Consider the following 62,496-nt stretch of genomic DNA (forward strand, 5'->3'; position numbering starts at 1 on the left):
GTAACACAATACTATAGACCCTTACACAAACAAACAAACAAACAAACAAACAAACAAACACACACACACACACACACACACACACACACACACACACACACACACACACATCAATCAATCATCTTTTTAAGGGGGTGAAAGACCGTTCACAATTGCTTTTTAAAAGCAATTGATTTATATTTATTATTATTATTATTATTTTTTTTCTTCCGCCAACTTTTTTTTCCCTTCACTGTTTTTTTGTTTCACAAGATGTCGCTTAGATATATGGTATATGATATCGAGCAGTTAATACGCTTCTGAAACTGACACCGCGTAACAAAAACCTTTACCTTGTAAGAGTTATCTCCCCGAACACTGTTTTTCTTGTTATCTCTAAGGCTTCGCAACCGTATAAGAAACCGACAAATTTATTTTACCAAATTGCTCGTTACATCCTCAAGATGATTTGATTAATTTTAACCGAAGCTATCCGGAGACTCCATATGAGAGTTATCCCCCCTTTTATATATGATATAGGTTATATGCATTTCTAACTGGTAAACCATAAGTGATAGAGACCTAGGGTCTTTTGATTTAAGATCCTTGGTCCAAAAAAATGAAAATTAGGTCAAGGTCAAAGGTCAAGGTCAAATTCTAAATTTTGATTTTGGCTTATTTTCACTTATTTTCATTAACCTTATAAGATATCGACAAATTATTTTTACTAAATTGTTAGTTGCGACATGTCGTAACTTATAAATTTTGATTGCAAGGGTGCGTAGACAATAAACGGGAGTTTTCGCCCCTCTTATATTTACAATTATGCGTAAAGTGATATTACTCATGAACCATACATATTAAGGAACTAGTGTCTTTTGATTCGAGATGTTTAGTCTATGACCTTGAAATTGAGGTCAAGGTCAAAGGTTAATTGGACGTTCTAGATTTTGACCTTTGCTTTAAATTCATATTTATACATCATAAAGCCATAGGAACTGACATTTTCAACTGAATTTTAATATTTTCATATCAAAATAGATCTTTATTAGTTGAAAGACCTTCAATTGTTCTTTGAACAATTGGTTTTTAATTATTAAGGTCTTTCCTTTTTCAAAAGGGAAAGACCTTACTGTATTTCTTCTGTTTATTAAGGTCTTTCCTTTTACAAAAGGGAAAGACCTTACTGTATTTCTTTTGTTTATTATTAAGGTCTTTCCTTTTACAAAAGGGAAAGACCTTACTGTATTTCTTCTGTTTATTATTATTCTTTTTCCGCCAAACTTTGACGAAGTTAGCAGCCTTAACCGTAAGACGTGTCGCTTTCATGTTCACACTTTGTATCGGTGTCATATATACCTATCTAGAAGTCACCCTGTTAGTCGAAATATTTTGTCGGTTCGGAGTAATTCCTCCGAAACCAAAAAACCTTGTTATCGTTCCAACACCGTAACCGTAATAGGTAGAAAATAAACGAAGGGTGAAATTTGTTCAGGACCAGACCCCGGTTCTTCGTTACATTTGGATCGAAAAGATTCAACGACTCATTGGTAGGGTTATGCCCCTATGAAAATTAACCGGTGTCGGTGGACAACCAAAACTCAAAAACCGTAAGTCGTAGAGACCTAGGATCTTCACCATTCATCATCAATTCATGTGACTTTGAAAAATACCTCAAGGTCAAATGTGTATGTTGACCTTGACCTTTGACCTAACACCTTGTTATCAGAACAACTCAGAAACCATTATACTTACAGAAGTTTTAAATAGTGGAAAATGTTTGGGTCATTACGGGGCAACTTTGTTACATTTTGACCGAAGAGATTTGACCTTTTTGTAAGGGGCATAACCCCTGTTTTAGGTTTCTGAAAAGACAAAATCAGCATTTACTATATAACCAAAGGTCCTAGACCCATGGGGTCTTCAGCAATGACATTGGGGATCAATGACCTTGACAAAGGTCAAAAGGTCAAAGGTCAAGGTCATGTACCAGATAGCGAATTTAGTGATTTTAACCTTATTTAAGGGATTTTCAATGTGTTTTAAAGATTTTCAGTGTGTTTTAAAGCTGTTTAAGGTTGACCTTGACCTTTGACCTTAAAACTTTTAAGTCGATATCTCAAAAACGATTGTACTTACAGAAATAGTAAATAGTGAAAAACGCGTTGAGGTGGATGAGGCGCAACTTTTTGACATTTGACCGAAGAGATTTGACCTTTCTATAAGGGGCATAACCCTTGTTTTAGATTTCTGAAAAGGCAAAATCAGCTTTTACTGTATAACCAAAGGTCCTAGACCCATGGGGTCTTCAGCAAGGACATTGGGGACTAATGACCTTGACAAAGGTCAAAAGGTCAAAGGTCAATGTCATGTCCCATATAGCAAATTATGTTTTTTTTACCTTATTTAAAAGATATTCAGTGTGTTTTAAAGCTTTTCAATACATTCTACGTCTATTGGAACATGTATTTTACATTACAAAAGGAAAGACCTCTCAATTGTTCAAGAACAATTGACATTTTAATTATTATTATTATTATTATTAAGGTCTTTCCTTTTACAAAAGGGAAAGACCTTACTGTATTTCTTCTGTTTATTATTATTATTATTATTATTATTCTTTTTCCGCCAAACTTTGACAAATTTAGCCGCGTTAACCGTAAGACGTGTCGCTTTCATGTTCACACTTTGTATCGGTGTCATGAATACCTATCTGGAACTCACCCTGTTAGTCGAAATATTTTGTCGGTTCGGAGTTATCCCTCCGAAACCCAAAAACCTTGTTATCGTTCCAACACCGTAACCGTAATAGGTAGAAAAAAAACAAAGGGTGAAATTTGTTCAGGACCAGACCCCGGTTCTTCGTTACATTTGGATCGAAAAGATTCAACGACTCATTGGTAGGGTTATGCCCCTCTGAAAATTAACCGGTGTCGGTTGGCCACCAAAACTCAGAAACCGTAAGTCGTAGACACCTAGGATCTTCACCATTCATCATCAATTCATGTATCTTTGAAAAATACCTCAAGGTCAAATTTGTATGTTGACCTTGACCTTTGACCTAACACCTTGTTATGGGATAATCTCAGAAACCATTATACTTACAGAAGTTTTAAATAGTGGAAAATGTTTGGGTCATTATGGCGCAACTTTGTTACATTTTGACCGAAGAGATTTGACCTTTCTGTAAGGGGCATAACCCCTGATTTAGGTTTCTGAAAAGACAAAATCAGCTTTTACTATATAACCAAAGGTCCTAGACCCGTGGGGTCTTCACCAATGACATTGGGGACGAATGACCTTGATAAAGGTCACAAGGTCAAAGGTCAAGGTCATGTCCCAGATAGCGAATTATGTGTTTTTGACCTTATTTTAAGCATTTTGAGTGTGTTTTAAGTGTTTTTAAGGTTGACCTTGACCTTTGACCTTTCAACTTTTTAGTCGATATCTCAAAAACGGTTAATCTTACAGAAATAGTAAACAGTGAAAAATGTTAAGGTGACTGAGGCACAACTTTTTTACATTTTGACCGAAAGGATTTGACATATTCTTAAGGGGCATAACCGCCGTTAACGGTTTCTGAGAAGGTAAAATTAGCTTTAACTCTTGAACGAAAAGTCCTAGACCCATTGGGTCTTTTACAATGACATTGTGGACCAATGACCTTCACAAAGGTCACAAGGTCAAAAGTCAAGGTCATGTCCAAATTATCGAATTTATTGTTTTTGTCATTTTTTAGCGGTTTTATGTGTGTTTGAGAGCTTTTCAATGCATTCTACGCCTTTTGCAACATGTACTTTACATTTCGAAAAGGAAAGACCTCTCAATTGTTCAAGAACAATTGACATTTTAATTAAGGTCTTTCCTTTTACAAAAGGGAAAGACCTTACTGTATTTCTTTTGTTTATTATTATTATTATTATTAAGGTCTTTCCTTTTACTAAAGGGAAAGACCTTACTGTATTTCTTCTGTTTATTATTAAGGTCTTTCCTTTTACAAAAGGGAAAGACCTTACTGTATTTCTTCTGTTTATTATTATTATTATTATTCTTTTTCCGCCAAACTTTGACGAAGTTAGCCTCCGTAACCGTAAGACGTGTCGCTTTCATATTCACACTTTGTATTCGTGTCATGAATACCTTTCCGGAACTCACCCTGTTAGTCGAAAACTTTTGTCGATTCGGAGTTATCCCTCCGAAACCAAAAAACCTTGTTATCGTTCCAACACCGTAACCATAATAGGTAGAGAAAAAACAAAGGGTGAAATTTGTTCAGGACCAGACCCCGGTTCTTCGTTACATTTGGATCGAAAAGATTCAACGACTCATTGGTAGGGTTATGCCCCTATGAAAATTAACTGGTGTCGGTTGACCACCAAAACTCAGAAACCGTAAGTCGTAGACACCTAGGATCTTCACCATTCATCATCAATTCATGTATCTTTGAAAAATACCTCAAGGTCAAATTTGTATGTTGACCTTGACCTTTGACCTAACACCTTGTTATGGGATAATCTCAGAAACCATTATACTTACAGAAGTTTTAAATAGTAGAAAATGTTTGGGTCATTACGGCACAACTTTGTTACATTTTGACCGAAGAGATTTGACCTTTTTTTAAGGGGCATAAAACCTGTTTTAGGTTTCTGGAAAGACAAAATCATCTTTTACTATATAACCAAAGGTCCTAGACCCATGGGGTCTTCGACAATGACATTGGGGACTAATGACCTTGACAAAGGTCAAAAGGTCAAAGGTCAAGGTCATGTCCCATATAGCGAATTTGGTGTTTTTAACCTTATTTAAAGGTTTTTCAGTGTGTTTTAAAGCTTTTCAATACATTCTACGTCTATTTGAACATGTATTTTACATTACAAAAGGAAAGACCTCTCAATTGTTCAAGAACAATTGACAGTTTAATTAAGGTCTTTCCTTTTACAAAAGGGAAAGACCTTACTGTATTTCTTCTGTTTATTATTATTATTATTATTATTATTATTATTATTATTCTTCCGCCAAACTTTGACGAAGTTAGCAGCCTAAACCGTAAGACGTGTCGCTTTCATGTTCACACTTTGTATCGGTGTCATGAATACCTATCTGGAACTCACCCTGTTAGTCGAAATATTTTGTCGGTTCGGAGTAATCCCTCCGAAACCAAAAAACCTTGTTATCGTTCCAACACCGTAACCATAATAGGTAGAAAAAAAACAAAGGGTGAAATTTGTTCAGGACCAGACCCCGGTTCTTCGTTACATTTGGATCGAAAAGATTCAACGACTCATTGGTAGGGTTATGTCTCTATGAAAATTAACCGGTGTCGGTGGACCACCAAAACTCAGAAACCGTAAGTCGTAGAGACCTAGGATCTTCACCATTCATCATCAATTCATGTATCTTCGAAAAATATCTCAAGGTCAAATTTGTATGTTGACCTTGACCTTTGACCTTACACCTTGTTATGGAATAATCTCAGCAACCATTATACTTACAGAAGTTTTAAATAGTGGAAAATGTTTGGGTCATTACCGTGCAACTTTGTTACATTTTGACCGAAGAGATTTGACCTTTTTTTAAGGGGCATAAAGCCTGTTTTAGGTTTCTGAAAACACAAAATCAGCTTTTATTATATAACCAAAGGTCCTAGACCCTTGGGGTCTTCAGTAATGGCATTGGGGATTAATGACCTTGCCAAAGGTCAAAAGGTCAAAGGTCAAGGTCATGTCCCAGAGTGCGAATTTAGTGTTTTTAACCTTATATAAAGGATTTTTAGTGTGTTTTCGAGCTTTTTATGGTTGACCTTGACCTTTTCAATACATTCTACGTCTGTTGGAACATGTATTTTACATTACAAAAGGAAAGACCTCTCAATTGTTCAAGAACAATTGACAGTTTAATTATTATTATTATTCTTCCGTTAAACTTTGACAAATTTAGCCGCGTTAACCGTAAGACGTGTCGCTTTCATGTTCTCACTTTGTATCAGTGTCATGAATACCTATCCGGAACTCACCCTGTTAGTCGAAATATTTTGTCGGTTCGGAGTAATCCCTCCGAAACCAAAAAACCTTGTTATCGTTCCAACACCGTAACCGTAATAGATAGAAAAAAAACGAAGGGTGAAATTTGTTCAGGACCAGACCCCGGTTCTTCGTTACATTTGATTCGAAAAGATTCAACGACTCATTGGTAGGGTTATGCCCCTTTGAAAATTAACCGGTGTCGGTGGACCACCAAAACTCAGAAACCGTAAATCGTAGAGACCTAGGATCTTCACCATTCATCAACAATTCATGAGACTTTCAAAAATACCTCAAGGTCAAATGTGTATGTTGACCTTGACCTTTGACCTAACACCTTGTTATCAGAACAACTCAAAAACCATTATACTTACAGAAGTTTTAAATAGTGGAAAATGTTTGGGTCATTACGGCACAACTTTGTTACATTTTGACCGAAGAGATTTGACCTTTTTTTAAGGGGCATAACACCTGTTTTAGGTTTCTGGAAAGACAAAATCATCTTTTACTATATAACCAAAGGTCCTAGACCCATGGGGTCTTCGGCAATGACATTGGGGACTAATGACCTTGACAAAGGTCAAAAGGTCAAAGGTCAAGGTCATGTCCCATATAGCGAATTTGGTGTTTTTAACCTTATTTAAAGGTTTTTCAGTGTGTTTTAAAGCTTTTCAATACATTCTACGTCTATTTGAACATGTATTTTACATTACAAAAGGAAAGACCTCTCAATTGTTCAAGAACAATTGACAGTTTAATTATTATTATTATTCTTCCGTCAAACTTTGACAAATTTAGCCGCGTTAACCGTAAGACGTGTCGCTTTCATATTCACACTTTGTATAGGTGTCATGAATACCTATCTGGAACTCACCCTGTGAGTCGAAATATTTTGTCGGTTCGGAGTATTCCCTCCGAAACCCAAAAACCTTGTTATCGTTCCAACACCATAACCGTAATAGGTAGAAAAAAAACAAAGGGTGAAATTTGTTCAGGACCAGACCCCGGTTCTTCGTTACATTTGGATCGAAAAGATTCAACGACTCATTGGTAGGGTTATGCCCCTATGAAAATTAACCGGTGTCGGTTGGCCACCAAAACTCAGAAACCGTAAGTCGTAGACACCTAGGATCTTCACCAATCATCATCAATTCATGTATCTTTGAAAAATACCTCAAGGTCAAATTTGTATGTTGACCTTGACCTTTGACCTAACACCTTGTTATGGGATAATCTCAGAAACCATTATACTTACAGAAGTTTTAAATAGTGGAAAATGTTTGGGTCATTATGGCGCAACTTTGTTACATTTTGACCAAAGAGATTTGACCTTTCTGTAAGGGGCATAACCCCTGATTTCGGTTTCTGAAAAGACAAAATCAGCTTTTACTATATAACCAAAGGTCCTAGACCCATGGGATCTTCAGCAATGACATTTGGGACTAATGACCTTGACAAAGGTCACAAGGTCAAAGGTCAAGGTCAAGTCCCAGATAGCGAATTATGTGTTTTTGACCTTATTTTAAGGATTTTTAGTGTGTTTTAAAGCTTTTTAAGGTTGACCTTGACCTTTGACCTTTCAACTTTTTAGTCGATATCTCAAAAACGGTTACTCTTACAGAAATAGTAAACAGTGAAAAATGTTTGGGTGACTAAGGCACAACTTTTCTACATTTTGACCGAAAGGATTTGACATATTCTTAAGGGGCATAACCCCCGTTAACGGTTTCTGAAAAGGTAAAATTAGCTTTAACTCTTGAACGAAAAGTCCTAGACCCATGGGGTCTTTTATAATGACATTGTGGACCAATGACCTTCACAAAAGTTACAAGGTCAAAAGTCAAGGTCATGTCCAAATTATCGAATTTGTTGTTTTTGTCATTTTTTAACGGTTTTGTGTGTGTTTGAGAGCTTTTCAATGCATTCTACGACTATTGGAACATGTACTTTACATTTCGAAAAGGAAAGACCTCTCAATTGTTCAAGAACAATTGACATTTTAATTATTATTATTATTCTTCCGCCAAACTTTGACAAATTTAGCCGCGTTAACCGTAAGACGTGTCGCTTTCATGTTCACACTTTGTATCGGTGTCATGAATACCTATCTGGAACTCACCCTGTGAGTCGAAATATTTTGTCGGTTCGGAGTAATCCCTCCGAAACCCAAAAACCTTGTTATCGTTCCAACACCATAACCGTAATAGGTAGAAAAAAAAGGAAGGGTGAAATTTGTTCAGGACCAGACCCCGGTTCTTCGTTACATTTGGATCGAAAAGATTCAACGACTCATTGGTAGGGTTATGCCCCTATGAAAATTAACCGGTGTCGGTTGGCCACCAAAACTCAGAAACCGTAAGTCGTAGACACCTAGGATCTTCACCAATCATCATCAATTCATGTATCTTTGAAAAATACCTCAAGGTCAAATTTGTATGTTGACCTTGACCTTTGACCTAACACCTTGTTATGGGATAATCTCAGAAACCATTATACTTACAGAAGTTTTAAATAGTGGAAAATGTTTGGGTCATTATGGCGCAACTTTGTTACATTTTGACCAAAGAGATTTGACCTTTCTGTAAGGGGCATAACCCCTGATTTCGGTTTCTGAAAAGACAAAATCAGCTTTTACTATATAACCAAAGGTCCTAGACCCATGGGATCTTCAGCAATGACATTTGGGACTAATGACCTTGACAAAGGTCACAAGGTCAAAGGTCAAGGTCAAGTCCCAGATAGCGAATTATGTGTTTTTGACCTTATTTTAAGGATTTTTAGTGTGTTTTAAAGCTTTTTAAGGTTGACCTTGACCTTTGACCTTTCAACTTTTTAGTCGATATCTCAAAAACGGTTACTCTTACAGAAATAGTAAACAGTGAAAAATGTTTGGGTGACTAAGGCACAACTTTTCTACATTTTGACCGAAAGGATTTGACATATTCTTAAGGGGCATAACCCCCGTTAACGGTTTCTGAAAAGGTAAAATTAGCTTTAACTCTTGAACGAAAAGTCCTAGACCCATGGGGTCTTTTATAATGACATTGTGGACCAATGACCTTCACAAAAGTTACAAGGTCAAAAGTCAAGGTCATGTCCAAATTATCGAATTTGTTGTTTTTGTCATTTTTTAACGGTTTTGTGTGTGTTTGAGAGCTTTTCAATGCATTCTACGACTATTGGAACATGTACTTTACATTTCGAAAAGGAAAGACCTCTCAATTGTTCAAGAACAATTGACATTTTAATTATTATTATTATTCTTCCGCCAAACTTTGACAAATTTATCCGCGTTAACCGTAAGACGTGTCGCTTTCATGTTCACACTTTGTATCGGTGTCATGAATACCTATCTGGAACTCACCCTGTGAGTCGAAATATTTTGTCGGTTCGGAGTAATCCCTCCGAAACCCAAAAACCTTGTTATCGTTCCAACACCGTAACCGTAATAGGTAGAAAAAAAAGGAAGGATGAAATTTGTTCAGGACCAGACCCTGGTTCTTCGTCAGATTTGGATCGAAAGGATTCAACGACTCATTAGTAGGGTTATGCCCCTATGAAAATTAACCGGTGTCGGTTGGCCACCAAAACTCAGAAACCGTAAGTCGTAGACACCTAGGATCTTCACCATTCATCATCAATTCATGTGACTTTGAAAAATACCTCAAGGTCAAATGTGTATGTTGACCCCGACCTTTGACCTAACACCTTGTTAGCGGATAATCTCAGAAACCATTATACTTACATAAGTTTTGAATAGTGGAAAATGTTTGGGTCATTATGGCGCAACTTTGTTACATTTTTACGGAAGAGATTTGACCCTTCTGTAAAGGGGCATGACCCCTGATTTAGGTTTCTGAAAAGACAAAATCAGTTTTTACTATATAACCAAAGGTCCTAGACCCATGGGGTCTTCAGCAATGACATTAGGGACTAATGACCTTGACAAAGGTCACAAGGTCAAAGGTCAAGGTCATGTCCCATATAGCGAATTATGTGTTTTTGACCTTATTTAAAGGATTTTCAGTGTGTTTTAAAGCTTTTCAATACATTCTACGTCTATTGGAACATATATTTTACATTACAAAAGGAAAGACCTCTCAATTGTTCAAGAACAATTGACATTTTAATTATTATTATTCTTTTTGTTCCGCCAAACTTTGACGAAGTTATCCTTGTTAACCGTAAGACGTGTCGCTTTCATGTTCACACTTTGTATTGGTGTCATAAATACCTATCCGGAACTCACCCTGTTAGTCGAAATGTTTTGTCGGTTCGGAGTAATCCCTCCGAAACCCAAAAACCTTGTTATCGTTCCAACACCGTAACCGTAATAGGTAGAAAAAAAACGAAGGGTGAAATTTGTTCAGGACCAGACCCCGGTTCTTCGTTACATTTAGATCGAAAAGATTCAACGACTCATTGGTAGGGTTATGCCCCTATGAAAATTAACCGGTGTCGGTTGGCCACCAAAACTCAGAAACCGTAAGTCGTAGACACCTAGGATCTTCACCAATCATCATCAATTCATGTATCTTTGAAAAATACCTCAAGGTCAAATGTGTATGTTGACCTTGACCTTTGACCTAACACCTTGTTATGGGATAATCTCAGAAACCATTATACTTACAGAAGTTTTGAATAGTGGAAAATGTTTGGGTTATTTAGGCGCAACTTTGTTACATATTGACCAAAGAGGTTTGACCTTTCTGTAAGGGGCATAACCCCTGATTTAGGTTTCTGAAAAGACAAAATCAGCTTTTACTATATAACCAAAGGTCCTAGACCCATGGGGTCTTCAGCAATGACATTGGGGACTAATGACCTTGACAAAGGTCAAAAGGTCAAAGGTCAAGGTCATGTCCTATATAGCGAATTATGTGTTTTTGACCTAATTTAAAGGATTTTCAGTGTGTTTTAAAGCTTTTCAGTACATTCTACGTCTATTGGAACATGTATTTTACATTACAAAAGGAAAGACCTCTCAATTGTTCAAGAACAATTGACATTTTAATTATTTTTTTTTTTCTTCCGCCAACTTTTTTTTTCTTCACTGTTTTTTTGTTTCCCAAGATGTCGCTTAGATATATGGTATATAATATCGAACAGTTAATACGCTTCTGAAACTGACACCGCGTAACAAAAAACTTTACCTTGTAAGAGTTATCTCCCCAAACACTGTTTTTCTTGTTATCTCTAAGGCTTCGCAACCGTATAAGAAACCGACAAATTTATTTTTCCAAATTGCTCGTTATATCCTCAGGATGTTCTGTTTTATTTTGACCGAAGCTATCTGGAGACTCCATATGAGCGTTATCCCCCCTTTTGTATATGATATAGGTGATATGCATTTCTAACTGGTAAACCATAAGTGATAGAGACCCAGGGTCTTTTGATTTAAGATCCTTGGGTCAAAAAAAAGAAAATTAGGTCAAGGTCAAAGGTCAAGGTCAAATTCTAAAATTTTGATTTGGGCTTATTTTCACTTATTTTCATTAACCTTATAAGATATCGACTAATTATTTTCACTAAATTGTTAGTTGCGACATGTCGTAACTTATAAATTTTGGTTGCAAGGGTGCGTAGACAATAAATGGGAGTTTTTGCCCTTCTTATATTTAGAATTATGCGTAAAGTGATATTACTCATGAACCATACATATTATGGAACTAGTGTCTTTTGATTCGAGATGTTTAGTCTATGACCTTGAAATTGAGGTCAAGGTCAAAGGTTAATTGGACGTTCTAGATTTTGACCTTTGTTTTAAATTCATATTTATACATCATAAAGCCATAGGAACTGACAATTTTAACTGAATTTTAATATTTTCATATCAAAATAGATCTTTATTAGTTGAAAGACCTTCAATTGTTCTTTGAACAATTGGTTTTTAATTATTATTAGGTCTTTCCACTTTTCCGTGGAAAGACCTATTGGTTTTCTTCTGATTATTATTATTATTTTTTTTCTTCCGCCAACTTTTTGTTCCTTCGCAATTGTTTTGTTTTGCAAGATGTCGCTTAGATATATGGTATATGATATCGAACAATTAATACGCTTTTGAAACTGACACCGCGTAACCAAAATCTTATCCATGTAAGAGTTATCTCCCCGAACACTGTTTTTCTTGTTATCGCTTAATCTTCGCAACCGTATAAGAAACCGACAAATTTATTTTACCAAATTGCTCGTTATGTCCTCAGGATGATTTGATTCATTTTGACCGAAGCTATCCGGAGACTCCATATGAGAGTTATTTCCCCTTTTATATTTGATATAAGTGATATGCATTTTTAACTGGAAAACCATAAGTGGTAGAGGCCTAGGGTCTTTTGATTTGATGTCCTTGGTCCAAAAAAATGAAAATGAGGTCAAGGTCAAAGGTCAAGGTCATGATTAAAATTTTGATTTTGGCTTGTTATCTCTTATTTTCAGAAATCATATAAGATATTGACAAAATATTTTCATAAAATTGTTAGTTACAACATGTAGTAACACATAAATTTTAGTCGAAAGGGTACGTTGACATTTGACGCGAGTTTTCCCCCTTTTTATATCTAATATCATACGTATGGTAATATAACTCATGAACAATATAAAGTAGAGGACTAGAGTCTTTTGATTTGAGGTCCTTGGTTTATGACCTTGAAATTGAGCTCAAGGTCATATGCTAATTAAACGTTCTAGATTTTGACCTTTGTTTTTACCTCATATGTACACATGATAAAGCCATGGGACTGTTTGCATTAAGTTGTAAGCAATGTGACTTTAAAAAACACATCCGGAAGTGACCTTTTGTAAACCGGAAGTAGCTATTTTTTGCACTAAATCAATGTAAAAGTATATAGAACCATATATTTTTGGAATCAGTGTCAAGTAAACTATCAAACAATACCGGAAGTAAACTTTTTAAACCGGAAGTAAAAGATTATCTCCCTTTTTTTTTTCCTTTTTTTTTTTTTATAGAAACCATACATTTTTGGAATAAGCGTTCAATAAGCTGTCATTTGACGCTTAAATTGACATTTAAAACCAAATTTTAATATTTTCATATACAAAAAAGTTCTTAACTGGTGGAAAGACCATCAATGGTTCTCTGAACGATTGGTTTTTAATTATTAGGTCTTTCCACTTTTCCGTGGAAAGACCTATTGGTTTTCTTCTGATTATTATTATTTTTTTTCTTCCGCCTAATTTTTTTTGCTTCGCTTACTTTTTGTTTCACAAGATGTCACTTAGATATTTTGTATATGATATCGAAGAGTTAATACGCTTTTGAAACTGACACCGCGTAACAAAAATCTTTTCCATGTAAGAGTTATCTCCCCGAACACTGTTTTTCTTGTTATCACTTATATGTCGCAACCATATAAGAAACCGACAAATTTATTTTACCAAATTGCTCGTTATATGCTCAGGATGAAATGAATAATTTTAGTCGAAGCTATCCGGAGACTCCATATGAGAGTTATTCCCCCTTTTGTATATGATATAACTGATTTGCATTTCTAACTGGTAAACGATAAGTGACATAGGCCTAGGGTCTTTTGATTTAAGGTCCTTGGTTCAAAAAAATGAAAATGAGGTCAAGGTCAAAGGTCAAGGTCATGTTCAAAATTTTGATTTTGGCTTGTTATCGCTTATTTTCAGAAATCTTATAAGATATCGACAAAATATTTTCACACAATTGTTAGTCGCGACATGTAGTTACACATAAATTTTAGTCAAAAGGGTACGTAAACATTTGATGTTAGTTTTCCCCCCTTTTATATCTAATATCAGTTGTATGGTAATATAACTCATTAACAATATAAAGTAAAGACCTAGAGTCTTTTGATTTGAGGTCCTTAGTTTATGACCTTGAAATTGAGCTCAAGGTCATATGTTAATTTAATATTCAAGATTTTGACCTTTGCTTTTATCTCATATATATTCATGTTAAAGCTATTAGACTTTTTGCATTAGGTTGCAAGCAATATGACGTTGAAAAAGCTAACCGGAAGTGACCTTTTGCAAACCGGAAGGTATAAATTATTGTAAAAGTATGTAAAACCATATATTTTTGGAATCAGCGTCAAGTAATCTATAAGACAGTACCGGAAGTAACATATTTTGAACCGGAAGTAGAAAATTATCTCCCTTATTTATATCTTTTTGTATATAAACCTTATATTTTTAGATCAGCGTACAATAAGTTGTCATTTGACGCTGAAATTGACATTTAAAAGCAAATTTTAATATTTTTATATAAAAAAAATCATTACTAGTGGAAAGACCATCAATGGTTCTCTGAACAATTGGTTTTTAATTAAGGTCTTTCCTTTTACTAAAGGGAAAGACCTTACTGTATTTCTTCCGTTTATTATTATTCTTTTTGTTCCGCCAAACTTTGACAAAATTTCCCTCCGTAACCGTAAGACGTGTCACTTTTATATTCACACTTTGTATCGGTGTCATGAATACCTATCCGGAACTCACCCTGTGAGTCGAAATATTTTGTCGGTTCGGAGTAATCCCTCCGAAACCCAAAAACCTTGTTATCGTTCCAACACGGTAACCGTAATAGGTAGAAAAAAAATAAAGGGTGAAATTTGTTCAGGACCAGACCCCGGTTCTTCGTTACATTTGGATCGAAAAGATTCAACGACTCATTGGTAGGGTTATGCCCCTATGAAAATTAACTGGTGTCGGTTGGCCACCAAAACTCAGAAACCGTAAGTCGTAGACACCTAGGATCTTCACCAATCATCATCAATTCATGTATCTTTGAAAAATACCTCAAGGTCAAATTTGTATGTTGACCTTGACCTTTGACCTAACACCTTGTTATGGGATAATCTCAGAAACCATTATACTTACAGAAGTTTTAAATAGTGGAAAATGTTTGGGTCATTAATGCGCAACTTTGTTACATTTTGACCAAAGAGATTTGACCTTTCTGTAAGGGGCATAACCCCTGATTTAGGTTTCTGAAAAGACAAAATCAGCTTTTACTACATAACCGAAGGTCCTAGACCCATGGGGTCTTCAGCAATGACATTGGGGACTAATGACCTTGACAAAGGTCAAAAGGAATAAGGTCAAGGTCATGTCCAAGATAGCGAATTTAGTGTTTTTAACCTTATTTAAAGGATTTTCAGTGTGTTTTAAAGCTTTTCAATACATTCTACGTCTATTTGAACATGTTTTTTACATTGCAAAAGGAAAGACCTCTCAATTGTTCAAGAACAATTGACAGTTTAATTATTATTTTTTTTCTTCCGCCAACTTTTTTTTCCTTCGCAATTTTTTTGTTTCGCAAGATGTCGATTAGATATATGGTATATGATATCGAACAATTAATACGCTTTTGAAACTGACACCGCGTAACCAAAATCTTATCCATGTAAGAGTTATCTCCCCGAACACTGTTTTTCTTGTTATCGCTTAATATTCGCAACCGTAAAAGAAACCGAAAAATTTATTTTACCAAATTGCTCGTTATATCCTCAGGATGATTTGATTTATTTTGACCGAAGCTATCCGGAGACTCCATATGAGAGTTATTTCCCCTTTTATATTTGATATAAGTGATATGCATTTTTAACTGGAAAACCATAAGTGTTAGAGACCTAGGGTCTTTTGATTTGAGGTCCTTGGTCCAAAAAAATGAAAATGAGGTCAAGGTCAAAGGTCAAGGTCATGATTATTTTTTTGATTTTGGCTTGTTATCTCTTATTTTCAGAAATCTTATAAGATATCGACAAAATATTTTCACATAATTGTTAGTCGCGACATGTAGTTACACATAAATTTGAGTCGAAAGGGTACGTAAACATTTGTTGCTAGTTTTCCCCCTTTTATATCTAATATCAGTCGTATGGTAATATAACTCCTTAACAATATAAAGTAAAGACCTAGAGTCTTTTGATTTGAGGTCCTTGGTTCATGACCTTGAAATTGAGCTCAAAGTCATATGTTAATTTAACGTTCTAGATTTTGACCTTTGCTTTTACCTCATGTGTATTCATGTTAGAGCTATTAGACTTTTTGCATTAGGTTGCAAGCAGAATGACGTTGAAAAAGCTAACCGGAAATGACCTTTTGTAAACCGGAAGTAGCTAATATTTGTAATAAATTATTGTAAAAGTATGTAAAACCATATATTTTTGGAATCAGCGTCAAGTAAACTATAAGACAGTACCGGAAGTAACATATTTTGAACCGGAAGTAAAAAATTATCTCCCTTATTTATATCTTATTGTATAGAAACCTTATATTTTTTGAATCAGCGTACAATAAGTTGTCATTTGACGCTGAAATTGACATTTAAAACAAAATTTTAATATTTTCATATAAAAAAAAATCATTACTGGTGGAAAGACCATCAATGGTTCTCTGAACAATTGGTTTTTAATTATTATTATTTTTTTTCTTCCGCCAACTTTTTGTTCCTTCGCAATTATTTTGTTTCGCAAGATGTCGCTTAGACATATGGTATATGATATCGAACAGTTATTACGCTTTTGTAACTGACACAGCGTAACCAAAATCTTTTCAATGGAAGAGTTATCTCCCCGAACACTGTTTTTCTTTTGATCCCTTAATATTCGCAACCGTATAAGAAACCGACAAATTTATTTTACCAAATTGCTCGTTATATCCTCAGAATGATTTGATTTATTTTTACCGAAGCTATCTGGAGACTCCATATGAGAGTTATTTCCCCTTTTATATTTGATATAAGTGATATGCATTTTTAACTGGAAAACCATAAGTGTTATAGGCCTAGGGTCTTTTGATTTTAGGTCCTTGGTCCAAAAAGATGAAAATGAGGTCAAGGTCAAAGGTCAAGGTCATGATTAAATTTTTGATTTTGGCTTGTTATCTCTTATTTTCAGAAATCTTATAAGATATCCACAAAATATTTTCACATAATTGTTAGTCGCGACATGTAGTTACACATAAATTTTAGTCGAAAGGGTACGTAAACATTTAATGCGAGTTTTTCCCCCTTTTATATCTAATATCAGTCGTATAGTAATATAACTCATTAACAATATAAAGTAAAGACCTAGAGTCTTTTGATTTGAGGTCCTTGGTTCATGACCTTGAAACTGAGCTCAAGGTCATATGTTAATTTAACGTTCTAGATTTTGACCTTTGCTTTTAACTCATATGTATTCATGTTAAAGCTATTAGACCTTTTGCATTAGGTTGCAAGCAGAATGACGTTGAAAAAGCTAACTGGAAGTGACCTTTTGTAAACCGGAAGTAGCTAATTTTTGTAATAAATTATTGTAAAAGTATGTAAAACCATATATTTTTGGAATCAGCGTCAAGTAAACTATAAGACAGTACCGGAAGTAACATATTTTGAACCGGAAGTAAAAAATTATCTTCCTTATTTATATCTTATTGTATAGAAACCTTATATTTTTGGAATCAGCGTACAATAAGTTGTCATTTGACGCTGAAATTGACATTTAAAACCAAATTTTAATATTTTCATATAAAAAAAATCATTACTGGTGGAAAGACCATCAATGGTTCTCTGAACAATTGGTTTTTAATTATTATTATTTTTTTTCTTCCGCCAACTTTTTTTTCCTTCACAGTTTTTTTGTTTCGCAAGATGTCACTTAGACATATGGTACATGATATCGAACAGTTATTACGCTTTTGTAACTGACACCGCGTAACCAAAATCTTTTCAATGTAAGAGTTATCTCCCCGAACACTGTTTTTCTTGTGATCGCTTAATATTCGCAACCGTATAAGAAACCAACAAATTTAATTACCAAATTGCTCGATATATCCTCAGGATGATTTGATTTATTTTGACAGAAGCTATCTGGAGACTCCATATGAGAGTTATTTCCCCTTTTATATTTGATATAAGTGATATGCATTTTAAACTGGAAAACCATAAGCCTAGGGTCTTTTGTTTTGAGGTCCTTGGTCCAAAAAAAAGAAAATGAGGTCAAGATCAAAGGTCAAGGTCATGATTAAAATTTTGATTTTGTCTTGTGATCTCTTATTTTCAGAAATCATAGAAGATATTGACAAAATATTTTCATAAAATTGTTAGTTACAACATGTAGTAACACATAAATTTTAGTCGAAAGGGTACGTAGACATTTGACGCGAGTTTTCCCCCTTTTTATATCATATATCATACGTATGGTAATATAACTCATGAACAATATAAAGTAGAGGACTAGAGTCTTTTGATTTGAGGTCCTTGGTTTATGACCTTGAAATTGAGCTCAAGGTCATATGCTAATTAAACGTTCTAGATTTTGACCTTTGCTTTTACCTCATATGTACACATGATAAAGCAATGGGACTGTTTGCATTAAGTTGTAATCATGTAATGATTGATTGTATAATAAAATAGGTAGCAATATTTGAATATTATGAATAAAAAATTTTGTTCGCATCAATTTAGAGGGCCAGCATGTCCTTTTTTTATTCAAAATATTGAATCGTAAACAAAATTCAGTAGTTTTCATACCTCAGACTGACTCATATAATAAAATTATTTGTCCGCAACAACCAAAACTGACCATGTAAGCATTCTAGTATTTAAATCTATATAGCTGCAGAGTAAATGAGTTATATTTTCATGTATGGATTGATTGTATAATAAAATAGGTAGCAATATTTGAATATTATGAATAAAAAATTTTGTTCGCATCAATTTAGAGGACCAGCATGTCCTTTTTTATTCAAAATATTGAATCATAAACAAAATTCAGTAGTTTTCATACCTCAGACTGACTCATATAATAAAATTATTTGTCGGCAACAACACAAACTGACCATATAAGCATTTAATTATGTAAATCTATATAGCCGCATAGTAAATGAGTTATATTTTTATGTAAGGATTGATTGTATAAGAAAAGAGGTAGCAATATTTGAATATTATGACTAAAAAATTTTGTTCGCATCAATTTAGAGTGCCAGCATGTACTTTTTTATTCAAAATATTGAATCATAAACAAAATTCAGTAGTTTTCATACCTCAGACTGACTCATATAATTAAATTATTTGTTCGCAAAAACCAAAACTGACCATATAAGCATTCTTGTATGTAAATCTATATAGCTGCATAGTACATGAGTTATATTTTCATATAAGGATTGATTGTATAATAAAATAGGTAGCAATCTTTGAATATTATGAATAAAAAACTTTGTTCGCATCAATTTAGAGGGCCAGCATGTCCTTTTTTTATTCAAAATATTGAATCATAAACAAACTTCAGTAGTTTTCATACTTCAGACTGACTCATATAATAAAATTTTTTGTCCGCAACAACCAAAGTGACCATATAAGCATTCTAGTATTTAAATCTATATAGCCGCATAGTAAATGAGTTATATTTTCATGTAATGATTGATTGTATAATAAAATAGGTAGCAATATTTGAATATTATGACTAAAAAATTTTGTTCGAATCAATTTAGGTTGCCAGCATGTCCCTTTTTTTTCAAAATATTGAATCGTAAACCAAATTCAGTAGTTTTCATACCTCAGACTGACTCATATAATAAAATTATTTGTCTGCAGCAACCAAAACTGACCATATAAGCATTCTAGTATTTAAATCTATATAGCCGCATAGTAAATGAGTTATATTTTCATGTAATGATTGATTGTATAATAAAATAGGTAGCAATATTTGAATATTATGAATAAAAAACTTTGTTCGCATCAATTTAGAGGGCGAGCATGTCCTTTTTTTATTCAAAATATTGAATCGTAAACAAAATTCAGTAGTTTTCATACCTCAGACTGACTCATATAATAAAATTATGTGTCCGCAACAACCAAAACTGACTATATAAGCATTTAATTATGTAAATCTATATAGCCGCAAAGTAAATGAGTTATATTTTCATGTAATGATTGATTGTATAATAAAATAGGTAGCAATATTTGAATATTATGAATGAAAAAAATTTGTTCGCATCAATTTAAAGGGCCAGCATTTCCTTTTTTTATTCAAAATATTGAATCATAAACAAACTTCAGTAGTTTTCATACCTCAGACTGACTCATATAATAAATTTTTTTGTCCGCAACAACCAAACTGACCATATAAGCATTCTATTATGTAAATCTATATAGCTGCATAGTAAATGAGTTATATTTTCATGTAAGGATTGATTGTATAAGACAATAGGTAGCAATATTTGAATATTATGACTAAAAACTTTTGTTCACATCAATTTAGAGTGCCAGCATGTACTTTTTTATTCAAAATATTGAATCGTAAACAAAATTCAGTAGTTTTCATACCTCAGACTGACTCATATAATAAAATTATTTGTCCGCAACAACCAAAACTGACCATATAAGCATTCTAGTATTTAAATCTATATAGCCACATAGTAAATGAGTTATATTTTCATGTATGGATTGATTGTATAATAAAATAGGTAGCAATATTTGAATATTATGACTAAAAAATTTTGTTCGCATCAATTTAGAGGGCCAGCATGTCCTTTTTTTATTCAAAATATAAAATCATAAACAAAATTCAGTAGTTTTCATACCTCAGACTGACTAATATAATACAATTATTTGTCCGCAACAACAAAAACTGACCATATAAGCATTTAATTATGTAAATCTATATAGCCGCATAGTAAATGAGTTATATTTTTATGTAAGGATTGATTGTATAAGAAAATAGGTAGCAATATTTGAATATTATGACTAAAAAATTTTGTTCGCATCAATTTAGAGTGCCAGCATGTACTTTTTTTATTCAAAATATTAAATCATAAAAAAATTCAGTAGTTTTCATACCTCAGACTGACTCGTATAATAAGATTATTTGTTCGCAACAACCAAAACTGACCATATAAGCATTCTATTATGTAAATCTATATAGCTGCATAGTACATGAGTTATATTTTCATGTAAGGATTGATTGTATAATGAAAAAGGTAGCAATATTTGAATATTATGACTAAAAAATTTTGTTTGCATCAATTTAGAGCGCCAGCATGTACTTTTTTTATTCAAAATATTGAATATTGAAACAAATGTTAGTAGTTTTCTAACCTCAGACTGACTCGAATTTTAACCAAAACAGACCATATTAGCACTATATATAGCTGCATAGTAAATTAGTTTATTATATCCATGTAAAGATAGCAATATTTGAACATTTAAATTGACGAGATGACCGGTACAAATAATCACAAATGTACATACTTATATTACCCTTTATCGATATCCCTTTCAATACACTGTACAATTTACGTCTTTTTTTTTATCATTTGTCAAAACAGAATCTTATCATGTAAATCCAAGGCAAACAAGGTGAATTTCGATTAAAAATAATGGTTTTAAATACCCCGAGTTATAGTGGGAATTCGAAGAGACAATTAGGAATGGGGAACGAAACAAAAAAAAAACAATAATGTTTATATCCCATCATATTGAAATATTCTCTCGATGTCTCGGATAACCTTTCTTTTCTATCGATATTTGCACATGTAACTTTTGGAAGAAAAATATAGAAAATCTGCCTATCAGTAAAGTTAATGGACGTAATGAAAGTGATTTTGTGTAATTTAATATTTCGAATTAAAAGAGTTTTTGAATTGTTCTGGTTTGAAACACATATACGTAAAATATTAAGACTAAAGGTCGTTTTTATAAAATAAATGTGCAAATGAACTTGAAGTTTATTTCTAAATTTACCCAATCAGTTAACGCGAAAAGTAAACGTGCGTTTACTTTCAAGTGCACGTAAAAATATACTTGTAAAATCTGTACTTAACGCCCGTTTACTTTTAAGTGCACGTAAAAATAAATTTGAAGAATTCTGAAGTAAACGCCCGTTTACTACTGACTAAACGGACACATAGTAAACGCCCGTTTACTAAGGTAGACATTAGAAATTTCCATTTCAGCCACGTTAACGTAATTATAGTAAACGTGCGTTTACTAGTAAACGGGAGATTTGAAGTTAACTAACGAAATATGTGCACGCGGCGTTAACTTGCGTTTACTTTATGTAATGCTTGGTCTGCACCCAACTGTATTTTGACCGAAACTATCCGGAGACTCCATATGAGAGTTATTTCCATTTTTGTATTTGATATAAGGGAAATGTACTTTCAACTGGAAAACCATAAGTGATAAAGGTCTAGGATCTTTTGATTTGAGGTCCTTGGTCCAAAAAAATGAAAATGAGGTCAAGGTCAAGGGTCAAGGTCATGTTCAAAATTTTGATTTTGGCTTGTGATGTCTTATTTTCAGAAATCTTATAAGATATCGACAAAATATTTTTACACAATTGTTAACACGTAAATATTAGTTGAAAGAGTATGTAGACATTTGAGGCGAGTTTTCCCCCTTTTATATCTAATATCAGTCGTATGGTAATATTACTCATTAACAATATAAAGTAAAGACCTAGAGTCTTTTGATTTAAGGTCCTTAGTTTATGACCGTGAAATTGAGCTCAAGGTCATATGTTAATTTAACGTTCTAGATTTTGACCTTTGCTTTTACCTCATATGTATTCATGTTAAAGCTATTACTTTTATACATTGGCTAGAGGTACGGGGGGAGGGTTGAGATCTCATAAACATGTTTAACCCCGCCGCATTTTTGCGCCTGTCCCAAGTCAGGAGCCTCTGGCCTTTGTTAGTCTTGTATTATTTTAATTTTAGTTTCTTGTGTATAAATTGGAAATTAGTATGGCGTTCATTATCACTGAACTAGTATATATTTGTTTAGGGGCCAGCTGAAGGACGCCTCCGGGTGCGGGAATTTCTCGCTACATTGAAAACCTGTTGGTGATCTTCTGCTGTTGTTTTTTTCTATAGTCGGGTTGTTGTCTTTTTGTCACATTCCCCATTTCCATTCTCAATTTTATTAGACTTTTTGCATTAGGTTGCAAGCAGTATGACGTTGAAAAAGCTAACCGGAAGTGACCTTTTGTAAACCAGAAGTAGCTAATTTTTGTAATAAAATATTGTAAAAGTATGTAAAAACATATACTTTTGGAATCAGTTATATTTTTGGAATCAGCGTACAATAAGTTGTCATTTGACGCTGAAATTGACATTTAAAACCAAATTTAAATATTTTCATATAAAAAAAGCATTACTTGTGGAAAGACCATCAATGGTTCTCTGAACAATTGGTTTTTAATTAGGTCTTTCCACTTTTCCGTGGAAAGACCTATTGGTTTTCTTCTGATTATTATTAATATTATTTTTTTTCTTCCGCCAACTTTTTGTTCCTTCGCAATTTTTTTGTTTCGCAAGATGTCGCTTAGACATATGGTATATGATATCGTACAGTTATTACGCTTTTGTAACTGACACCGCGTAACCAAAATCTTTTCAATGTAAGAGTTATCTCCCCGAACACTGTTTTTCTTGTGATCGCTTAATATTCGCAACCGTATAAGAAACCGACAAATTTATTTTACCAAATTGCTCGTTACATCCTCAGGATGAATTGATTTATTTCGACCGAAGCTATCCAGAGACTCCATATGAGAGTTATTTCCCCTTTTATATTTGATATAAGTGATATGCATTTTTAACTGGAAAACCATAAGTGTTAGAGGCCTAGGGTCTTTTGATTTGAGGTCCTTGGTCCAAAAAGATGAAAATGAGGTCAAGGTCAAAGGTCAAGGTCATGATTAAATTTTTGATTTTGGCTTGTTATCTCTTATTTTCAGAAATCTTATAAGATATCGAAAAAATATTTTCACATAATTGATAGTCGCGACATGTAGTTACACATAAATTTTAGTCGAAAGCGTACATAAACATTCGCTGCGAGTTTTTCCCCCTTTTATATCTAATAAAAGTCGTATGGTATTTAACTCATTAACAATATAAAGTAAAGACCTAGAGTCTTTTAATTTGAGGTCCTTGGTTCATGACCTTGAAATTGAGCTCAAGGTCATATGTTAATTTAACGTTCTAGATTTTGACCTTTGCTTTTACCTTATATGTATTTATGTTAAAGCTATTAAGACTTTTTGCATTAGGTTGCAAGCAGTATGACGTTGAAAAAGCTAACCGGACGTGACCTTTTGTAAACCGGAAGTAGCTAATTTTTGTAATAAAAAATTATTTTAAAAGTATGTAAAACCATATATTTTTGGAATCAGCGTCAAGTAAACTGTAAGACAGTACCGGAAGTAACATATTTTGAACCGGATGTAAAAAATTATCTCCCTTATTTATATTTTATTGTATAGAAACCTTATATTTTTGGAATCAGCGTACAATAAGTTGTCATTTGACGCTGAAATTGACATTTAAAACCAAATTTTAATATTTTCATATAAAAAAATCATTACTGGTGGAAAGACCATCAATGGTTCTCTGAACAATTGGTTTTTAATTGTATTAATATTGTTTTATATGTTAGATCAAATTTATTCGGTCAGTGTATGTTCACTTGTGTTTATATGTCTTTTGGTGGAATTGATACATTTCAAATGATATTTTATAGGTTACGGGTGAAGGTTGATACATGTTTAAACCTTTAAACCCGCTGCTATTAATTTGCATTTGAGTAAGGAACTTGGTGCTCAATAGTTGTCGTTTGTTGATGTGGTTCATAAGTGTTTCTCGTTTCTTGTTTTTATATACATGAGGCCGTTGGTTTTCAAGTTTGATTGGTTTTACACTAGATCCCTGTTGAATACCGTTTTTGGCCTATACTGTTGTTTGTTTTTTTTTTGGATAAAATGTAACTTGGATGGAGAGTTCTCTCATTGGCACTCATACCACATTTTGTTTTAGATATATTAGCACACAGTTTATATAAAATTAAAACAAAGAAATCCCAAAGTAGGAAGCAATGGTATTCAATTTATCTAATGTAAAATGATATATGGTTTCATAATAAAGTACATTCCAAATTATTTTTCGAAAACAAAAAAAAACAGAAATAAAACAGAACTCTTTACAAGCATAATATATGTGATTTTGTACACTCAACACACGTTTTCCCAATTGTCAAAATAAATGGTGTCGTAACTACACACAAAAACGATCACATGAATAACAAACCCGTCCTACGTTTTGAGAAGAAAAAACTTACTTTAGCACACTGAGTAAATTTTAAGGGCTGTACCAAGTTTATCGTTTGGATCATTGATATACATAAGCACAGTTTATCGATTACAATAATTTGGAAAACCGACTGATTCACTGACGGAGGTTAGTGAGCTAACATATCAAATTAGCCGATAACACAGTCATGTTATAATATAACTGGCTGATATGCACGTGATTTCTCATTTCTTTTCTTTATTTCTTTTGTTTTAGGCAGTAAACTTGTTTTTGAACCGTTTTTCAACAAAGCACCATGCAGCTACGAAAGATATCAGCCCTTTCCATTCCTAACCGATGGTAGTAGTATATGTGTCTTTCAAAAATCGTATTGTAATGAAGAGGGTCAATATATTTTCCAAAGAAGAAGTTTGAAAAGTGACATTACATGTGGATGCAATTTTTCAAAAGGGTATACATTTGTAACAAAGCCAAGAAACAACTGCTTCTGTATACCTTCAGAGGAAGACTGTTCCTGTCATAGAATAACTAGTAATACAAACGGTAAATATAACACAATTATACAATTATGCTACTGATGAATCAGCGTTTGTAACATACGTGTTTTTGAAGACACTGCAACACGTTTATACTACTAGATATGGTTAAGAGGTGGACATTAAACTGTTCATACATACATAAATTTCACCTGACTGGCAAAGTAAATAATTAAGCTTGCATTCGATGAGTATTAAAAATGACACTAATACATGAACGATATGTGGCTGAGAGACAGATAGCCAATTACCTTTTTGTTTATTGAAAATATAGTCTTTAAGTAGGCGATGCACTGGATCTAGCTTAACAGAAATGTACACTTTCGAAATTGAAATGTTATCTCTTGTCGCTCAATTACATTAACAGGTCGTCATTACCGGAGGAATGCACAATGTATGCTGTTTGACCTTTTACAAACCAATATACATGTGTTATTAATAACAGAAATTGTGAAGTAGGATGATATATAGGATGCATTTGTTAAATCAAAAATAGCGGATTGGGCTATTTATTTTGTCCCGCCAAGCTATTTCCAATTTAAATAAACATATGAAAAACGGAAAGTTAAAACGAAAACATATAACGAAAGCAACACACTATCTGAGATCAAGTTTTCAGGATGGTAAGCAACCTGTCTTCTTTTATTTACTATACAAATGTTCTTATTATTGATTTTATAGGAATGAAATTGCCATATTCTCTTCTTTGGAATACACTGTCATAAAACATGTCTATTGATAATGTATATGTAATGACTGAACTATTTAAGTCTTAATTTTAGTCTTATATTGTAAAGAATATTATGTTTTTTTTTTATTCATTACAGCCAATCAATATCCGAAAAATGGTACTGCATTTGATTATACATCGTGTTCAGGAATAACGACGGGATTGTAAGTTATCAATGTGTAACGATAATTATATTTAACTCATGAAAGTGGTACGAAAAATACCAAAGGTACAGTCAAACTCATAAATCCAAATCAAAATGACAACGCCATGGCCAAAAACGAAAAAGACAAACAGAAAAACAACAGTACACATGACACAACATAGAAAACTAAAGAATAAACAACACGAACCCCACCAAAAACTAGGGGTGATCTCAGGTGCTCCGGAAGGGTAAGCAGATCCTGCTCCACATGTGGCACCCGTCGTGTTGCTTATGTGATTACAAATCCGGTAAATAGTCTAAAATATGTCAGGTAACTGCAGTGTCAAATGTATTTAACTTTAAAACAAACGTGTATGATATCGTTCAGTGAACGCGACTTTGAAACTCATCATGTTTACAAGAACAATTTTCATTGTAAAAGTAAGCTCTTCACACACTTATTACTTGTTTTTACCTCTCCATAGTAGCAAAAAAAGATATTGACAACATTATTTTTCTTAATTGCTTGCTCCACGGAAAATTTCAACTGATTTGGACTGACGCGATCTACAAACATCTGATAGGAGTGGTCTACCACTGACAACTAAATTTTTGGTATATTTTTGTCAACACAAACTGCAAGTCGTATACTATAGACAAATGGATTCATATTTGAGGTCCTAACTTGATAAATGTAATAAAGGTCAATGGTCAATGATAAGTTGTAAATTTAGAATTTTGCTTCCCCTTTGAAATGTTCAAAGATACATACAAAAGAAATGTAAGCAACGATGCTTGTTTTATTGTGTCGAAGATATATTATAGGTTATTGTCCTTGATACTTTTAATTTTAAAGTTTAATAAATATTACTTCAATATGATACATGATACAGCCATAAAGTCTTTTGCAAAATGTTGAGTGACATATGAACTTCACAAATATCAACCGGAAGTGACCTTGAGTAAACCGAAGTAGCGGGGTTTTAACTTTTTTCAAGGAAAAGTTTCCAAAACCATATAATATATTAAAAGCGGTCATCGGGAATGTTCTTTCTTTTCAAAGGCAAAAGAATATAAAAACTACAAATGTTTAGATCGAATCTGTAGAAATACAGTTATCCTGTGTGAACAGAAGTGACATTTCATAAACCAAAAATTGGAAATATTCTCCCTTATTTCGGACAAAATATACAGAAACCATATGTATTTAGAATCAATGTTAAAACAGCTATCATATTAAGCTTGCAGTTCAATCTTTTAACCGGATATTACAAATTAATTCCCGTACTTCAGGCCATAGTATATACTAACAATATATTTTTTCAATTCAGCGTAAACACAGCTATAATTTGCAGCCGAAACTTTCTTAAACGGAAGTATTAAATCATCTCCCTTATTTCAGACAAAAAGTTCATAGAAAAATAATCGTGTTCAATCAGTATGAAGAAACCAATATTTGGACGTCAATGAAAACCACAAGTGAACTTGAAGTAGCTTCTTTCGAAATTTTATGTGGAAGGACCTTTAATTTTTTTGTCGAATTACTTCCCTTACCATTTTTTATTTTATTTTGGACTGTAGAGTGCAGTTGTACTCTAAAGTAGTTTGGTTGCGCTAAAGTGCGATGGTCTACGTTACAGTGTGATATTTTATATGCAAGTATTCAACACGCTTAAGTGATGGTGCAATACATTAAAATGCGATGTTGTAACGGATATTTGGTTCAGGCAATGGTGTTTTCTTTTTGTATCCTCCTTAACGTTTTAGTTTATTTTTTGTTTATAAATCATGCTGAGGTCTTTTTCTTTTGACACTGGTGATTTAATAGCGCTCTGTATAGCTAGCTAAGGCTGCACATTAAAGTCCGTAAAATTATTATAAGTTGCATACATCAACGACATTTGGTCTTGGGTTGATGTTTAACTCATTGTTAATTATACCACATCATCTTATTTTTATTTAAAATACGATAGTTGTTGAAAAGGTGTAATTGTTACATTGCAAGCGCTAGTATATACTTTTGCACGTCAGGAAGCTGTAATTTGGTGTAGTCGTTTGTTGCAACATTTCATATATATTTTCGTTATATAATTCAGGCCGTTTTTTTTCCGTTTGAACTGTTTTATATTGGTCGTGTTAGGTACTTTTGTAAACACACATTAACCACATTATAAAGTTAATCTCTTCCAGTATTGTTAAGGTATGTTCCGGTTTTGAGGAAAGTGTTTCGCTCTTCTTTCTTTTCCGTTGTCTTATATAAATTCTTCATCTTGACAAACAGGCTGGTCTTACGGCATGTCTATTTTTATTTGTACAAACAGCTTGTAATGTCTCAATGCTGTTTATGCTACTGTCCTTACTTCCGACCACAAATGCAATTTTGCGGAAAATCGCATTTTATCGTATTGAGTCATCAGACGTTAGCGTGTTCTATTAATAACACGCATCATCGCACTTTTAATTACCAATGTGCATTTCGACGATGAATGCTAACTCATTGATGAGAGATTTTATGTACGTATTAACAGTTAACTTAATTGGTAGTTTTTTGTCAAAAGTCATGGTTATCTTTCTGATATTGTTTTACATGTACTTCCCTTGTGTTATAAATTTTGTATTTACATTGTGTCATAGATCAAATTTATTCGCTCAGTGTAGGCTTACTCGTTAATAATTCTTTTGATTGAGTTAAGCCGTTTCGATTGATATTTTATAATGTGTCTTTCTATATTATGATGTAACACTATTGTTTCAGGTTAGGATGAAGATTGGCACCTATTAGAATGTTTAAATCCGCTGTATTTGATTCCATCTATCCTAAGTCAGGAACATGATGTTCAGTTGTTGTCGTTTACTGATGTGGTCCATAAGTGTTTCTCGTTTTTCCTTTTTTTCATTAAGATCATACTATTGACATGGTTTTACACTAGTCGGTTTTGTAAGTCAAGGCCCCGTTTTGAAGGCTGCACTGTTACCTGAAATGGTTTACTTTTAAAATATTGATTTAGATGGAGAGTTGTCTCATTGACACTCGTACCACGTCTTCTTATATCTATCTTTTAATTATTTAAAAACTATAAATCTTGTTTAGGATGTCAATCTATAAATGATGCGTCTATTGCATAAGAAAACAGTTTGTTGTTATTAGGAAACATAACAATGAAAACAATGCTTTCGTCATACTTACTACTCTATTTATTTTATGGGCAGGTTACCAGAAAACAATACACAAACACCATCGCTTGAAGAAAGATTTCACAAAACGAACTACCTTTCGGAAAACAACAATCAAGGTGGGTTGATTTTTAAATTATTAATTTTGCATTATCTGTTGTTTGTATTGTGAAATTCCATGACTATTTATCAAATGGTTGACCAATAGATCAATAAATTTATATAACACCATGTACAGTGCAACATGGGTGACGTTTGGGAAAGTGATTAAAGACATACACATTTATTGTTCTGATAGTAGCCTTAAATTACTGAAGATGTGATAAATTAAAACATCTTTCTTCCATCACGTTTCATATATCTATGTACATTGTTTGTTAAAGGCGAAAAAGGTTTAACCTAATGAGACATAAATCTTTGTTGTCTCGTTCAGCTCGTAAGTGCCGAGAGAGAGAAAAGCAATTTTCAATAGAATAAATAACCATGATATATTTTGGAATTTACTGTATCAGGTAAACAGTAATTCACATAACACTGCACTTGATATTACTAGCAAATAAACTCATCATAGACACCAGGACTAAATTGTATATATACGCCAGACGCACGTTTCGTCTACAAAAGACTCATCAGTGACGCTCGAATCCAAAAAAGTAAAACAAAAAAGAAGCCAAATAAAGTACGAAGTTAAAGAGTATAGAGATTCAAAATTCCTAAAAGTGTTTTCAAATACAGCTAAGGTAATCTATGCCTTAGGTAGAAAAGCCTTAGTATTTCAAAAAATTCAAAATTTTGTAAACAGTTAATTTATAAATATCACAATATCAATGATAATTCATGTCAGCACAAAAAGTGCTGACTACTGGGCTTGTGATACCCTCGGGGAAATAAATCTCCACCAGCAGTGGCATCGACCCCGTGGTTGTAAATAAACTCATCATAGATAACAGGACTAAATTTTATATATACGCCAGACGCGCGTTTCGTCTACAAAAGATTCATCAGGGACGCTCGAATCCAAAAAAGTTTTAAAAAAGCCAAATAAAGTCCGAAGTTGAAGAGCATAGAGATCCAAAATGTCTTAAAGTGTTTTCAAATACAACTATGGTAATCTATGCCTGAGGTAGAAAAGCCTTAGTATTTAAAAAAATTTAAAATTTTGTTAACAGTTAATGTATAAATATTACAAAATCAATGATAATTCATGTCAGCACAACACGTGCTGACTGGTAGGCTTGTGATACCCTCGGGGAAATAAATCTCCACCATCAGTGGCATCGACCCAGTGGTTGTAAATAAACTCATCATATAATTATATAGTCGTTTATACACATGTCATAGTTCAAAAAGATGCATCTTTGTTACAGGTTTAACCTCTAGGTTGCATTCTATCCAAATTACTATCGTATTACTGGTTGTTATGGTTGTTACTCTATGTCTTTACTGTAAGTATCAACTAAAATTGCCCATTAATTAAACAAAAAATCATCAAGGCATATGTTGAGTAGCGAAAGTCATAGTTGTATTGGTCGTTTGGTATAATGTCATGGACACGGTTGTAACAATGGCATAAAATTTAAGATTCAAAACATATAGAGGGAAGTACAAATTTTAGCTACCATCTTGGTATGCCATCTTCATAGTATTTTACACAAAATACAACATTTACTGCGTGACATCATTAGATACAGCCGACGAATAAAGACATTACTCAAACAACAGGTGCTATATTTTAATAAAATCTGGTCGAGTGGATGGTCTCTGTTGCATGAAAAAGCACAAAATCATGATTCGAATCCCGCTAATTGATTTGGTTAATTCATCAAAGATACCAGGATAGAGGAGTACGCCCGGTAAGGGCCGGTTTTGGCTTCAAATTTCAAGTTCATCTAACGATAGATTTTGGACTTTTTTTAAACGCTTACATGTCTATTTCAATTGATTCAATTATTTTTTTGTGAAAAATTTTAACTTATTCACTCATTAAAAACGCTCCGATTCTAGCTTAAATATGAAAAATCTATCAAATATGCCAAAAACTCACTTTTCATATGGTTTTTGTCAAAAATGAAAGTGGCCGCATCCGTGTTCATCCTCGACCTTTATATATGTTATGTATTATCATAAAACACAACTTTTCAATATCAAGAATGAACACGAATGCGGCCACTTTCATTTAAGACGGAAACCGTCTAAAATTTAACTAAAATGCTGAAATTGTGAAGATTTCAGTCATTTAGCATGACTTAATGATGCAAGTACCCGATATATGTGCATTGTAATGCCAAAAATAGCCCATATTTATGTAGCAGAGGCATTATACCTTCCAAAAAATAAATAAAAGAATTTAAACAATTTTGTAAAACTGCTATCTTTTGGGGCCGAAAAGGGGTCTTACTGAACCTACTCCTTTGTATATATACGCCAGACTCGCGTTTCGTCTATAAAAGACTCATTAGTGACGCTCGAATCCAAAAAAAGTTAAAAAGGCCAAATAAAATACGAATGTAATATATTGCTGAGGTAAAAAAGCATTAGTATATCAAAAATTAAAACGTTTTGTAAACAGTTAATTAATAAATATGACCATATCAATGATTATTAATGTCAGCACAGAAGTGCCGACTTCTGGGCTCGTGATACCATCAGGAAATCAAAACTCAACCAGCAGTGGCATCGACCCAGTGGTTGTAAATAAACTCATCATAAATATCAGGATTAAATATTGTATATACGCCAGACGCGCGTTTCGTCTACAAAAGACTCATTAGTGACGCTCGAATAAAAAAAAAAGTTAAAAAAGCCAAAAAAAGTACGAAGTTGAAGAGCATTGAGGACAAAAATTCCTAAAAGTTTTGCCAAATACAGCTAATGTAATCTATTGTTGAGGTAGAAAAGACTTAGTATTTCAAAAATTCATTTTGAATAAACCTATTATCATATGAAGAAATTTTGTTTTCATTTTCTAGTCCAGAGTCGAAAAAAGCCATTTGAACATTAGTTATGAAAATTAATCATAAATGTTTCTTTTTCGTTAACAAACTCTGATTTTGAAAATAATTTAATGACAAATACCTGAAAAAAATTATTAAAGTTGATATAAGACCATACGATCTTTATGTTCAGGTCTTTTCAGATCTTTCTCTGTCTTCTTACTATACAAAAGAAGATGTGGTATGATTATCAATTAGACAACTCTACACACGAGACCAAATGACACAGAAATTAATAACTATAGGTCACCGTCCGGCCAAGTTTGTAAGAATCGAAAAAAAAAGGAAGCAAAATGAGTAAGCTGTGATACAAAATCTGTTACAAAATTCCGTACTCTGAGATATCAGCAATACGAAAATCTAAACCGGTTTTAGGTTGTTTTTTTTTTATAAATTCATGCATACAGATGAGGTCTTCGGAATATTTTCAAAAATTGTGTGAACAAATGCATACTTATTATCATTGCACATACACTATTTGGGGGGCTTTAAAAAAGTAGACTTTCTTTATCATTAATTAATTTATTCTTACACTTTTGATGTTGAAATCGTTTTAAGAACATTTCCGAAAATAAAATTGGAATGTTCACTATTCTTAATCAGATACTTCTGTTCATTCACGGTTTCTTTCTAAAAATGATATCAAGATTAACAGTATAAAAAGATAAAAAAAAAATTATATGTTTTTGTTCGATTATAGAAATTTTGAAATAAGATTCATTGCTACATCAACTAAAAGATATATAATGGATGTCTATTTTGTTAATTCAGGTTTTATCGTCAATCACAGTAAGTCACAAGCTTTTGCATAGTTAGTTTCATTTCGTATAATCATAATTGGTAGATATTTGTTTTGAAGTAAAACAAGAAAAGTGATACCAAAATAAAAAGGTAATCTCGTGATCTACAAATTTCTATAGAATGAAAGACTACGAACGATGGAAGTTTTCAACGACCACAAAACACGTACTTTACTTTTATATCAATATTGCTTAAAACCTCACAAAACACGTTATTTACTTTTATACCAATATTGCTTAAATCATATTTTTTTATTTGAAAAAGGAAGATGTGGTATGATTACCAATGAGATAACTGTTCACAAGAGACAGCATGACACAGACAGTAACAATTTTAGGTCACCTTAAAGCCTTGAATAATGAGTAAAACCCATACCGTATATGCAGCTGTTTAAGTCTCCAAAATGAAAAATGAAAAACAGTTCAAACGAGAAAACTAATGGCCTAATTTATGTAAAAAACAAATGAACGATAAACAAATATGTAACACAGAAACAAACGGCAACCACTGAATTACATTTTTTCGTTGATTCTTGAAAAGTTGACGATTATATTGGTTTTAGTTGTTATGATATAACATGTTTTTAAACACAAACCCTTTTTTCTATTGATGACATCATTTTATTAGAACAAATGCGTACATTGTATCGCTCATGTAGTTTACGAAGCTGCAGACATGACACCATATATTGAAAAACAAATATGTGATCTAAGTTTTCACAAAAAGTCGCTTTAATATCATTATTCAGCAACACAATAACACATAATTAATAGCAAAAATGTGACAGTGGGGATCGGAAACAGTTTTCATTGAATATATTGTTTCAAAGATAAAAAAAAGTTTTGATTAAGCCATCATATAACAGGTGTATTTACCAACAGGAGCACTGATCGAAAAAACTAAAGGGAGGCAATTGGAATACAGAAGGAATATAAAAAAATTAAGATAGAAAAATAAATATGTCATCCAAGCAGTGAAAATGTTCTTAATACTTGAGTTTAGGGAAACGTAAAACTTTGTTATCTACTGATTAGATAAGAGATTTATGAACTTATTAACTGGCGGTATTATCAATTTATTGATTTATCAGATCGCCATCGTTACTACAGTAATTATGTTACATTTAATTGACAAAAATATGACCACCCACACCCCTAGACAAAAAAAAAAATGATTGCCGTCTTGTCGAAAGCAAGCATATCTATTCGTTAATACTTGTGAGTGAAGTACCTGCCTACTTAGATCTCTTGACTACATCCTTTTTTTTTTGTCAAGTTTCGAGAAAGCGAAACTTGGCGATCCTTGTGTCCGTCGTCAGTTCAACGATGACTACTCCGTCAGCATGTAGGTTCAGTCTGTTGTATAAAGTTTTGTTTTACATCAAAATCTTTGTCAAACATTAAGGATTTTCGGAAAATTGGATGCTTTACTACAAAATGGACTTCGTTTTTTTCAAAACAGTGACATTCAGGTTTTGACTAAGGTCGAAGTTATGCAGTCATCAATAACAGTTTTGTTTAATCGTCCAGTTGCAAGTTAAATGTATATCCATGCAAATCAAGATCATAATAATGGTATATGTTGAAACTGCTTTGCTCTACATTGCGCTGGACTTTTTACTTGTTTCTTAAAAAAATGCATAAGACCGAGCTGATACGTATGTGTGACCTTTTTGCTAAAAGTTTTGTTCCCTGCGACAACCTGTAGCTGTTTGTTTTTTAGTACTTTTTTATTATGGGTTGAACATGGAACGTATATACTGTTCCAAGGTTAAAAGATCAGACTATTTATACAATATTGAAACATAACATTTATGAAGCCGTTGTTTTATTTTATTGAATACTTCGCATAATATCATTCATGATATCGACTTTTCAAACTTGAAGCTCCGTTTTACATGACAATCATATGGTTTAAATTGTTTATCTTTATCCTCCCGACACAAACCAAAGAGAATAACATATGTGCTATCGTAGGTAAACGGGAAAGCGGCGGGCGTCCTTAACATCGTATTATGATGTGTACCTTATATATGACTTTGTCCCAAGTTCATCCAAATCTCGCATATTCTCGCATGAATTTTAATAAAACGCTTGACCCACTCAGAATTCTAGGTCGCAAACAAGCTTTCCCTGAACTAGAGTATTGAACATATATCATATGAGTATATATAATAATAAAAAAAATTCACACACTACATTTCACATCAAATAATAACAGTTCGTTAAAATATTGTCACTAGCGCTTTCATGCCCTCTGGCAATGTTCAGGTGACGTTTTTATAATATCCTTGACGACACTGCCGTTGGTAACGTTTATTACGTTACAATAACGGTAAGGGGAGATAAATCAAACGTATTTACGTAGATCCGTTTAATTTTGGCTGAAAGTCCTTTATAAAGTGTGCCGTAAAGTCCTTTATAACCGTAGATCCGTTTAATTTTGGCCAGTTGGACATGTATATACAAAATAACAAAAATATGGCGGTTATTTTTTTTTTGTTGTATCACATATGCAAAGACTCAGAGAATCTAAGTTAAAATGTATTAAATGATTCTTCATGAAAAAAAACTGAAAATACAGTGCATCTTAATAAGGAAAGTGACTCATGCTATTCAATAATCGATTGTCTTTTTAACTACAGCAACGATTTTGAATCCAGTTCGACAGTTTTCTCATTAATATTTTAATTGATACCACACATTCATTCCCATTATCCCATTGTATTCGTATTAGGGCAAAAGGATGTAATATGACTAACATTCAGATAGTTTATTGCATTCGACCAACACCGAAAAGGTTCAGTTTTCGAGAACATGTTAAACCTTGTCACTTTGCGTATGTGCCTTCTAAAGTAATATCTTGTAAGCCAGTAGTTGTCGTTTTGCGCTGTGTTACATACCGTCTTCATGCTCATTATATAGGTTTGACAGTTTTGATTCTCTTTTGGACTGTTTCCCATTCTGCCACATCCCGTGAAATGTTGTTTAGCTCATCTCGTACATATATTCTTATACACATCAACAACAAAAGAGAAGAAAAACTTAGTGTATGGTTATACATATATCGTTAGGCGAATTATCCAGTTAAATCGCATGATTAGTCGATCGTTCTTGGCCATTGTGAAATTACTTTGTGAGGACCGAACTTTTAAGAAAATCGAAATTTGTACATGCAATCAACCCACAGCAAAATGTAGAATTCGTCCAATAAGCTCGGGTTATCCAACGAGACAATATAAAGTATTTTTTTTATGTACGAGAATGTTTAAATGTGATTTCCTATGATATTTAGTAAATACTGTAAACATACATTTCAAGCTCAATACTATTTGCAGACGAACATATACAAACAAGCATCATAGCTTAATGATGATTCTTGAATGTTTCACTAATTAAGATCTTTGATCGAATTAACCAAAGTAATGACAAGAGAAATAATAGACGAACAACGATTACCCGTATACAGTTGCTGTATTTCCGATGGATGAGTCCATGTCTCCACCCGAAAACGACAAGTTTTCACGGTCTTTTGACATTTAGACATGATGGCGGATGCATGCATACCCTGGGACGACAACTCTGTTAACACAACGGTCCTCTCCCATTTTGTAGTTCATACGATTCCCTCACTGTTCATTACATATATTTTGATTTCTAAATGAAGTTACGAGATTTAAACATCCATAAACTACTGTTGCCTCTTGATTACATCGGTCAATGTCCGCTTTATTATTATTCTGATATATTGATCCATGCGGCCTGTAGATCTGGGTTTGAACACGCATTTGCAATGATAATAAGAACTTTTAGAAAGGCTTTACCACATAGAGACTAATTTTGCTAGGAATATTTGTAGGACTCCAACTTTATCTAATTATTGACAATTCTGTTCTATTTTTGTCGTATATTTAGCATTACCTGTGGTAACCATAAGCAACAGGTTGGAAATATTCAGATATGGCGAAAGTTTTGATTTGCAATGTAACATTACTTCAGTGTTTAAGCTGGGATCAGTCAAATGGTACATATACACAGACGAACAATACATCTGTTGCGAAAATGATGAAAAATACACTTTGAAGAAAGACAAACCATACATACTTTCTATCAACAATGCAGAGGAGAGTGACATTGGAACATATATATGTGTGATAAAGACTTTACTAGGACATGTTGAAAGTACCCCTATAGAAGTCACGTATGGTATGTGAAATGATCGTTTTATAATAAATCATAAATATCATATTCCGTTTGATGCCGAAAGCGTGTTGATCAAAATAAACTTTACCAATGAACATTTACATGTTAATCGCCTTGATAAAAAAGTCATTTTACTATATAACATCTACTTTCCTTCAAATTTAATAAATAATATAAACATTGTCTTGAATATATGCAATACAATTTTTTGCCGACCGTGCAAGGGCTGAATAGCCAGTCAAGGTCGTTACAAACTTCCATTTGTTAACTTCAAAAGAAACTTAAACGGTAATTATGACAAATAAAACTCGCTATGAGGAACGTACAGAAGAGTGACATTGGAAAATATGACGTTACGCACGGTATTGCGTCGCAAGACGTATCATGTATAATTGACAAATATGACGCCATATACTAACTTTGACATTTTGTTATCAAGAGCGGAGAACCTACTCAATCGACTTTTATCAAATAAATACAATAAGCTGAGGAAATTATTCAAAATTTATCATGTATAAGGCAATTAAGTAAGGATCGTTTTAATTTTCTGATCTGTTATGAGATGAAAACAAATGCAATTTTTTTCAATTTTATTTTGGATAGGATACATAGCAACCTTTAAAAAAATCTTGGTCCCGGAGGGACACATGAAAACTAAAATATAGCTGAAATTATTTTGACAAATTGAACATAAACACTTATGGCATTGATTTCATAAAAATAGGTCATATAATAATTCAGCAATATTTCTTTTTATAAGGATTTTAGTTGAAATGTTTTTTTCTTTTATTGAACTCACTTTTGTCCCATATTTGTATGTGTCTGTGCGAGTTTTCAGACTGTTTTTAGCACAGATGGTTTTATATTACAAATACGTATTTATTTAATTCTTTAAAAATTATAAGACCATTGTACCTCGGATTCTAATCGCTTTCTTATTTATTAAGGGGTTTAAGATTTGCGTGAAAACTTTTGTCCATAAGAAATTATCCCTCTGCCCATCCCCCCTTTTCCACTATGTCTATAAAGGGTTTAGTCCTTATGTTTGTGTGTTTTTCTAATCTGAGTGTTATTTTGATTCAACAGACCATTTTGGAATGAACATTTCCCGGCATCATTTTAGCTGCCTAAACAGTTCGTAAATAGTGTGTATTTGTATAAAAGACACCACTGTGCAGAAACGTCAAAATGACGCCCTTGGACATAATGGCTAGACATAGGGAATGCTTTCCGAAAAAAATTGTAAGGTCATCATGTTTGTGAAAACACCCGACTTATTTAGCCATTTGTATGAACTTATAGTTTGTATCTTATAAATATGTTAGTTGTGTATTACAAATGCACATTTAGTATTTATACAATATGTTTCACCTTATAAGGAATGAACAACAAATACGTTTGGACATAGTGGCTAGACATTCGATTTTATTAAATTCTGCTTCAATAGAAAGTTTTTTTTTACATTTGAAACTTTGAAAATGTTTATATCTTTTAGAACTTTCTATTGAGTATAGTTTTAATATGATTTTGTTACTTTATAGGGATTATAATAAAACTGAAATGTTAATAAACTTTCCTCATAACACATTAAGACAGGTTCCTCTGCTGAATATGTCGTTGCAGACTTGCTTCAACTTTCAGCCAATACCAAAAAACTGGTATAATGTTATAATCGAAATCTAGTAGGAAGCTGATATACTAAATTTGGCAGATTGTATGTGCAAAATTACAACGGAACATAGAAAAATGCATTTTATTTAATTTGAAATGTTACGCCGGACATGCAATTTTTAACGTAAAAGTAAGATTTGTGTGTTCAATAAAATAAATGTATGGTGCCAAAATTTATAGAATTAACTTAAAATAAGAAAAACATGTACTGGCCTTTCTGTAGATAAATGGATGTTGGTGATTTTATTGTGTATAGGCAAATGGCTGCTGTTCTTAAATCATATAATAACGTAATTTTAATCCGAATGCATTACCGTGCGTAACGTGTATATGACATATGACAATCACATATTATTTTGGTCTTGAATAATTTTTTTTTATAGATTTTAAGGTATTGACCCTTTTTTCAGAATGAATCCATAGGTGGTCGAGTTACAAAATTGGTAAGGGTATGTCTACACTATAAATATTTAACACGCATGACACTTGCAAGGTAAAATAAAATAAGTATGTTGTCATGATATTATAAACATGATGATTCATTTAACCTGATGACATTAAAAGAGGGACGAAAGATACCAAAGGGACAGTCAAACTCATAAATCTAAAACAAACTGACAACGCCATGGCTAAAAATGAAAAAGACAAACAAACAACAGCACACACGACAGAATAAACAACACGAACCCCACCACAAAACTAGGGGTGATCTCAGGTGCTCCGGAAGGGTAAGCAGATCCTGTTACACATGCGGCACCCGTCGTGTTGCTTATGTGATAACAAATCCGGTAAAAAGTCTAATTCGGTAGGTCACATTCAGGAAAGGGAAGGGGATTGTAGTTACGACGTAAGGAACATATCCGATATCATTTGTGATACAGTTATTCCATAACGGTCAACCAACTCGTGATGGTGTCCGCAAAATTTACGAAGGGATGATTTAAACTTGGAACTCTTGGTTTAATAGCTTCCTTGTGAGCAGCAACCCTCTATCAAGAAAATCATGATAGGAAATGCAAGCACGGGAATATCGTATCAATTGGGAGATATATACCCCGTATGCAGGTGCTGCTGGAATGTTGCTACTTAGAAATGGAAAGTTCACAATTGGAAAGGTGAAATCATCTCTTTTGTCGTAAAGTTTTGTTTTCAACCGACCCTCATTGTCAATTTCTAGATGTAAGTCAAGATATGAGGCCGACGTAACTGTATCTGTAGTATCCTTTATCTCTAGCACGATTGGATAGATGCGTTCCACATAGTCACCAAATTTTGAATTATTTAGTGAAAGAACATCATCTATATAGCGAAAAGTAGAGTTAAAGGATAGTGCTAGCTTCTTATCTTTCTTCCTTATAAGAAGTTCCTGCATGAAGTCAGCCTCATAATAATAAAGAAACAAGTCGGCAAGTAGAAGGGGCACAGTTTGTTCCCATTGTAATGCCGACAGTCTGTTGAAAAACACGTCCTCCGAACGTAACAAATGTGTTGTCAATCAAGAAATCAAGCATCTTGATAATATCAGTTTCAGAGAATTTTTGATCGAATCAGAGTGATCCTTTACAAAGTAGGATTTATCCCTCCCTAAGACAAGTTACTTGTATTTACGTTGGCCATTCTTTTTTACGAAGCAAATCAATACTCTTCGATTTGACTTTTAGTTTGGAATGTGGAATACTAGTATACAGAGTAGAAAAGTCAAATGTTTTAATACTGTTACAAGATGAAAGAGAGTTAGATTGTATGTACTCGTATGCCCGTCTTTGATTGCTGATAAAATAGATGTTAATAATTTAGAAAGAGGTTTCGTGGAGCACATGGATAGCTGAGATATTGGAGTATAGAAACTTAGATATTGGAGTATAGAAAATGGTATTCCACTTCATCGAATATACTATACGAAAGTGAATTTCTACTTGCATTAACAGATTAGCTTCAAATGACAAACACCAGATAAGTTTAAGAATACAATTGAAATAGAACATTGTAGACAGTAGGTAATTGGCAATCATGGTAAGTGGCCTCTACGACTGCACATAAACAGTAGAAAATTCAACATTCTGGTTCTTCTTTGTCGTAATGTACATGTTGATAGAGAGTTGCTGCTTACAAGGGAGCTATTTAACCAAGAGTTCCAAATGATGAAGTTGAAATCATCCCTTCGTAAATTTTACGGACACCATCACGAGTTAGTTGACAGTTATGGAATAACCGTTTCACAAATGATATCGGATATGTGCCTTACGTCGTGGCTACAATCCCCTTCCCTTTCATGAATGTGACCTACCGAATTAGACTATTTACAGAATTTGTTATCACATAAGCAACACGATGAATGTCAAATGTGGAGCAGGATCTGCTTACCCTTCCGGAGCACCTGATCACCCCAAGTTTTTGGTGGGGTTCGTGTTGTTTATTCTTTAGTTTTCGTTGTTGTCTCATGTGTACTATTGTTTGTCTGTATGTGTTTTTCATTGTTAGCCATGGTGTTGTCAGTTTATTTTAGGTTTCTGAGTTTGACCGTCCCTTGGGTATCTTTCGTCCCTCTTTTGTAGTAAAACGCATGCCGCATATAATTTCTGTATCCGTAATAATGACTGACTATAATTATTTTTTTTTATAAATGATGTTACAATTTTTTTTCGACTTATGTTTAGCATCGCCTGTCGTCACCACACATATGAAGAGCATACCTATATTTAAATTAGGAGAATCTATTCATTTGATATGTAAAATCAAATCAGAATCAGCGATTACTTCTATCCAGTGGCAAAAAGATGATCTACCAATCGTTTGCACAAATAATGACAAATATATAGAAAAGAAAGGCAATTCACCAGAACTTACAATAAAAAACGTACAGCAGAGTGATACGGGAAAATATAAATGTGCAGTAAGCAATGAAAGAAAAGGAAATGGTGAAAGTGAACCTATAGATGTGTTGTACGGTATGAAAATATCTTTTTTTTATTATTGATTTGATGCTTTTTTTTTATTTTCGCTGTACATATTGTAAGATTTATTAATTGTCAGTTATTATCACTGATCAGAAAAAGAACTTGCAATGATTTAACAATTGCGTCGAAAATAAGGAATATTTCCTGAAGAAGTACAACAAACCAATTATATTTTTTTTATTCGAATTTGTGTCATATATATATATATATATATATATATTACTATAGATGATTGAGCTGATCTGTAAAAATCACATCTCCATGCCTTACATATCATGTACTGTATCATGGCGCTAGATTAAAATTGACGAGGCAAGGTAACACCCGGCCAACGAAATCTTTATTATTGTGAAGCCAAGTTGGTCGTGTGGTCTAGCGCACAGGATACAGTGCAGGCGATTTGGTGTCACGATATCTCAGTAGCATGGGTTCGAATCCCGGCGAGGGAAGAACAAACAATTTGCGAAAGCAAATTTACAGATCTGCATTGTTGAGTTGGTGTTTAGGCGAGCTGTATATACATAATGTACACAACCATGTATCACCATCACTGCTGGTGATCCGATGGTTAAATCTGTTGTAGAGTTGTCACTGACTGAGACGTACTTATAAATATTATTATTTTCTGTGACTGTATCTAGCATTAATGTGTAGGATCCTTTACAATAGATGATTGAGCTGTCACAATAACATCTCCATGACTTATATATCATGTACTGTATTAGGACGCTAGATTAAAACTGACTGAACGTTAATTATACAATTAGTTTTCTCGTTTGAATTTTTTTTTTTTTTTATCTTTTATTTGTTTTGCAATAGTAAGGGTTTTACATACCCCATTACACTACCACCTGACAATGATATCAAGGGGTAAATACAGAAGAAAAAATAGCAATAAACAAAATGAATCTCTGACTAATTAAATTTTAACAAAAAGAATATTTTAGGTTACATATAAATTGTATTTGATTTATATATCCTCTCTCTCCTACTTACTCACATACAACACTAATACTGTCACTCATCTGTTTTGCTACAATATGTATCATGACTTACTTGTTAATAGATTTTTTTTTAAAGATATAAATTTGCTCATAATTTATCAATTATTTCTTTTCTCTAAACTAAACATAGATAATATGAAAACAACACTTAGTTAAATATTACATGTAAAGGAGACCAAAAGTTTTCACAAACTTGGACTTCATCATTTTTCTTTGCAATATGATTTTCAAGAAATTGGTCTTTCTATATTTTATTCTTTAACTCAATCATATTTGGTTTTGTTTTATTTAATTTACATGTGTATAAATAATTCTTTGTAATTACGATTAACAGATTCAATAATAAACTTTCATGTTTGCAAACAAGAAAAACATTCTCTTTGTTGAGATCAAAATTTACAAAAAAAAGTTTCACAATATTGGAAAAACACTGCCACAATTGAAAAGTTATTGGGCATTCAAAAAACATGTGTTCAATGGTTTCTTCTCCAAGTTTACAAAAAGTACATAACTTGGTATCTTTTAATTTGACTTTGTACAAAAAGGTATTAGTTGCTATAATTATATGTACAAAATTATAGTGAAAGGTTCTTAAATAAGCATCTCTACAATACTTTTTTGTTATCCTGAAATACTCTGACCATTCTGTAGTATCAATAACTATCAGTTCTTCCCATTTCAAAAATGTGATTGTTGGTAGTTGAATAACTTCATCTACTAAGTTTTTGTATACAAATTTGGCTCACATTACACCTGACTTTTTTTTAAGAAAGTATCATCAGTGTTAGACTTATCTAAATCTTGATTTAGACAGTTTTCTTTAAGGCACTTTTTCAGTTAGGGATTTTTGATATCAAAGCATACTATTTAATATAATTGCTGGTTTGTACTTTTTCTTGAAATTGCTCAAATTTATAAAAAAAACATATTTTCACGATTAATAAGGTCACTTACTGACTACACACCCCCTGTTCCCATTGAATGTAATATGGGAAATCATCCAAAGAAGAAAAGTTCAAAATATCTAGGGATAAAATGTCACTGACAGAAATCTCAGTAATAGGTTTTGCAGTGGAAAAGCATAGTAAAACATCATTCCAGAAAGAATTTTTACATCTTTTAGAAATCTCAATCAGCTTTTTTTTCTAAAGATTTAAAACCCTTTCACCCACATACTGCAAAAGGCCTACCAGTAACAACTGCTGCCAGCCACCGCTAGGGTTTGCCAGCAGTCTTTTTATCCAACTAATTTTCAAAAAGATATTAAATGAATGAAGATGTACCATATTAAGTTCCCCTTGTGCACTATCACCAATAAGTGTGTTTCGCTTAATTCTGCCTGGTTTTCCATTCCATATGAAATCATAAAATAATGAAGTGAGCTCTGTTAACCTGGAGTGTGATAGGTTTGGTAATGCAGTCAATAAATGGATCAACTTTGAAAGAGCAAGTGATTTAATTGCTGTTTTTTTTCTTAATAATGTGAGTTTTCAGAATTGAAGAGACCTCTTTAATTTTCTTAGCAAAATTAATTTCTGGGATATAGCTTAAATCGACAGAAAATTTAATCCCCAAAATTTTAAAATTTAAATGTAACCAATATGATGTCTATACCAAATAAATACTAATTCCTTCCGTTTAAATCTCTTTATTCAGGTACGAAAAGATTAACTACAAAATAAAAGATAAAACACACTAAATTCTACTATCAAAACTAACATTTTTTGAATTATAATACAATACAGAAGTGCATCTATCATAACATTTACGGTAGTAACATACACTTGTTCTCTTTCAAAAAAGTAATATCATGAACATTTACGGTAAATAATTGCCAAATTATCAAGTTCAACTTTCATCGGTTTTACATCAATTAAACTCAAAATGTCTAACTTTAAACATGAAAGATAATTTATCTGTAATAAATAAAAGAAACATACCAAATTGGTTGACTCTGGTATTCCTTATTTTCATCATAATCAAAGATTTTCACCAAGCACGTTTCGTGCAAATTCCCTGAAGGGGTTCATTAAAGTAAAGGGAAAGTAACTTGTCTCAAAATCGAATATCACTAATTACCAAAAAATACAACAATAGGCAACAATGGTTTTGTTCTCAAATTTGGCCTCTACAACCAATGAAGTTTAAAGTCGGGACATACAATAAGATCAGAATATTTTCTACTTCCAACCCAAAGTGCTTTTGTCTTTGAAGCATTTATTTTCAAACCTGAAATTTTATAAAAAGATTCAAAACATGAAAATGTTTCCCTCAACGATGTTTCCCTTCCATCTAACATAAGGAATTTGTCATATTCGTACATGCTTAAAAGTGATTCTTTATCATTGATAGTACTTCCCCTTATGTCAGGATTACACTTTCATTTCAAAGATAATAATTCAACCCCATTTATAAATAATGTCCTTGTCTGCAACCTTGTTCTAAATGAGAAAACTTAGACATGTGTCAATTATTTATAAGAAGTTGATGCCCCTGAGTATAAAGTTTCAAACCATCTACATAACGAAGCCCTCAATTAAAGTTTTTCAAAGAATTTTGAAAAAATAACCATTCCAAGGAATCAAATGCCTTTTTCAAAATCAACAAGTAATAAAAGACCTGTCTTATTATTTTCCTCAAGCTAGTGCATCAAATCATATAAAAAGCGTGTGTTCTCACCCATAAATCTGTCTTTAATGAAACTGTTTTGTGTGTCACTTATGATAAATGGTAAAACGGGTTTAAGTCTATATACTTTAACAACAGAATATATTTTCATGTCAGTATTCAAAAGACTAATAGTACGCTAGTTACTAATATACTGTCTGTCTTTTCCCTCTTTAGGAATGCAAGTTATTATACTTTGATACTGAAAATAAGAAAATTTACCCCGCATATCCAAAGTGAAGAGATCGAAAGACAAAAGGGCCAATATCTTTCCACAAAAAAATATAAAAATCTACAGAAGACCCATCAGAACCAGGACTTTTACAATTTGTCATAAATTTTAAAGATTCAGCACATTCTTTAAAAGTTAAATTTCGTTCACAATGATCCCTTTGTTCTTCTATAAGCCTAATGTTATGATTAAAAAATGATGTATCATTGCAATGTAATTTTTTGCTTGAGTTCACATTTTATCAAAAATGTGTTATTCTATCAGAATTTTGATTGCTCTGCAATATGCTGACCTTTATCATCAATAAGTTCTGTTATGGTTTTCTTAGTAATTGTTTTCTTTTCTAATTTACAAAGATAATGTGTACACTTTTCACCATGCTCATGCCAGTTAGCTCAGGATCTAAGCAGCAAGCCTTCAACTTTCATTTGTCTACAATTTTCTAGCTCAAGTTTTTTTTTCAAATAAAGATTTTTAAACCTCATCATTTGGAGAATGATTCATAAACATTTCAAAATATAAAATATCATTTTCAAGTTTGAGAGTGATAATAAAATTGAGAATGGAAATGCGGAATGTTCTAAAGAGACAACCACCCGACCATAGAAATAAACAACAGCAGAAGGTCACCAACAAGTCTTCAATGTAGCGAGAAATTTTCGTAACCGGAGGCGTCCTTCAGCTGGCCCCTAAACAAATATATACTAGTTCAGTGATAATGAACGCCATTCTAAACTAAACTAAAATTAAAATAATACAAGACTAACAAAGGCCAGAGGCTCCTGACCTGGGACAGGCGCATAAATGCGGCGGGGTTAAACATGTTTGTGAGATCTCAACCCTCCCCCTGTACATCTAGCCAATGTAGAAAAGTAAAAGCATAACAATACGCACATTAAAATTCAGTTCAAGAGAAGTCCGAGTCTGATGTCAGAAGATGTAACCAAAGAAAATAAACAAAATGACAATAATACATAAATAACAACAGTTTTATAGCAGTTAACTGACATGCCAGCTCCAGACTTCAATTAAACTGACTGAAAGATTATGATTTCATCATATGCACATCAGGCACAATCCTTCCCGTTAGGGGTTTAGTATCATACCATCATAACATATATGAGAAGAACATAACCCGTGTCATGCCAACAACTGGTTTTTGAATAAATGTGTTTAGTTCCGATGCAAAGACCCTATAAGTGAATCAATATTAACGCCAAAATATGCAATCTTTAATGACCTGACAACAGTATCGTAACTATATCCCTTCTTAATAAGTCTATTCAAAGGTTTTGTTAGTTTTTGAGGTGAATACTGACACCTTTGTGCTTTATAAGGAATATTTCCATACACAAATGGATGTGAAATACCTGAACGTATAAGAAGTCTGCATGTTGAGCTAAATTTACGAATGATGTCCTTATACCGATGATAAAATTTAGTAAATGTTTTGACTAGTTTGTGATATCGAAAACCCTGGTGTAATAATTTTTCAGTAATACCTAAATTTCTCTCGTTAAATCTAAAACATTGTTACATACACGAGCGAATCGTACAAGTTGAGATATATAAACACCGTAAGATGGTGACAACGGAACGTTACCATTTAAACATGGATAATTAACGATAGGAAATGAAAAATCAACTCTTTTATCATAAATTTTAGTATTCACCTTTCCGTTAGTGATATAGATATCAAGATCGAGGAAAGGGCAGTGGTCATTGTTAGTATTAGCTTTATTTAAAGTAAGTTCAACAGAATACATTTCTTTAATATACATACTGAAGTCGTCAATATTGAGAGCCAAAATATCATGCAAATATCTAAAAGCATTATTTAATTTGTTTATCAGATGTTGTTTTGATGGGTATTTGCTTATTTTTGTCATAAATTGTAACTCATAGCAATACAAAAACAGGTCCGCAATAAGTGGTACACAGTTAGTCCCCATTGTAATTCCGATAATCCCCAAAGCGAACAAAAATGGTATCTAGTAAAAATTCAAGGGCATATATAGTATCAAAGCATGTCCAATTGACATATTTTTTTTGTTTATTACTACTAAAAAATGACCTGAAAGAGTTTGAACATATATATTCACATTCTGACTTTTTAAATGCCAATTTAATTAGGTGTGTGAATTTTTTCTTAATGAGAATGTGAGGCAATGTGGTATACAGAGTAGAAAAGTCAAAACTTTGAACCGATTCAAAATCACCAATATAAGCATGCAATTTATCAAGTAATTCCAACGAGTTCTTGACACTCCAAAAGTAATTAATTCCACTATTTTCGAAGGCCTTATTTCAATAATTTATTATTAGGTTTTTAATTGTGCCAAGTGTGCTGGTAAGAAGAATAGACAATTTAGTAGTGGAACAATGGTTTGACGACGAAATAAATCTATATTTGTAAGGTGTTTTGTGTAGCTTCGGAAGCCGGTACATAGTTGGGACTTTCATTGTATGTGGCTCTGCTTGTAAAGCGGTAGCTAAAAGTTTATGTTTGTTACAGATGTCGTTTTCTGAAAATGGAGTCAATTGGAATGTTGGTGAATTGGTGATTTCTTTTTTCAGAACCTCAATGTAAAATTTACGTCAAACAATAATAATATTATTAGCAGCTTTATCGGCCGGGACAAAAGCAAATTTCTTGGCTAGTTCTTTTAGTTTATGTTTGATACGAGAAATATTTTTTTTGTGATTATTGTTAATAGTAAAATGTTCTTTAAAATGTTGAATACGTATATCAATTATCCTCACTATTGAATTAAAAAAAAAGTCCAAAGATTTTTTGTCAGCTTTTTCCCGTTTTATCTACTTCATACAGAATGTATGGAGTGAGTCGTGGATGATATTAGGACACTCATTCCAATTAATAATTTACGGGGGACGATATTTAGGTCCTTTACTGAGAAATGATTTTAACTCTCTGTCTTGAACGATGTTAAGATTTCCTGTTATAACATGGGAAATGGGTCCATAATTGTATTCGTAGGTTCTACAATTACATGAAGTAGGTGTATTTTCACTGATATTAACATCTTTACAAAGTTGACTATAATTAAACACAAATTTCCAGGTAGATTTCTTATCAAATATAATATAATATAATATAAATATAACAAATAAGAGGTAGCTCAGTATTGTAAAAATATCCCGGAATTTGTTCTTTAATATAATGGTCGTTAAATATACCGGCAATATTTACAAAATCATAACCTTTATTGACATACTTTATTTTGATAAAATGTGTTTTATGATCTTCAGGGCGATCAATTTTGGGAAATAGTTTAGAATAACAATATGCCAAAATAATTTGAACAATTTCATACTTAGGACTGCTATATGAAATTGTGTTGCAATCCTCCAAAATTTTATTTAACTTATTAACCGGTAATGAACAGAGTTTTGTTAATAGATAATGTCTGCCGTTGTTCTTTGAAATAGAAATTAGGTCCGAAATATTGGTATGATTGGTCCGAATTATTGGTATGATTGGTCCGACATTTTCTTTGATTGCGATTTGTTCTACGACCGTGAGAATGGTTTGTACGAACAGTTTTATAAACTATATCCCAAATGTTAACGGAATCGGTTCTAGATATATTACCAATTCCCATGATATTATCATTAAGACCGAGAGGGTAGACTGTCTGTAATTTTTTAATCCAATTTAATTCAATTATTTTCCGTTATCGTACAAACTTTGAATGAGATTCACCAGGCTGCTTATTGTCTACTTCTAAAGGTTGAACTGCTAAATATTTAAAAGGATGGTTATGCTTCTTAAGGTGTTTGTAAATGATACTTTTGAATTTATTGGGTCTTTTAAAACGATACAGATGTTCTTGAGTGCGTTTAGATAAATATCGTCCAGTTTCTCCTACTGAATACCACATCCCAGTTTGTTTCATGTGAGTAAATAGATAATACTGTATTCTGTTGATAACTAGTACATCACTGGGCTCAATATCTACTTTATATTCACTCTTTAAAGTTTCAATAAATGCTTTTCTCAAATTCTCACCCCTGTTTTCCAGGACAGTTTAGCATTCGTATATCATGAATTCTTGACCTTTTTTGCTGACTATGCAGTATAGGCAATCATTTTCTTTTTTTATATTTACTTCACTTTGAAAAGATACACAAAAGCATAGCAAATGAAACAAAAAATATATCGTTATCCCTTCGAAATAGGAATTTGATAAAGCAAAACTAACATGTTCTATATTTATCATACATGTGTAGTCTAAGTTTGAACCATGGTTCTAAATTTAGAATTTACTTTCCCAGACGGAAAAGGAGACACCTGTTCATTTTATACACCTGCTAGGATAAAAGGATGTAAGGTCAAAAACATAGAGTTGAATGATATAATGTTTCTTGGACAGACTCTGATGTGTTTTTTGTTGTTGTTATCTTTGCTCCTCAACTAGTAAATGTTGCACTAGTGGTTGATTATCGCCTTGGTATCTGACATTGTATATGTATATATCATGTCATTAAATTTCCATTTGCATAAAAATATATGCAAGTGTTTTTTCATCACACAAAAACACTTGTCATGTATTAATTATTCGTAACATACAATTTTACACCATGAATTGTATTTAATTCAAAACTTGGGTTTTAACAACAAAAAAGTACTGTTGAGTAAATTTAAACAATTTGGTACGAATCGAAGCATAATTTTCCTTTGTTTATTTATTTATTTTGTTATACTAATATTATTGTTAGGCTTTTTACTTTTTATACCATATACTTTATTACATTCTATGAAAGGCCTTGATCAAAACGGATTTTATTCAGGTTCTTAAATTTCTGTTTCCCTTCAGATGCTACTTTGAAACAATCTGACTTCCTCGTTTTCTTTTGAAATCCATTTTACTTTGAAATTTCCATTCTTTGTCTCTTTGAAGATTCATTTCTGAAAAGTATAAAACAATATAGATACAGGAAGATGTAGTATGAGTGCCAATGAGACAACTTTCCATCCAAGTAACCAGTTATAAAAGTAAACCATTATAGGTCAAGGTACGGCCTTCAAAACAGAGCCTTGGCTCACACCGAACAGCACACAATAATGGGCCCTAAATATTACTTGCGTTAAACCATTCAAACGGAAAAAGCAACGGTCTAATCTATATAAAAACGAGAAACACTTATAAACTACGTACACAGACGACAACCACTGTACATCAGATTCCTGACTTAGATCAGGTGAAATAATTTGCAACGGGTTTAAACGTTTTAATGGTACCAAACCTTCACCTTTTTCTAAAACAATAGGATAACATCACAACATATAAAGATACACTGTAACATATCAATTGGAAAGCTTAACACAATCAAACAAATGCAAATTAACACACAATGTTAAATAAATTTAATCTGTAATACAATGCAAATATAAAGTTAATAAAAGTAAGGGATACACAATTAAGGTTAAAAGTAAATAAACAGGTTTCACTAAGGTAAAAGAATGAAACCGCTGTGAAATGTTAAACAATTTTTAGAACAACATCACTCTTGAAAAAAAATACGTCATATTATACACAGGTAAATATTATCTTGTTGCTAAATATACCTCTCCTTCTGTGTGTATAATCCGCCGTTTAGGAATACCAAGATATTCTAACACTTGGTGTGTTTGGGGGGGGGGGGGCGGGGTATGGGGGTATCAACAATAACATTATACAATTGGTTCAAGATAAAACTTCATGTCCTCTTGTACAGGTGCAGGAAGTTATAAAGGAGAATGAAATGAGTTTGATGTTCATAGTACGAACAAGTGAACATTTGTAGTAATTTAAAACAATCAAAACTGGTATACAGACCAGATCCATGTTTACATTAAATAACAAAAAAAAAATTACAGATAGTATCAACAGGTCAAATTAACAAGAACTTACGATTTAAGTGTACTCGCAGTTACTGACAACTTTAAATGGATTAAAAAATTAATCGAATAACAATATATGTACAGCTTTTCTTACCAACCAAGAAACCATTCTGGTCAGGATCCTTTAAATTCTTTCATATTGCATGTGATTTTAAAACGCTGCAATGAAACAGACCATTTGTTAGAGTTATCTTTATTATGTGTTGTGTAATCCTAAGCTGAAAATCAAATAATATGTGTATTTTCCCATGGCTAAAGCGTGAATGTGTCAGGATAAGCCTTCACTAAAATCAAGTTTATAAGATATACACTGCTAGTACAAAAATGTAGTATCAGTTTCTAAAAAAACAATCTTATTTATCATTATCACCGTATGATACAGTTATATCCTCGTGATAATTATAAATGTGGTGGATTTGTTTACAAGCATAACATGTTATTTATCAGGACATTGAAAATTACTTGACCAAAAATTCACTCGTGTTGCCCACCTGTAATATCAGATTCTTCTCAGATAACGAGCTCCCAGTTTTAGTACGTTGTTTAATGTTTTCGAAAAAAACTTTGTGATAATATCCCAAGAAAAATATAATCAAAGTTTCAATTGCGCATTGGAAAAGTAGTATAGCGAGGAAAATAAACGATTTTGATATTACTGAAACATTTGAATAACTGCAATTGAAGACAATCGGGTAGATAATTATTATTATGCTTGACATCGCTGGTTGAATATATAACATCACAATATTTTATTTTTGACAGTTAAAGTAATGAGGTTAATAGTTGTAAAAAGACCAGAGGTCATCTCACCATATTTTGAATGGAAATGTACTATTCATAGTATAGTTGTTATCATATGATAATTTCTTTATTATTATCATTGATCACGTCAACGTATCCCAATGAACAATAAAAACAATAATGCAACACACAGACAAACGAACTATAAGATAACAACTGCCATTTTCCTGACTTGGTACATATAAAAAAAAATGAAACAATACATACACTTTCTTGATTCAATTGGTCTTACTTTCTAACATTTGTTCAAAAATGTTTCAAACACTCTAAGAGATATAACCTTTATGAATATTTACTGGCCATGTGACTGAATTCATTTATTTGTATAAGCCAAGTTACCAAAACAAAGTCGAATAAGGTAAAGTTCTAGATTGTATTGTCACACATTAAATCAAATTAATCGATGTCGAAATAAATATTGTATTTCAACGTTTAGTGAAGATCTCAAATTATGTTGTAGTCGTCGTTAACGGATGTATGTTCCTATCTACTACATTCGGGAAAATTTTTAAAAACATTTCAGAAGTTTTCGTTTATAATTTCAAACGATATTAATGTATCTGTTATTTATTTTAGAAATTCCAAGAGAGATGGAAAAAATGGACAGCAATGAATTGAAAAAAATTATTGAAGCGATTAAATCTGGATCAGAAGCTAGAAGTTATGTTAGAATTCAGGTTATAGGCAAAGAAGGCGTTGGCAAGTCGAGTCTAGTGCGCCGACTACTTGGAGAAGGAATTGAAGATGTAAAAAGCACTGATGGAATCGATACTATTAGAACATTTCATATTCGAAAAAAATGATCGTGCCTGGATTTTTGGTGGAGGTATGTTACTACGTATTCTTTTTCCGAGTAAACACACACTAAGTTAGTTCAATCTCTTGGTTTTAAGATGCTCTTTTCATTTATGCGCACTATCATCTCTTGTCGAATTATTTAAATAAATACTTGTTGTAATGAACAAGATCATTGAAAAACACATAAAAATGCAAACCCAAAGGATCTTATACATCCTAGAATTGTGATTGAAACCATTTATGTTTATTTTAAAATAAGCCTTAACATCATTTTCCCCTTCTTGTATAATCAAACTGCATCCTTTTTACTAATATTTCTATAAAGTTCAAAGAATAATTCTATTTCGATTTAAATTAAATTCTGAAATTAATCGTGGTTCAAAAAAACATATACACTCGAGTAAAGTCCGGACTGTTTGTTTTGGATCTCTTAAATACCTCACTGTATGCCTGTTAATATTGCATGTAATTACCTCAGAACTTCTTCATACATTTGCACTAATCATTGAAAGTGGTTGATTTAAAAATACAATCTTGTGATGCATAATCAACATGTAGACTCATTTTAAAATTGTTTTAATTTAAACATGTTAAAACAACATCACTATAATAAATGTTCTTGTCTATCGAAACATAAATAAATTACTAATAAATACAATATTTCCGATTTGAATACTTTAATTTCATATGTTTACATAACAACCTTCAGTCGAAGCTGTACACGATTAACGTAGGTATGTAACATGATAGTGTCATTGAGTATATAAAGGGAAATTCATTGTATTATACTTAGCCTATATATAGACGTACGGAACGTCATGATCACACAATAGAAAATGCTTACTTTGTATTCAATCGTGATGTGAATTTTTAAAATGTTTACTGCCTGTAATGTCACAGCCCTATTAATTTTTATAAAATGGGATTTATTATTAGTAATCTCTCTCTCTCTCTAAAATTTAAGATATACTCTTGTACAAGTCTAAATTGAACATAACGTTGAAACCTGTGATTGTGGTGGATAAAAACCGCAATTTGTATACGTGTGCATGTAAAAAAAAATGTCGTTGTAGAAGGGTATAAATACAGCACAAACAACATTTTCAAAAAGACCAAAAAAGGTGAAAAAGTATATTTAAACAAAACGCATTTGACTAACAGGTCGAACATCTGATTTTCGTTAACCTTGCTCACTGCCATTGGGGATTACTAAATAAAATTGATCACAAGATGAAAACAAAATGGATCTTTATAAAAATTTAATACGAAAGGGAAAATATTAAACTTGTTGCCAGATGTTATGCCACAAACATAAGGTGTCACAAATTTTTTTTTGTACACCAGATCCGGATTTCGACAATGTCTCGTCAGTGATGTTAGGGATCGAAACGGTATTTGGAAAGCCATATAAGTTACCCTCAATTCAAGATATACTCTTGAATTTCAAGAGTCAATATAGAATGAAGGGATCATATAAACCGGAGGGAAAATGTGATACAAACCCAAACGAAAAAATATAAACACGTCTTAATTAAAAACTACGTTCAAACCTATGATTGCGTTGGATAAAAACCACAATTTTTATACGTGTGCATGTGAATCAAATTTCGTTGTAGAATGGTCTAAATACAGCACAAACAACAATTGCCAACAGACACAAAAAAAATGAAAAAGTATAATTATTTAAATAAAACGCATTTGACTAACGGGTCGAACAACTGATGTTCTTTAACCCTGCTGACTGTCATTGGCGATGGAGCAAGAAAAGTTCGGTGACCCAATTTTTGTCTTATCTGAAAGCATGTTATAAGAGTTATTTTCTCACATTTGTTCTTAAAATTATATTGTGTACTTTTCGTTTTATCACACACAATTCTGCCCGTGACCCATATTTTATGTCATATTTTTGAAAAAAAGCATGATATAAACTACATTTTGACAAGTTATTGAAAATATATATGTATTCTATGTTAGCCCCCCCAGCTACCTTAAAATCTTTTAAAAAATATAGCGTTGATAAACTTGTAAAGTCCATAGAAACAGTTGTAGACAATTCAAATATACACTTATATTTTTTGCTTATATGCTTCGAAGTCACTTAAGAATTAAATCTAAAGCAAATTGTGTTCCATTCTTTTGAAAATTTGAACATAGGTCTGTGTATTTTTTACTGACAGATATAAAATACGCCATTATCTTTTATTCATTTCGTGAAAAGTAAAATCACATAAATACTGAACTCCAAGGAAAAGTCCCTAATCAAATGGCAAAATCAAAAGCTAAAACACATCAAAAGAATTAAATTATTGTCATATTTATAACTTTGTACATACATTTTCTTACGTAGAAAATGGTGACTGATTGTAACATTTGTGAATGTAAAAACTCTGAACCATAATGTTAAATTTCTTTGTACATGTTATCCAATATTGCAGGCTACAAATACACTGGGTCTGCTTATTCAATTTTTCAATCTGTCCTTTGTACATATTTGTGATTATAAAAAAATAGTTATAAACACACAATATACAAACAATATAACGTTATACAGCCAGGTATATGAATCTGTCTTAAACATTTGTTCGAGAAAATAAGCTACATGCTTCTGACTATTCGCATTAAACTACGCAGAGTTAATCATGGGAAGCATTTTTACTTTCGCTTTTAAAAAACTGATTAAAGAGAAACAACTCTGAGCTATACATGGTTCAATTTCAAACACACTAGAACACACAGGAAATTAGACCGTGGTAGAAGGTTTTTAAACGTTTTTTCTTGTTTTCTATTAAATTCAATTATGTGTGCGTTTTTTCTGAAGGCTATAAACATATATATATATATACTATAAATAAAGTGTATTTTGAAATTACTAACAATCAACGGAAATTGAGCTAAATTTTAATTGATAGTAAATAGCAAATACACTTAAATTATAGTATGCATGTGTGTTTGTTCATAGTTTACAGAAAACGACTCGAAAATAATTGTCCTGTCCCCATATGCATGTACCTATGACAATTATATGTATGTTATAAAAGTCGTAATCGGAAGTCTTGTTTATGACTTAAAAGTCCGACGGTTGATGGAAACAAGTTTCCTTTTTTTCCTCGTTAACGTAATTGACAAAAACATTTACCGGTGATAGAGGAAACTCGACTTGACTAAAGCAAATTGCACACGCAGCTCTATCGTTCGTTAACGTTTTGTTATGCTTGGTCTGCAACAAACTGTATCACATTGTTTTTTTAAATTTTAGACGAATTATATAATCCTAAACAACGAGATGATTTGTCATTGGAACGTCTGTCGTAAAGTTGTAACAATATAAAACCTATATTATGAATTTAACATTTGATTGGACGTTGGTCAAATACACGATGTAGTTATGATAACGACGATATCAATGATAATACGATATCGTATATCGATATTCAATTAATCACAATTTTTATTCCATTCATCTACTTCATCAGTTGTCCTGGTTCATCCGTGTGTGTTGATATCGATGATATCGATGATATCGGATCGATAGCGATGCTCATGTTACTTCTATAAATCCTAATTACATACTTCATTAATAACAGTAAGTTGTCCTGGTTCATTTGTAGGTGTTGATATCGAGCATTCTTTTTCATTTGTTGTTTTTGTACGAATCTTAACTAGTGCCGATATCGACGATATCAACCCAATCGAATCGATATTGACATTTCAATTTTCCTACGTAATGTGAAGCAATAATTCTGTACTTTCTTTTTATTCATCAAAACGTGTTTCCTATATCTTAATTTGTTTCATTTGTATCCATTTTTGTCAAAAGTCTTTTCAATAAATACATATGTAGAATTATAGTCACTGTTAGCTCGCTTGCTTATACATGTTATATGTAAGTCAAAGACAAAAATTCTACCACCTCAAACATTGTCAAATGCAATCTGTCAACATCAAACTCTAAAGCTGAAACATCTAGTGCTTATTCAATAGGATAGGAATGGTTTAATGGTAATCAAACATTCCGCTTAAGAAGTTGCTGACGAAAATAAACGGTTTACTACTAGTTTAGGCCAACATTTCTTTCTGTATTCAATCTCAACATGTATGTCTAAGATGAACAAATAATCAGTTAAAAATTTAACAAATGTTTTACAAGTTAACCTTTTTACAGGTTTTGGTATATATCGTGGTTTTCAGTTGTTATCATATATAAACAACTCTCTACTTGAGACCAAATGACATAGAAGTTACCAGTTATAGGTCACTGTACGTGCTATAACCCTGAGCAAAACTCATAACGCATAGTGAACTATAAAAGCCCAGAAATAATAAATATAAAACGATTCGAACGTAAAAACACGCCTAATTTATGTTCAAAACAAATTAATTAACAAACATCAATCACTTAATTACAGGCTCCTAATTTGGTATAGATAAATTCAGAATGCGGAAAGGGGGGTGTAAATTATTTTTGCAGGCCACCCTCCCCCTCCCCACCAACGTATTCACCAGTCCGATCAATTAAAAAAGTGCTACTCATCACATCAATACTAAGCATATCAAAACCTTAAAATCACAAAAGAAACAAGGTACAAGTTTGAAAGTAGAAGCATTTACTGAAAGCTAGTTTAAAGCCATTACAACTAATAATTGATGTGTTTCTTTCAGGCTACTGACTTTTTTCTGCTGTAGTCTCTCTTATTATCAAAAGGACTCTCCTGTTCTATTTTTTTATTAATTTTTTGTTATAAATATTTGTTTCATAATGGATTAAATGATCTATTTAGTTATGTTAGTAAGAGATTAACATTTTCTGTTTTCAATCAAATAGTTTTATTTCATGCCTAGTAATCATATATCTTGAACATTATAATTATATAGTGATTAGAAAATGAATTTAAATTCAATATTCAAATACTAATGTTTGTTGTTGGATCGCTACCCCTTTAAATTACCAATATAAACTATTTTGTGTTTCTTTGAAGGGCATAATATATTTTTCTTATTCTCCTCAGTTCCATATTCTCCTCAAGTTTTACTCCAAATAAGTTAAGTTTTCTGTAAACTACGTCGCAAAATCAAAAGCCCAAACACATCAAACGAATATAAAACAACTGTTATTTTCCTGACTTGGTACAAGCATTTTAATATGTAGGAAATGGCGGATTAATCTTGGTTTTATAGCTAGCTAAACCTCTTACTAAAATAACAGTCGCGTAAAACTCCCTTATATTGACAACAATGTGCGAACAAAACAATAGGTAACATTTTCAATATTGGGGCAACAGTCAGCATTGTGTTATAATCTTAATTAATATAAAAAAAAATAAAATAATACCATGTCAAAATAGAAAAAAAAACAATATGGCAGATCTACAAAGCAACAATGAAAAAAAAATTGAGTTAAAAAAATGACAATGGCAAAATAACATGACAGTTGGATACATAAATTCCAAAGAACCCCAAATTAACATTACCCCCCACCCAAAAAAAAAGAAAACTAAGAAAACAAACCTTTAAAGGTTATTAGTCTACAAAGTCATATGAAAGAATTGTACAACACATTAATAAGGTGATAAACAACGTCAGTATCTACAATATATACCTAAATATAAAAAGAAGGAGATATAGTATGATTGACAATGAAACAACTATCCACTGCAGTTTAAATAAAGTAGATATAAGCAAGTATAGGCACTGCACTCCAGGCTTCCGACTTAGGACAGGCACATGAAGAATATGGCGGGGTTAAACATGTTTGTAAGCGTATTTGCTGCGTAATACACGACAGCCTACAAAAAAGAAAAACAAAATGAGAAATCATATATACATATACATCTTAATAATCAAACAAACAATGTTATACTGATAAAATAAATATCTATCTATATATGTGGGAAAACATTTCAAAAATACAATAATCCAAATGGGGAGGGGGAGGGGGGTATTTACCTATATTAAGCTGCCTTTACTGAACGGTATACGAGCTTCGAATGACAATATATCTTAATTTACTTAAACACGAAAACTATCGAGCTTTAAAAATCCCGTGCTTTTTACATATCAAATGTCATACTCAATTTTTTTACGCAATGCGACAAATATTGACCATTCCGTATCAACATATATTTAAAACACAAACAGGTTTATTTAATATTAACACCAATAGATGACCACTATGCGGACACACACTCAAATGTGATTGTTTACATAATAGAAAACACGTGTATGCTCAACTTTAATAAACACATTAATCAGTCTGCATAATATATTTCATACAGCAACACTATTGTAAAATCAAAAATAAAATATATATATTTGAATTACAAATAACTGTCAAATGTGTAAACAGGTTTGTTTTTTGGTGTTTTTAAAATGTATGTTTTTGAAATTTTTTTCATCATGGTATGACATCAAAAGAGAAATTGACGAAATTATATAATCTACGAGAAATATCTTTACCATGGTATCTGTTTAAACAATATTCTTCAAAAATAATTGTTTATTCATTTTGTGGTGTCACTCAGCATACTGTTACTTCTCATAAATAATATTTTTCATTTAACTTCATTGCAGGCATAACCAGAAAACAGAAAATGATAAACAGTATACTACAAAATGTTGAAATGAAGTCAAAAGCGAAGGAACCTTTTTCTGTCCAATGCCATTCATCGAAAGAGGAGAAATTTACAACACAAACATCAACTGTAACTGCAAAATCATTACACAAGGATACATCAAACAAAAGCGCAGACATAACTGATGTGCATGAAGAACCCGTAATCAGGATTAATTCAGGTAAAACCAATTGCAATATGATATCAGACCATGCAGACATTGTTGATTGATAAGAAGTTAAATTTCTATTTTTTGTGTGTGCCAAATCAATGTTTTTTTCATGTTTTTACAGTTTAAATTGTGGTGATGACATCATATGCCTTATTTTATCTTTATTTTTCTTCATGAATATACAGGTATCAATATATAATTATCATATGGCACAATAACTAAGCTAATGAAATAATTAAGCAAAATACGCATACTATGGTATAACACGTATGAAATGTATATTTTCATTAAAATAACAGTAGTTATTCCAGACCATATGAGTATTTGGACCGTATGTGTACTTTTTAAAAATACGCATACAGTTGGACGGTATCTGTACTGTACATTTAGTCAGATTATAAGAAGTTGGTCATTAGATACAAATGTATATTACAGATCAATATAACTGAAATCTCAAATTAATAATAAAAAAAGTTTAATTGTAATTGGTTTAGAAAGAGGTAGAGCCATTTTGCTTTGAATTCTTTTCATTCGATAAGATAGGTAAATCATATTTCAAATAGCCAGATAGATGCTAATTATAGTACATGAACATGCGTCACATTATTTATTTTTATACCTCGAACAGGTATTCCTACAAACAACAAGGCCGAGACTATTGATTGTTTTATATTGACTTTGCTTAGTTGTTACCACCCTTATGCGCATAAGGTACCACAAAACGTCACTTGTCAACAAGCCAAATCATATCGAACAAATTCAAATGGGATGCTGTTTTTTCTCATTTTGAATATATGTATATCTGTATTTGTCCTGGTCTTTTAAAGTTTTATCGTTTATGAGATTAGATAATATATATTTTAACCGGAGAACATCTTACATCAGTTGGTCATATACACCTTGTATTACTAACACATGTTATGTGTCCTTTTCCAGCATTTTAATAAATCTGCCCTTCGTTGTGATACAGATGCAATAGCTTCTTGGTGCTTTACCTACAATGACGATTTGTAGTGTAATTAAATTGTTCTGTGGTGTTGATTTATTTTCTGATGACTTAGGTACCGGTGCAGGGACGGTGGTAAAAATGTCAGTACTATTATCTACACAGTTAGTGAATTTGCGACAAAATTGCTGTTGACTGCATTTGTTGCATATCATACCATGTTCAAAAAAGGTTTCAAAAAAAAAGTTTGTGTTGTTTTGAAACAGGTATACAATGGCCTCATTTTAAGTTATGTGTATATTACACACGTAGCATTTGGGTTTCATTGCTATATAATAAATTCTCGTGTTATTGGTTATGTACAGGCACCTACATCAGTTTGACGAAAGTTGTTTCTTGCATATATGTAATGAATGTAAACACATGAATAGAAAGTAAGTCAAGAGTACCGACAGCCATAGGAATGCACACAATAAGCGATACATTATTTTTTCTTTTATAAAACTATATACTAGTATACTCAAAATGAACCAGAATGAGTCTAAAAATTCGGCCAACATCCGAAAAAATATGATAAAAACATTAAAATTTAATATAACAACACAAAAAATGCGAAAAGTCTAAGCGAGATTCGAACCTTATCTTCAAAACAATCTTTGATTAGTAGTTTTATGCTCTACTGATGGAGCCACTGCGACGCTTGACTAAAATGTGTTATTAAGGAGCTTTATCAGTACCATTTAGCGATGTTACAAACGGGAAAAAAAAGTATAAATTACAACAGTCACAAAAAATATAACTTTTTTTTTTTGGTTTGAAATGTCCTTCTGGGGGATTTCTCTGTTTTCCCCACCCTAAATTTCGCATATTGGATTTTCATCCTTTTTGAGGGTTAAATTAACTAATTATCATGCATATCATAATATATGTAAATCGAGATATTGATCAAAAAGCATTTAATTTTTTTGTTTTTAAAGTAAATTCTATTCTGTCGGCACTTTTTGAAATTGGCCCTTATGTGAAAAAAATTCACGGCAGATCGGCCCTACCTCAAATTTTATGTTAACTATTTAAAAGTTAATCTCCTATATATCACCAC

General features: G+C 32.4%; 1 long non-coding RNA gene across 1 annotated transcript; it reads left to right on the forward strand.

The window, feature by feature from the left end:
• Nucleotides 1-25,319: 25,319 nt before the first annotated feature.
• LOC143051414 (uncharacterized) lies at nt 25,320-37,633 on the forward strand. Its single transcript, XR_012970758.1, has 6 exons — nt 25,320-25,598; nt 26,419-26,485; nt 29,677-29,759; nt 31,008-31,085; nt 33,405-33,422; nt 37,349-37,633. It is a non-coding gene; the product is annotated as an uncharacterized LOC143051414 (long non-coding RNA).
• Nucleotides 37,634-62,496: the final 24,863 nt, after the last annotated feature.

Source organism: Mytilus galloprovincialis, chromosome 11 (assembly GCF_965363235.1).
Source record: "Mytilus galloprovincialis chromosome 11, xbMytGall1.hap1.1, whole genome shotgun sequence".
NCBI classification, from domain to species: Eukaryota; Metazoa; Mollusca; class Bivalvia; order Mytilida; family Mytilidae; genus Mytilus; species Mytilus galloprovincialis.